Source organism: Melanaphis sacchari, unplaced genomic scaffold (genome assembly GCF_002803265.2).
Source record: "Melanaphis sacchari strain LSU unplaced genomic scaffold, SCAv2.0 Contig31_pilon_pilon, whole genome shotgun sequence".
Classification (NCBI taxonomy): Eukaryota; Metazoa; Arthropoda; class Insecta; order Hemiptera; family Aphididae; genus Melanaphis; species Melanaphis sacchari.
The window spans coordinates 3,025-63,972 of NW_020271193.1; the positions used below are offsets into that span (position 1 = coordinate 3,025).

At 27.9% G+C, this 60,948-nt stretch overlaps 2 protein-coding genes across 2 annotated transcripts; both read left to right on the forward strand.

Moving 5' to 3' along the window:
- The first annotated feature begins 2,625 nt into the window (after positions 1–2,625).
- LOC112596441 lies at positions 2,626–3,117 on the forward strand. Its single transcript, XM_025342130.1, has one exon. The coding sequence runs from the start codon at positions 2,626–2,628 to the stop codon at positions 3,115–3,117; it is 492 nt and encodes a 163-aa protein (XP_025197915.1).
- Positions 3,118–27,392: 24,275 nt separating this feature from the next.
- Positions 27,393–60,633, forward strand: LOC112596417 (protein MCM10 homolog). Its single transcript, XM_025342082.1, has 7 exons — positions 27,393–27,618; positions 38,461–38,672; positions 56,346–56,852; positions 56,968–57,345; positions 57,404–57,541; positions 59,198–59,457; positions 59,546–60,633. Exons 3-7 carry the CDS (start codon positions 56,750–56,752, stop codon positions 60,530–60,532), a joined length of 1,866 nt encoding a protein of 621 aa, XP_025197867.1. The 5' UTR covers positions 27,393–27,618; positions 38,461–38,672; positions 56,346–56,749; the 3' UTR covers positions 60,533–60,633.
- Positions 60,634–60,948: the final 315 nt, after the last annotated feature.

The window sequence follows — 60,948 nt, forward strand, 5'->3', positions numbered from 1 at the left end:
GTGTTTCAGGTGCCTCGCATTTGGGTACATGTCCAGTCAGTGCGGCGGCCCGGATAGGACAGAGTGCTGTCGGAAATGCGGTGAATCTGGGCACAAGGCGGCTCTCTGTACTGCTTCGGCGGAGGTAAGCAATGCGTTTTCGAAGATGTTGGAGGCGGGGATCAAGGCCGATCATGTCTGACCATGTCATGGCGTAGAGGAAGGTCGCGATCGCTCTGCTCAGCAATTTTAACAGAGCGATGGGTGATGACCAGCACTGGGTGCCCAGTATGGACGGCAAGTGCGCAGTGTACATCGCTAAAGCCTCCGGACTGATCGTTGCGGAATCTGGAGCCGGTGTCGGTTTTTCGTGGGTCCGGCTCGGGCAAACGATCCTGTTCAGTTGTTACTGCTCCCCCAACTGCTCAATGCAAGATTTTGATATCTTCCTGGGCGATCTGGAGGAGGCAGTACGGCTCCTGATAGCGGAGCCGCTGAACTTGGTAGTTGACGGCGACTTCAACTCACACTCGTCCGAGTGGGGTTCGGCAACGAACGATGTCAGGGGTGACCTGCTCTCCGATCTTGCCTCCTCGCTAGGCCTGACGGTGTGCAATGTTGGGTCGCGCTCAACATATAGGCGCGTAAACGCGGAATCGGTAATCGACGTGACTTTTGAGCGTACTCTCTTGGGCAGGCGCCCTCTGGTAACCAAGTGGACGGTGTTGGAGGACACGTTTTCCGCCAGTGACCATCTTTACGTGGCCTTTAATGTGGCGTTCTCGGCGGTGCCCGTCCCTGCTGGTAGCAGCGCGGGATTACGAGCTCCGGGCTGGGCCGTCAAGAGGCTGAATTCGGATGCGGCCAGAGTGTATTGGGATGTGGTCGGTTCTCCATCGCCGTTGCCGGTCAACGCCTCTGCTGACTTGCACGTCGAACGGCTGCAAGAACTTCTCCGATGGTCCTGCGACGCAGCTATGCCTCGCAGGTCGCTACCCGTGGTGAAAACAGCGGTCCACTGGTGGAGCGAGGATATAGCCAGACTGCGGAAAGCCATTATAGCAGCCCGGAGGCGCTATCAACGCGCCGGTCGTAGGACAACCCTGCAGGACCGGCAGGTGGAGCTGGATGCATATAGCAAAGCTCGCGCGGAGCTGAAGCTGGCCATTCGTAAGGCGCAAGAGGCGAGTTGGAGGGAGCTATGCCAAACTGTAGACAAAGACCCCTGGGGCGTCCCTTACAGGCTGGTTATAAAGAGGCTGGGTCGTCGCGCGCCAAGTCTGGACCCCGTAGTGTTGACAAGTGTCACTCGGGGGCTCTTCCCGTCGCTGCCTGCAACAGACTGGCGGAGTATCCCTGCAGAGTCGGAGGTTATGCCGATACTCATCGACCTATCAGACGACCAGCCGCGGGTTCCAGCCTTCACGGCGGAGGAAGTGGAGATGGCCATCAACAAACTGCCCTCAGGCAAAGCGCCCGGGCCCGACTACGTCCCTAACGAAATGATCAAATTAGTATACCAGTAATACGGGTTTCCAGGCGTCTTTTTCCAATGCTACAACGCGTGCCTCGCTCAAGGCAGATTCCCGGAATGCTGGAAGAGGGCTAAGCTCGTGCTTCTACATAAGGGGCAGAGTAAGCCTCAGGGCCTCCCCTCAAGCTACAGGCCGATCAGCCTCCTCGACGGAGCAGGGAAGGTGTTCGAGAGGCTGCTGTTGGAGAGGCTCAACACACACATTGGAGCAGTGGGTGCTCTCAGCGACCTCCAATTCGGCTTCAGGTGGTTGAGATCGACGACAGACGCCATCGAGGAGGTCCTCGGTGCTGCAGAGGCAGCTGGTCGGGGCGCAGTCCAGAACAGGCACCTGTGCGTCCTCGTGACGTTGGACGTCAGGAATGCATTTAACTCAGCTCCCTGGCAGCTGATTGATAGGGCGCTCCGCAAGGCGTCAGTTCCGGGTCAGCTGGTCGCAGTACTGAGGTCTTATATGAGCTCCAGGGTGCTCTCCTCGACGAGACCCATAGTCAACGGGTAACGGCTGGTGTTTCTCAGGGGTAGGTGCTGGGCCCCACATTGTGGAATCTATTCTACGACGGGGTCCTGCGCTTGACAGTCCCGGAAGGCATTAAGTTGGTGGCCTTTGCGGATGATGCTGCGGTAGTTGCGGTAGCGCATAACGCGCAACTCATAGAGGCGAAGCTTAACCCGGTGCTCTGTGAGGCCGAACAGTGGATGGTAGAAAACGGTCTGTAAGCAGCTTCCGAGAAGTCGGAGTGCGTGGTGCTGACAAAGAAGCGGGCATATCGGGACCCTGAGCTGTTTATACAGGGAAAAAGGATCCCCGTCAGGCGCACTGTCAGATACCTAGGTGTTCAACTGGACACCAGGCTGACGTTTGGTGAGCACGTCAAAACAGTGGCAGCTGGAGCCAGGAAGGCAGCGGCGGCAATCGGGCGGCTCATGCCGAACATTGGTGGACCATCACAGAGTAAGAGGGGACTCCTGATGAGCGTTGTGAACAGTCGTCTGTTGTATGGCTCACCGGTGTGGGTCGAAGGGGCAACAAGGATGAACAAGAACAAGGACTTGCTGCTACAGGCGCAGAGGTGCGCGGCCCTGCTAGGTGCTACCGCACTGTCTCCGACATGGCAGCCCTAGTCCTCGCTCGGATGCCACCCGCGACGATCCTCGCTGAAGAAACCGCGACGATCCTCGCTGAAGAAAGGAGGCTAGTAGCGGTAGCTCGGAAGAGTGGAGCCTTTCGCAGCCGACAGGTGTCGGAGGAAGACATAATACGGCGGTGGCAGGAGCTCTGGGACTCCACCCCAAAGGCGGCCTGGACGAAGAGACTCATCCCTTGTCTCAGGTCATGGTGGCACTTCGGGCCGCGAAGGATAAGTTTTCACATGGTCCAAGCCCTCACGGGCCATGGCTGCTTCCAAATGTACTTGGCGGCCAGAGGTAGGGCAGAGAGTCCTGCCTGCGTACTCTGCGACGCCGACAATGACGATGCGGAACACACGCTCTTCAACTGCAGCCGCTGGGAAGACAAGAGGAGGGACCTGGAGCGTGCTGTTGGCATGAGCGTCCTTCCGGAGGATGTCGGATATCTGTTGTGTGGTCCGGAGCGGGAGTAGTTGCCTGAAGATTTAGCAGCCAGGGGTCAGCTACTGGCGGAGGCGGCCAAACACGGTGAGCTGTTCCAAGCGATAGTGGAAGGCATCCTGGGTGAGAAAGAAGTGTTAGAGAGGGAGAGGCAGAGAGTCGCCCGTGCGCCCGTACCTTAAAAATTGTCGTTTATTGTTAGTTAAGCATGTTGTATTATAGGCCAAACGGCCAAAGTTTTTAGGGTGGTTAGAGGCCCCCACTATTGTTATATTGTTAATTTGTTAATTTATTAGTTGTAGCTATATTGTGCTAGGTCAGCATCTTACTCAGTAGGATCTGACTTATTATTTTTTTTTTCCGAGCTTTTGTCTTTTCGCGTAGTAACAATTGTAATTACCATGTATAGATTTGATTTGTTTTATAATAAACGATGCCGGCGTGGAGGCAGTAATGGGGCAACCTACTTCCCTCCTCGTCTGCGATTTTACCTTAAAAAAAAAAAAAAAGGTTAGGTTAGGTTAGGTTCCCGTGCGCAGGAGCATGCTATCGGGCGCGTCCCCAGGCTGCGGATAGGGGAACGCCCTGTAGACATACAGGGTAGCCGCGAAATAAGCCATGCCCTTCGGAACTGGACGAATAAGCGGTCGCGGACAAGCTCACCACCGGGGGACTGACCGACCCCTGGTGCCCAGGCAGATCGGAAAGAAGGCAGACGGCGCGAGGCTGGTGCCGTCAGTGGAACACAAGCCAAACTCAAAAACCATGAAATGGACATAACAAACAGAACAAAAGTTACTGCTACAAGAGTATCGGAAGTAGTATGTATTTGTATGTTCACAGCACTTTTGGGCAGGGAGATTTTAAAAGTTTAAGCGGGACTATACCCCTTGAGCTCATTTTCGTCTCCGTGTAACACAAAAACAGATATATTTTTTTTTTTTTTAATGTGATTATATCAATATTTTAAGACTGATCGAGAGATTCTTTTTTTATTATTAACTAAAAATAATTAAATGTTATTTAATATTTCTTATAATGTTATACTCGACAAGAAGTCACTATTAATATTTATGTTTTTTTTTTTTAAATATATATTCTGTTATGTTTATAATAATATTACAAACCTATTGTTAAAAGTTTTAGTTGTATAATGACTAAGTGATAACTATGTAACTATACAATATATTTTTTCAACATTCCTTATAACTTTTAATATTACTTGTAATAATGAATTCATATGATAAAATATTATAATAATGCATATGTTACGGTGAATGATGTAAACGTGGTAAAAGACGTCATTTCCCGGTAAATGACATCATTTACCTAAAAATTGGTAAAAGTTGTAAATGCAGACATTCCCCGGTTATTGTCGTCAATCACCAATTTAATTGGAGAATGATGTTTAATACTTTTATGTCGGTGTGAATGATCAACTATAAGCGTATAGGTACCGAATAAGCTTCGTTAGTTAAAAATATCATGACGGAAGTAGATAGATAAACGAAAATCCCAACTAGCAATAACGTCGATAACCCGAGTAATAATATGAGACAATCTTTTAGTTTATTACTTAGTATCGACGGGCATATTATAGCGATTTGTATTTGCTACGGATGTGTGTAAAAATTTGAGTCACCAGTGAACAAAATATAATAAAAGTTAGATTAAATTATAGTGTTATAGTTTTATTCAATTTTAGTATTAAAGTATGCAGAACAAATTTAAAGCAGCAATTGACAAAAATGTCAGCACTAAAAAGAGAGGTGACAATATATTTTATTTTAGTTCTGAAAAATATAACAACAAGATTCAAAAAATAAAAAAATTAAAAATTGGAACACTAAAAAAAACGGTAACAAATAATAGACTTATACGTAAATATGATATTGTGTCAATTGGGAGAAAAGAAAAATTGATTAAACCTATAGTTGATAATGAATCTGACGTTTTATATTTTGATACGTCACAGGCAAAAATACTCTTTCCTGCCGCCTCTTTTGTTTTTCAATAAGTCCAAAATTCTTATCACACGGTAGGAAACTGTATCCTGGTTCTGGATAGCGATGTATGATTGTTGAAATTCCATATTCCTTTTTGTTTGCCACACTATATAAATATTGAACTAAGCAATGATTTTTGTTCTGGGCACTGCAATTATCAGAAAAAATATAAACTGTATCAACTCCTCGATCCAAGTAATTGATAAAAAAGTGGTTTATGAAGCTTATTACTTCATTTTTGCCATTTTTAGACACTATAAAAACATATAAAAATAAGATTTCCCAGTTCTACCCGAAAAAATACAGAAGTTATACACCCAAAGTTGACGTTTATAAAACACATCACCAGCTGGGACATGTAATAGAGGCATATTCTGCTGATAATCAAAAGACAACACCTCACATTTATTTTCCATCACTTTGGACATGGCTTGATATTTTTTTAAATCTTCATAAAATAGTTCAGCTTTTTCAATATGTAATTCTTTTTCACTAATTAATTTTGACTTTTTTACTTCATCAGTTTCAAAATTAATTTGATTTTTAAGTAGGTCACACAACTGACAAGTATCTGTCTTTGGATGACCAAAGGACATATTATAGTTCAAAGAAAAGTAGCGACTAAAAAAACCATAGGATACGATCGGTACTATATTAGTTTCTCCATCTTGTATTTTTTTGTAAGTTTCTGGTTCATATTTTTCCAAATAAAGGTTATGCATGATTTTTTTATTTAAATCTGGTGATAGGTAAGTAACGTTTCCATTTGATTCTCTACTGTAATGACTTTGATGATTTGGTAAGCTTTTAATATGGTCATCGAGTTGCTTTAAAATGTTGTCTGGGATTTTATTTGAGCGGTTAGAATGTTTTCTTCTTAAATCCTTAGGACTAGGATTATTTGATTTATTACAATACACTAATCTATTTACTCTTGCCATTGTTATGCCATATACAGATATAAAAGCTCTTTTACAAACATTATATTCCATACCATTAATTTTCAAAATAAACTTATTAGTAACGGATTTAGGTTTTTTAACACCAGTTCTAGGTCTACAACACACAATATCTTTTACTTGAATTAAACCACATAAATATGTATCTGGTTTTTCTTTTTCTCCAATATTTTTGAAAATATTCAAAAGACTAGCTCTGTCACCTTCGGATACTTTAGAAAAACATTTATTTTTACATGTACAAGACCTACCTGGTTTCCTGGTACCAACCACTTTTCCACTTCTACTTGTGTAATCTAAACCAAAAGCTTTACTGGTTTTGGCTTTATTCCTATTCCATAGACTTAGTCTTCGTCGCCTCTTCCTACCTGTTCTTTCACTATCAACTATATTATCTTCATCATCAGTGCTAGATGGTTCAATGGGCAAATGTAAACTGGGCCCACGATTACCTTTTTTGTTGTAAACTCGGCTCCAAAAATTTTAGGTGATAAATTAGGTAGAATGTAAACTCGGCTCGGAAATTTCAGATGATAAAAATATCCGTTGTAATCTCGGCCCGATAATATTTAGGCTATTTAGCGATAAAATATTGCAATAAGCACGACATAATTTAACCAGCAACTAATAAATAACGTATCTAAACGTATCTAACCAATGTTAAAATATATTTAAACATTGATACAAATAATTTCATTTTTGTGTTGGACTTTTGAAACGACGTTTCACTCGTATCAGTAGTGTTTTTACAATCGTAACGATGGCACGCATAGTTGAATCCCAACGTGGACAACCACTTTTAGTCTTAGAACATTTTAAATATTCTAAAGTAACTCGTCCGTTAGCTTCAGGGGAAATTAAATGGCGATGTATAAACCGCAAATGTACAGCTTTTTTAAAAACATTTGGAATAAATAATGATATTACGGAGAAAAATGATAATCATTTGCATGAACCTATCAGCGACCAAGTACTTCAACGACAATGTGTTACCACCGAGGCAAAACGTAAAGCAACTGAGGATATCTGTACTAGGCCAAATAAAATCTTTTGTAGTGCAGTAAACAATGTACCTGACGTGCAAGATCTGCAAGTAACTGATATTCGGTATGTTAAGAGGAATATGTACAACGCTAGAAGAAAATCAATGCCTGCACTACCAAAATCGATCGACGAAGTACACGAGGTATTAGAAAGTATGGAAATAGTAACAAATAGAAGTACAATTTTTTTATTAATTAATGATAAGCTAGAAAAAATTATTATTTTTAGCTGTGATACAAATTTAAAAACGCTTTGCACATCAAAATATATATATATTGACGGAACGTTCTCATACTGTACTAAGTTTTTTAAACAAATGTTTACAATACATGGTCATATAAATGGTCATTACATACCACTTGTTTTTTGTTTATTAACTGGAAAAACTACAAATACATATATTTCATGTTTAAAACACGTTGTTGAAAAATGTAGCGTTATTAATTGTGAGTTTAAACCAATTGCCGTTATCAGTGACTTTGAAAAAGCTATTCATCACGCTTGTAACTTTATTTGGCCAAACATTAAAATATATGGATGCCGATTCCACATAACACAAGCTTGGTATAGAAATATACAACAAAATGGATTAAGTGTAGACTACAAAACAAAAGATTCAGAAATAAGCAAATGGTTGATTAATTGTTATGGATTAGTGTTCTTAGAGCCAGAAAATGTTTCAGACTTTTTTATTTTTACTTTAATGGAATTGAAACCTGATGATAATCGAGTTACTAAATTTGCAGATTATTTAGTCGATACATACATAGGAGAAGATGCTATGTTTCCACCTGATATGTGGGCCTGTGCATCAGTTGATACGTGTTTAACAACTAATGCATGTGAATCATTCCATGCGCATTTTAATTCAAGTTTCAATTCCACTCACCCCAATATATATGCCGTCATTGCAAAATTAAAAGAAATACAAACAGAAACGTACTTTAAAATCAACAGTCTAGATGCTCCATTTAAATTTCAGAATACAAAAACTAAAAAAAAAAAAAGAACTCTTAGAAAAAATACTTAAAAAATATAAAAATAACGAAATATCGGTGAGTGAATACGTCAAACACATGGCTTTTTACTTTAAAAAATAGATTTATACATTATTATTTATACATTTTTACTACAATTTTTGACTTATATTTATATACTAATTTTTTACATTTACAAATACATTTATACATTTTTTTACATTTATATAACAAATTTTATACTATACATAATCATATGAAATGAAAATAATTTTTGGAGGATAATGAGAATCGCCTCCTCGTGGTGTCCTCTGGGTAATGCTAAATGGTTCTGAAAAATATTATAAGAAAATTACGTCGGGCCGAGTTTACACCTAAATTATTTTTACCTGAAAAAAACCCGGGCCGAGTTTACAATAGACCTTTTCAAAATTTTATTTCCTCGGGCCGAGTTTACAATCGCCCGGTTCAATTACACACAAAGAAGTAGATGGAATATTATGGTTTTGTTCAAAACCATTAAAATGAGAATTATTGTTATTATTACCATCACTGTCATAAGCTAATATATTATAAGAGGTAACTTGTTAATTAATATTTGAAAATGTGCATGTATTTGAATTATTATTGTCATTAGCCTTTTGATCACTTTCAATTAGTTTTCTATAGATTTCCTCATCAAAATCAGACACTGATAAACTGGAATCAGTCCTCATTCCATCGTTAATAAAATCTGGATCAGAATCCGTGTCATCGAATACACTTAAAGAACTATCACTCATTTTGTTTAGAAAAATAAAATATAATCATAAGTAATAATTAAAATTTTAGGATAAAACATCAGTTGTAGGTACTTAAGTATTTGAAAACATTTTTCAAATACTTAAGTATATTTAATATTAATAAGTAATAATTATTATTTATTAATAATAAGAATTCTGATTTATTTTATTGATAGTATAACTAGATTAATATTGATTAAAAATAGTGGTACCATTACAAAAATACTTATTAATCACCAAAAAGGATAAAAATAAAGTATATTATTATAATAAAATAATTTTATTTCATTAAAATATATTTTTATTTTTATACTACATCAAAAAAATTAAGTCTTTATACCTGGTTATTGCAATGGATAGAATAGCAAAATTTGAATAGAAGTGTTGGTAGCAATAACCAGTTACGTCCGGACGTATTTGGTTTTTGCGCCTAATGAAAAAAAAATGGATATATACTGTATCAACGGATACGACCGGACATACCTGGTTATTGCACCCAACAGAAATTTAAAAATCAGTTGTATCATTTTTATTTCAATACTATTCGTTGGACGTATTTGGTTTTTGCACCGATCGATAGAGAATTTTTTTCTGATTATTTCTATATCAAAACATGATTTTTGAAAAAATGTGGACGTATCTGGTTATTGCACCGGGGTCTTCAATTTCTCGTGAATATATTGACAATAGACAAGACACGAGACGCGAAAAAATGATATCGAGGAAATTTAATTACCGGGAGAAAATAATAATAATATTCATATAACTAGCAAATATATACACTTTAGATAAACCTTTATAAAATAATAATTACGTTTGTATTTTTTCATACAAAGGACTCGGAAGATGCAGTAAACCCGAAAGATCAAGTTGTGGAAAATGGTTATGTTCATTGAATATAATTTAATATAATTAGTATTTATAGTTAAAAAAAAAAAAAATGTTCTGTTTAATAAAATTAAAAAAAAAAAGTATATTTTTAACATAAAAATAATGTTAATATATTATAGATATTCTTATATTTTAAATAATTGTCTACATTTCATTTTACAACATTTTATGAATTTTATACTTTTAATAATTTTCAAAATAATATAATTATATAATTGCCCCAAACTTACAAAAATTATAAACCAATTATTAATTTTTTTTACATATATTTATGAAATTTTGTGTTAGTCGAAAAGGGAATCGACCTATTTTAAATTTGGTCGAAAAGTGAACAGCTGAAAAGAGAAATATACATTTTCGGTCAAATACGGATATGCCCTTCATGATGTCATTCCATTTATCACGACATTGAAATATATATACAACTAACTGTTCGGGCATTATAGTTCAAATTCTAAATTGCCTTCTAATATTATTTTTTTATCTTACATAATATATCAAATAGGAATAGTGAATGTTCGATACCATAAATTAGAGCGTTGAAGTCATGACAATGGTGACTATTCGATATCTTAAACCTGTAGATATAGTCAGAGAAACAGCCACGCTAGGTAAAAAGTTGTGTTAAATAAAAGTTAACACATAGAAATTTTCTTGTTATCCATGATTTTACACCCTTGATATGACTTTAGGATCTTATCTCATCTTATATAAACAATTGTATATTTATATATCACCAACACCGCAACTTAACGGTTATAGAACGTATCAATTTGTATTGTAGTTTTTTAGAAGAAGAAATAGGTAAATAAGAAAAAAAAATGTCCTCACAGAGTGTCAATCGATGAAATTATTGGGTTAATATTTTTAAATTTTTATTTTATGACATAAAAATATAATCTATACTATATTATAAAATTGTAAGGGTTTTTCTTAGACCGCGCTAACCGAGAAAACTACTGAACCGATTTGGCTGAAATTTTTTTTAAATGATAGAGAATGTCGAGGAGCGGGTTTATAGCATAAATTATGGACCTAACTCCTGTGAGTTAGAGATTTAGAGACAAAAACTGAGTTACACTGGTGGCGCCCTCTAGCAGATAAAAATATAAATATAAATATAGTATAAATAACTAGCTGACCAGGCAAACGTTGTTTTGCTTAAATTTTTTTTTTTAAATTAAGTTGACCCGGTTAACTTAACGCTTTCAAATAAAGTCTAGATTGATAATAAAATTCAAGTATTCCATTGTAATGAATTGTTACAGAAATCAATATATTGCATTTTGATAAACAATGTTTTTCATTTTGTTTTCTGGTGCAAAAATAAACAACGAAGACGGTTTTCCAACACGCGAACTGGCAACGTACAGCTGCCCGTGCGAAAAACATGGAAATTTCAAATTGATCCCACAGACTTCCAACGATTGGCCTTGCGATTTATTGATTGTCATCGCAAAAGCCAATCTAACAGGAAACTGAATCCGCTTAAACTGAAATGAATCTGTTGGAATGGTCGAAATTCGTGGGATAAGGACTTCCTCCCCTTTGAAATTGCCCTTGATGATCGTTGATTGTATTACATTGTTCATCAGTTTCTTGACGGACAATCGTGTACCATTACACAATTTAGGAGGATTTAGATTCCGCAATATAATTATGATGATAAAGGTACTCGAGCTGATGTCGTTAATGCTTGCTTAAAATCTTCCCCCATATGGAACTATGTTGAAAAACTTTATTTGCGAACAAACATGAGAGTTTATTTATGCGGAGGGGACGATATTTTTCCAGCACAGTTGTTGAAAATTGGAAACGGAACTTTAGAAAATGAAAATGGTTATGTAACGGTACAATATAACAAATAAAATCGTTGCGAAATAATATTATAGAAGCCGTAATTCTTACAGGGCCAGCGAAAGAAGAAATTGCATTTATTCCAAGAATTCCCATGATTCCCTGTGACTTGCCTTTTTCTTTCAAACGGCTTCAATTCTCGGTTAAAGTTTCTTTTGCCATTACCATAAACAAAGCGCAAGGACAAACATTCAAGTACATTGGCGTAGATCTTCGTACAGAGTGCTTTTCACATGGCCAATTATACGTGGCATTTTCTCGAACTGGGGACCCGAATCATCTTATGATTTTAATTTCAACAGGAAATATAACAAAAAACATCATATACTCAGAAGTCTTATAAAATTCTTATTTTAATTCTTTTTTTTCTTTTTTTTTCTTCATCAACTTCAATAAAATTCTTTATCAACCATAAATTATTTCTTTTTTTATCTGTATTTATTTTTATCATTTATAACGCTAGAAAAATTTCAATCCGTTTTCATTAACCGTTTTTTTATATTTACTTGCCGATCACATCAAACAATAATATTTGAATAAAAACTTCTTTAATAGTAATGTTTTATATATATTTAAATAGGTTTTAAATTTATTATTTATTTAATTTTTTTAATATAAATATAGTATATTTAAGCTAAATGAAAAAACATCAAAATATTAAAATTAAAAAATTTTAAAAACGCATACTTATAATTAATTTGCTTATATTCATCGATTTTCAAAGTTTTTAAAAATAAGCTTATACATAAGTTAGAGTTTAGTTTACTGAACAGTAATAATTGATGTTAAGATTAGCTGTTCGAGTGTTTATATCATCGTTCTGTTTAATCTAAAATCTATAAGAATGAATGTATGATAAGCTAATAATGGTTTAATCGTCAAAGTAATTGTATAAATCAATTAAGTATAATGTATTATGCATTGAAATAATAAAGATTTTTAAAATATAAATATTTGTTTATGTTAATTAAAATTTAAAATATTTATTTTTTTTTTTTTTAATAAGTTATTAGTTTTTAACGATATTTATACAAAATGATAATTTAATTTGGATATAATATGTTTTAAATTTTCTCAATTATTTCTAATAAGTGTCAATTTAGAGATTAATTCTATTAACTTTTAATGTTTATGTAATAATTTAAACATAATTTTTATGTATTTCTAACATGTTTCATATCAGGCGCGTACACAAAAAAATATTTGGGGGGAGGGGTTGGTTGTAAATTTTTATTCTTATAAGTTATATTGCAGAGTACTAAACGAGAATGTACTCGTAATTCATATTACGATAAAACTTATTTTCTGAAATTTCGGGGGGGGGGGGTGAACCCCTAGAACCCCCCCTTGTATACGCGCCTGCATCCATCAATGTATGCACTGTTGCCGAATAAACAGAAAAAAATATATGATAAATTATTTGATTTGATATGTATAATTTATTAAAATCCGGTTTAAATCTAAAATCCGTGTTTATGATTTAGTCATCTTAGTTGTGTATTTGATTTATAATCTTAAATAATAAATTCTATAATTTTGTTACATATATACGTGTATCAACTTTTTTACTAGTTGTTATTTTTTTTTTTTTTTGCTATTGAAGTAACAGTAAGTAATTTTTTCGTTTGTTGCAAATGCGGCAACATATTAATATGTGTAGGTATAGTCAATGTGACAAATATTATAATTGTACCGGCCGGATCATTGCGACCAGAAATATCATATAATTATATTTATTATTATAAACATATACACCGTAACCGGCAACTAGACGTGAGTTTACCATATTCTATGTGTGTATTATTCTCGTGGTGTGCTTGTGTACACTGAGTAGGTCATCGAGACAAATACTGGACGGTGCTCCAACATCGACTAAGATCAGGATTGGTGCCAGTAGTCACTGCGTAAGACCGCTAGCATACGTAGTGCCGTAGTGGTGTGAAAGAGGCTGCCATAGTATTCGAATCTGTCTATCGTGTTTCCTCAGTTGCAGTGTTATTTATATCTTTATTCTTCATTGTCGTAATTTTAAGTCTAGTTTTAAGTATCAGTCTGGTTTGTGTGCATTCAATGATTATTGCACCAAACCTATTCCGATCATCGAGATAAATTCTCTTATAAATCATCTTCTATGTTGTCGTGTATAAAGTATAAACTGAGTTTCCTTGTTTTCCGTAGTATTAAGTCTATATTGGTCCCTTGTCATTGTCGTCATTGATGTATCTTATGTTGCCTATCCGGTCAGTTTCAGGAGTGCACAATAAGTTGCCTATTCCGACTATACAAGGAGTCATATTATATTCTAATATCATCGTAACAAGCCGAAGCGACAACAAATTCATATACAGAAGCTGTGTCCAGTAGCGGATCAACGGGAGTGGCGAGGGGAGCGCCCCCCCCCCAAATTAAATAAAAAAGATATTATAGAGCTAAGCTGTTTTTATCTGATGACTTTTTTTTTTTTACTGTTTATAGCCCCCCATCCATGGACATTTTTTGGATCTGCAACTAGCTGTGTCCAGTTCAATAATAAAAATACTTTTATTTAAATTTATTGTTCCATAGTAAGCTCAATTTTAGAATATGACTCTATTATCTGGTCTTCATATAATATTGATTTAATAATTACTCTTGAGAAAGTTCAAAATAAATTTTTACGCTTTTTAGCATTCAAGTGTAATATACCCAGAACTCCCTTTACATCTTACTATCCTTTACTTTTTTACTTAAATCTCGAAACCCTTAAAAAGTGCAGAATCAGAATTGTTTTATACTTTACTTATAAGTTATTAAATGGCAACATTTTTTGCTATAAATTCTTAACTCGTCTTTTTTCAAAGTTACCTCAGCTAACACCTGATTAATTATCTTTTTTATTTAAAATCTTAAACTACTAATTATACTTCAAACACATCACTTTTAAAAATAACCAAAAATGTAAATATTTACAATGTTAATCCGTTTTATTTTATTTAAATTTAAGTATTACGTATTTAAAAATCATGTTTCCGCTAATCTATCTACATTTATATAATGATATATTCAGGTACAATATAATTGTAATTTATTTCTGTTTTATAAACTAATTATTTTTATTCTTAAAAATCTTTTCGAATATTGTGTATAATAGTAATAATTAATTCATGTAATTGAGTTCGATCCCGTATAATATTCCAATTAATAAATAACTTAATAACTATACTTTCTGATATATTATTTTATATTCATCTATATGACAATATATCAGTACTGGAACTCGAATCTCAGCAATAAAGCCTAACCAAGCTGATAAGTGCTTAATCATCAACTTCTGACGATTTAAGTTTTTACTTGACAATGTTTCAATGTATAATTGTATCAATGTATCAATTGAATACACTTCCAATTTGAGTTTCGACATTCTATACAGAATACCTAGTCATTATAAATTGTATCTTTTTCTGATAATTTTTGGTGTTTAATAGAAGGTATTTTTTTCATATACATTAAATTGTAGCCATCAGTATTTATTAAATTAAGCATATTTTATATGCATAATAAATGAAAACACAGTTAGGTACTATATAAAAGATTCACTACGGGGTATATTATACGCTCGGGGCAGGTAAAAAAAATAATATATACATACATTTTAAACTGCACAGTTCACATATATGTAAACATGTAATAATAACAATAATGAATGTCACTGCAGTACCTATAACTGCATTATTATTCTATTGTTCTTATATAATGCCTATAGATGTGGGATAAAAAAACGTGTGAAACCCGACAGGGGCGACTACAAGGACAGCACGGCGGTGTCGATAAATTTACGACATATACGTATTGTTATAATGTAATGCACATATTATATTATATGTGTAACTAGAAAAGATGATAATTTAGAAATTGTCGTCATTCCCTAGTCATTATTGAAAATTACTGATGATGTCGGGCGTTGTTAGGTTAGGTTAGGTTTCGTAGTTGTATCTACATTTCCGTATTATTGTAGGCAGTTATAAATTGACACGGCTGTTAGAATAGACTATAGACAATCTCAACTAGGTTTTATATTATTGACTTCTCAATATTTATTTTTATTGCACATAAAAATAAATTATTATATATACATAAAATGAATATTTTTTCGTTTCATTTTATCATTTAGTCTCTCACATGCACTTGCACAGAATAGTCGATTTTACAACTCTCATCTAGCAATATATGTAGTTATTAAAGTTCTAATTGAAACTCAAGCAGAAACAATATTAAAAATAGCTATGATACAAGGTAAAAAATAAATGCCAAAAAAACAAAAGGATAAAATACTTTATATTCATTGTTAGGTTAGGTTAGATATGTGATATGTGGGAAATAAACATTTTAATAATTTATTAAAATATTTATAGATTACCTATATGTTGACTTACGCTATCCTACTATAACTGATATATAGGTAATTAAGTTTTCATTACACAATATTACATGTATTTCATTTTTATACATATTATACACTATACAGGTATTAGATATTTTTATAAGTTCTACATATTTTATATTTTTTATTCATATAATATATTACATATTATTAGGCGCTTATTTGCGTACAATTATAATTATTAATTTATGACTTTTTTCAAGAATATTTATTTTATGTATACTGAATTTTTCAAAAGCCAAATAAATGATATGGCAACGTTGCACGTAAATTCGTTCTCAATCATATTGTTTTTTGGGTTTTTTTTGGAGTCGGCAATAAGTTCTTTGTTAATTTAAAGTGTTCTCAATCATTCGATAACCGATGACTTAACTAAATATGTCTTGTTATTTTTATTAGGTACTAATTATTATTATAAAAATTATTATTATTCAGTATTCAGTATTCAGTAATATTACTTCGATTGATTATATTATTGTCATGTGTAGATAAACATATGTAAAATTTAATAAATAATTAAACTATAAACTATCTACTCTCACTATAAGCTTAATATCAACTTTTAAATATAAATATAATTGTAAATATTGTATATTGTATAGTTAAGCTTCAATAAATAAATACAATTTGCATATCAGTGTACCGTTAAGTTTTCTTTTTAATATTGATAGCCAATAATTCCGTATATATACATGAACATTGGACAATATACCAATAAATAATATTAAATATTATTATCATAATGGTAATAATAATAATTATTATGATAATAAACTTGCAGTTAAGGAGCTTCTTCGTCACTCGTCCACTATCGTGTAAATTGTCTTCATTCAACCCCATCTACAGCAACTGAAAATGTTAATTCATTCATTAAAATTGCTAACCCTAACATCTCTGCTTTGTATATCCGTAACGTTCACACACGCACACACATACACCACAGTATAATAATTACGACCGTGCCTTGTCTATAGCCGTTTGCTTATTATAATTTTAATATGTTCCTATAGTAATGAATGCGTGCACACACCTATATAATTTAAACTTATATTCATGTTGCATTTAACGATTCTCTCACGGACGCAATTCGATATACAAGACATTATGCGTGTATAATATAAAATATATTCTAGACAATAGATAGATCGTAACTCAGGGTATATAATATAAGCATTTAATATAATATATTTGAAAGGAATTAGCATTTTTTTTTCTTAACGTTAAAATAATAATATTCAACTAGTATTGATGTTGATGATGAACAGAATTTAATTAATTTTTGTTTTCATCCAAAGATTCATTTTAAACGAGAGAATTGTGAACAATAGCGCTCTAATTTGAATATTATTAAATTATATAATCTTATAACTTATTGCATAATATAGTCTATAGCCTTAAACATATCTCTGTGGACTGTGGTGCATATAATACACATATTAATCAATATTATACGTATAATAAGTAATAAGGTATACTTGTTTGATATTTGGTTACATAGGTTACGTTAAGTAAATTACACCGATAAGGTTATTTTATGGAAAACATTAAGTTGTTTTAAATTAGAACTACGTGAGATAATAATATAGACTATAACGTCTATAACACATCACGGTACCCCGACAACATTTCACCGGTTAGGTTAGGTTATACAACCGGTATTATATACAATTATTTATAACTATTTTAAAATATTAATCAATAACTAATATTATTTATATTTAATTAAATTACTGCTATTTCATACTGCAGGCAATATGTATTCCATGCGATATATTGGTTTCGCGATATTTCAGTTGCGATATTTTGTCGGTGATTCACATATTACCACCTATACATCTATAAAAATACCACCAGTTATATAAGTTATGTTAGATTACCTATATAAATATTATATGATATTTTATTGTATAGCAAAACGAGTAAAACGACAAATTAATTATTACAACTACTTTTAAGTGACTTAAACATGATATAAACTAGTCATGTTAATAATTTTTAACTCTATGGACTAGGATATGGACATGGGGTAGTCTAATAAGTAATGTGTAAAAAACAAAATACATGTAATAGAGAAAAATACGATGTTCTTCTATCTATTAAATAACTTACCAATACAAATATTCAAGAATCGGATATGTACATCAGAGAAAAAAAATGCTGTACTGAATAAAACAAAAATATATAATAAAAAAATAAAATAAAATGATTTTTTGTAGTAACCTAAATTTTAAAAACTTTTATGCACTTTTCTAGTTATTGCAAAAATCTCTAATTATTTATTTATTTATTGCCGATTTAAACAAGCTAATGCCCACTAAAACTATAAAAGATATATATAGTATCGTAGTAATAATAAAGTGATTTTAGATAAAAATAAAAAACGTAAAAAAAAAAATAACAGTGGATATTAATGAATATAATAATGTACATGTTTTACAAATAATATCTAATTACCTATGTTTGTGAGTTTGTGACACATATTTACAAACCATTAGTCTTACAAATATTTACTCAACGTTGTTGTTGTGGATTATAATTTGACGGAAATTAGAACACCATCTCACCTTTATCGTTGTTGAAACCATTTCATATACCACAAGTGGAAATTTGAATAATTTGGAAAGAGGCAGAGCACTCAGTCATTGAATTCATCAAGTAATAACCAAGTTTCCGATAAAACTATTATATAATCTACTAAGATAATATTATAGACAAATAAATCAAGTTTAGTATTAATACCACGGACATTTTGATAATAAAAATATAATTGATTTGAATTAACATTTATTTCTATTAGTTTGTTGAAATGACGGTAAATTAATAACATATTTATTGAACAGATAAATCTGACTTGCAATTTTGCCAGTATTAGGCACTTTAATCAGATATTTTAAAATAAATGTTTACGTTATAATAACATTCTATCCAATCATTAACAAATGTGTTTGAAATTTGGTATCTATATTCTATACACTGAGTATGGAAAATTGAATACAACCTATACAAAAACGTTACACGCATTATTTTGTCTCCGTATCACAAACTTATAAACTATACATACCAAATTTAGTTCAGCAATCCCAATTATGTATTAACGTTAAATAATAAAGATAATTAGAACAGGCAAAAACATATTATTATCAAAATTAAATGTTTGAATTTTATTTTTGGTTTCATTGGCGTTTTTTTACAAAATTTTAATTTTTAAACAAGTTATAATAAATTACTAAAATATGGTAAAAACCTGATGTAAAAGTACTGATAATGTTTTTATCTTAAGGCTTAAAGTTTTTTAATAAGTCACTCAATTATTAAAACTAACTAAACAAAATTAAAACCACTGGACAAAAATGTGCTATTGTCTATTGGTAAGACGGAGATAGCATCTACGGATTTTGCGTCTGGTTACATACTTATTGTCCATATTCGAGTTATAAAAAATATCAACCACCTTTAATGAAAATAACGACGATCTCAAATTGTTATCATTTATCTAATATATGTGTTTTACTTTTTTTCATTTTATAATAAATTTATATAACTGTAAAAGATCAAAATTATAACTATTTATACCGATAGATTTTTTTTATTGAATTTAACCAAAATAAGGAGAAAAGTAGGTAACCACTTTACTGAGAGACTGATAAAAATACCTTCGAAATATCTAATATATTTATTCAATATATCTTTATATAAAAAAAAAAAAAATGCTTTTGAACAAAATATCTTTATACTAGTTTTTATTAACTAATTATATAGGTATTATTAAATATATGATATTTATATATTACATGAATATTGAATATTGTACATAATATTTGAAAATTTAAAAATAGTTGAGAGTTTTCTAGGTATTTGCTAAGTGTAAATATGCCATTACGATAAAAATGGAATACACTTTAGTTTATTACTGGGATTTTCTTAACTAAACTGTCACTGAGCATTTTAGTAGCTTTATAAATTTGTATAAAAAGACAAACTAACTAGCCAACTGAAGAGGTATTAACGCATAGCTTCTGAAAAGTTTGGTCTAGGGACTTTAAATTTTACAAAAAAGTTTCTCATATTATAATGTAAGCAGGTATTAAGAACTATTCAACACTTAACCACTAAGTGTTATTTTAAATTTATTCTCTACGGTGGTGAAACAAGGTTTACAAATTTGTCACTTAAATTTCTGTTTAATAATTAACATTTAAAACATTTCTAATTTTATTTTAGACAGCTATTTAGGTATGGTTTATATCATATTATGTAAACTCCAGCCAATGTCGGTTAACGAAAACTAGTATTTTATACATCACATAATATAGCCATAATATATCTTCAAGAGCTTGCAATAAATTTTTATGAGTTAATACTCAATTTTTAGACAGCTGAGGTATAGCCCATTGTATATTTTGTATCGACGATAAAAATAATAAATTATAAATTATATAAATATAACTAATTTTAGTTAATAGTTATTCGACAATGTCGACAGGCAAGAATTATTGGTATTTTTAATTTTAGCATATAAATTCTCATATATATATATATATACCACCACAGCTACACCGTATTTGTTTTTGTTCAGTTGTTTGCCCGAATATGTGTGAGTACGTTTCATATTTCTGTACCCATTGTCTTTTATTATCAATAACCATAATGCTGATTAAAGTTTTGTAAATGATGATTCTGTTGTTTAATCTAACGCGACGGTAGTGGCACGGAACTAAGTAAAAAAAAATAGCGTAGTAACCACTAACATAACATAATAACAGGAAACCAAATTTTACCTTGTACCATTGAAATACCGTACTAATTTTTGTTAATCTATCGGCCTGCTCTTCAGAGCAAATGGCTGAACATAATATAAATTCGTATAAAGTATCAATCGATCAAAAATATTGTACAGTTGGGAATAGAGAAACATCAAACATGCAAACAGATTGGTTTGATGGATTAAAAGTTAAAACCAAAAATTTTTAAATACTTTTAAGATCGGTTTTGCGTACTTACGCAATAAAAATATCGTATAATATCATATTTTCACCGATCCGCCGCTTATTCATCTCCACTAAATTCATTGCGGCGACAACGTACGACGATTTACGAATAATATTAAAAAAAAATAATAATATTAAAAAATAATGTAATATGCATTCTATTTCTATGGTTTAAATGATACAAATCCATATAAGATCTATGTAAAAGTCTAACTACTTTAACGCTTTTACGATTTACATTATACGTACTATTATGGTTAGAATCATTATACGTTATTCGCTAAATTTTTTATATTTACTGTTATATTATTAAATACAGTTTATTTTAAAAAGGAAGTGATTAGTACAATATTTTATTAGTCTATTACCACTGTAAGTATTTAGTTTATAAATGTATATGCATGCAATTATAATAAAATACTGTTCATAGGTAAGTAGGGGGTACCTATGTTGTATGTTGCATTTACTAAATATCTGCCTCACTGCTCACGAAATCTACGAGCCGCCACTGAATATAAAATATAATAATAATATTGGCTTTAACTAATAAAAAAAATTTAAAAAAAAGAAAATTAAGTATAAAAAGATCGTATTTTGTTAAAAAAAAATAAATGATAATAATAAGACAAATATTATTATATAAAGTCAAATAAAATCGTGAATTTTTTTATAAAAAAAATAGTTGATATCACATAAAAAAACACATCGTCATAACACTGTGTAAAAAAATCTCAGTTAAAAAAAATTAAAGTAAATAATAATTACATTTTTAAAAGACATAATATAATATGGAAACTAAGTAAAAAACTATTTTATAACATTACAAATACCTATGACGACAAATAAGATCAATTTTATAGTTAAACACTTAGTTAACATATTGTTTAACTACTTAGCAGGACGTACACTTAAATAAATACAAATAAGTAATCACTATAGTATTTTCGTAATTAATAATTTATAAACAATATGTTAACTAAGTATTTAACTTTAAATAGTTGATCTTATTTGTCGTCATAAGTATTTGTAATATTATAAATTACCATTTTACTTATTCAATATTTTTTGAATTACAAGTTAATTTTTTTTTTCCGAAGAGGGGGAAGTGCCCTGTCTTGCACCTCTCCTCCTAATGGGCACCCATGAATATAATATATATATATATATGACTAATAGTTATTATGAATATTTTTTGATATCATATGATAAAAATTGATAAAAAAAAATAAGGAAAAATAAGCACTGAGCTATGGAAAAAGTTCTCGGGAAATGGCGGCGGTGGCTGTGGTATAATGCATGGCTCGACCTGCACACACAATTTTCTGATCACGCACAAATACACACACACACACTAAAAAACATCATGGCCGCGCTATGTTTTCCAATGTCTCCCGCCAACCCACTGCTGACAGACCACCACGCCACCACCGTCTGTTTTGCGTAGCTAAATCGACACCCTCGTTCTAAATCTTTCTACCCTCTGCAGAGCATGTGTACGTGATACGATACAAAACACACCCAGAACAGTCAAAGCACCACACACACATAATGAATTTGTCGACAGGCAATTACACAATATATTTTGCACTTATTTATACATGAACGCATATTGCTATAGCAACAACGAGGAAGAAGGCTAAATGCAAAAAAAAAATACTACGTCTAAATTTCCGGAAAAACAATAATACAATTATTTAATAATGCCCTTGTGCATGTAAAAAAAAAATATACTATAAAATCAAAGATAAAAAACTAACAAATCAAAATGTTTCCTGTAGGTAAGTTCATTTATATAATAAAGAACTTGACACTACCTAATTAAACTATGGTGACGAAAAAATGTCGTTGTTCGTCGTCACAACATTAATTAAGGTCTTTTTTCATCAACGTACAATAATAATTATAAGTAATCACAGTTAATACCGGTAATGATTTTGACAAAACTTCAAGAGGGGAGTGAACTCAGTACTATAGAACAAAAGCATATTGTAAAAAAAAATGTTTTTCATCATTTTGGTGATAATTGTCTAAATATATTTAGTTATATTCTCGTTATATTTTAAAACTTTTTAACATAGTTAATGTTAAAAATTTTCGTAAATTATTATTTTTTAATATGTACATTTCAAAAAAAAAAAAAAAAAAATAATAATAACCGAATTCTAAAGAATGATCACTCACATTTTCAACCGTCAAAACGACCACTGGAAATTTGTATACTACGGTAACTTCCATCGAATAAAGTACAAACCGCAATACGACACGTTACCAACGCGTGTTCCGGAACATCGTATTTCAGCATAAAATATGATGTGTAGGTACTTAATACTATATTGTCAGGTTTTCAAAAGGTTATTTATAATATTATAATGGAAAAAAAAAAAAACAGTAAATGAACCAAAAAAAAAAAAAAAATTAAATACCATTAAACATATTATATTATTAATTATGAAAATTATCAATAAACAAAACACGACATGTAACTTTAAAAGATTGAATAATAACATGATTATATTGTAAATTTACATTTTTTTAACGTTATACCTAACATTATTTCATTATTTTTATTATTAGGTAAACCATATAGATACTTTGATATATTAACCAATTCAACGTTGTCTAATCTGCATTAACAATATTATACATTTTCCGGAATATTTTAATACTGTCCATCTATAAATATGATGTATTATATTATATTATTATTAATATAACCATACAGTATGTATATTAATTTATTTCTGTAATTCAAATAATTATTATCATGTTTACGTTAATTTTAATTCGTATAGAACTAGGATTGTGTAATTTAATTTATATATTTTAAATGTTAAAATAATGATTGGAAATAATCTAATAATCTGGTTAACAAATTCTACAAGTTTCATAGCTTATAGTATTTTATAGATAAATTATATATGAAGAACAACTATAAAAGTGGCTTGTGTATTACGCAGTAAAACAACTCTAATAAGAGTGATATTTGAAAAGTATGTTGAAAATCATGCACATAATTTATTTTTATTTTTAAAATTAAAAAAAAAAAATAAGCATTTAAGATAAAATCTGTAATATAAGGGTATTGTCTGGGTTAATTATGAAATCCGATGATAATTTAGTTCATGTATTTTTAATACATTTTAAATGTAAATTTTCATCAAAAAATATTACAATCAGCCAACAATTTTTGTTAAAAAAAAAAAAAAACAAAATGGAACATAATAGATTGATGTTATTTTTTTATGAACAGGCAGTTATTAGTAAGTATTTTAAATTAGCATGCAAAACTAAGAAGATAAAGAAAAATAGTTTTTAATTTCCACTTTATAGTTATGCACCATTAATTACAAACAGGTACTCATTCTACATCTTCAACCTTTTTGTTTTTATAAACTAAATTTACTTTACAGGATCTCATTCCTTATATGTTGGATTTTCGAAACGCAATTTATATAATCATATGATATAATTTCAAAATTATTTTTTATAAATGAATTATAAAATGTGATAAATAAACTCTAAAATGTATTACAAAACAGGTAAGAGTTTATTATTTATTTTTTCCCATTTAAATTCAATTAATCTAAAATAATAATATTTTTATTCAATTGAATGTTTTATTTATAAAAAATTGAATGAATTACTTGTTTCAGAGAAAATTGATATATAAAAAAAATAAAACTTTAATACTTAACTGTTAAGAGTTGTTAATATTTAATTTTTTTTTTTTTTTTTTATTAATTACATCCACATCATGTATTACTATAGTATATCGTACACTTCGTAATCAATAATTTAATAGTTCAAACGTATGCCTATATAAATATAGGTATTATATTCTATTTAATTACGAGTAAAATATTTTAAAATTTTATTCAATACAGTTTATCCATGGCAACGCGTGTTTAATATGAAGTGCACAATAAAATTATGATTTAAAATTGCTTGTTTTTAAATTAAAAAAATAAATTTAATTAACTTTGCACATGTCTCGAGGTTAAATTATATAGTAATTATCTTTAGTATATTTGTATAATATAATATAAACTATGTCTATTATGTTAATATTTTCTAATAAATTAAAATAAAATAGAATTATATAATACATATATTATTATAAAATAAAAATATAAAGTATTTGTGAAATCATTACTGAATGCTTTTGATTGCTATTAATGCAGTTAAAATTATTGAAGTGTATAAGTAATACATCGTTTTTAAGTCAATAATAAATTGGTGAGAAATTAAAAACTATATGATTTAAATAAAAAATATTAAAGAACTCATTTCTAAATGTAATTTTTTCATTGAATATTCCATCGTACAATTGATGGGTTAAATTTAAATTATATGAAAAATCGTTGGAGGTAAATTAGCCTAAATTTAGAATAAATATTTTAAAAATTTAAGCCAGTATTGAAAATAATAATGTATATGTAATGATAAAAGATTTTAAGTTACTTTTATTAACATGTTTATACTATAGTAATTTAAATAAAATTCATTGTGTTTTATTGAATATTAAATTATGATAAGCTGTTCACTTTTAACACAAGTAAAAAAAAAAAAAATGATTATGACTATTTTATCATCATTATTTTATAATTTTTTTAAGAACAACTTATAGTAAAACTTGAATTACATCATCACATTTTCTCTTCTAAAACATTATGACTGAAGACTGATAGAAAAATAAAAAGTAACAGCATTGTCCGTACTTTTCTCAGAATCTAAATTTGAACGAGTAAAAAGTTTACGGGTTAAGTATGTATATGGTAGATATAACAGATATATCCAGAAAGTTTGAAAATATTTTAGTTAAATATTAAATATTCTTTGTTTAAAATGTTTCAAACTATCTAGACACTATTAAATATTCGAATATATAAGTACAAGCTGATATGCTGATAATTATATATATATATATATATATCTACTAACATTATGAATGAATATTTTATCGGAACAACCGAATAAGAATATATTCAAGTATTTATAGGTGAGTTACATATTATATATTTATATCATTAAATAAAATGTTAAATTATAACAAAAACATTAATTAAATAATTTTAAACGGAATGTAAAATAAATATAATTTAAGTATAATTATAGTGAGTTACGTATTCAAAGATAAAAATATTTCAACTTTCAGGCGTTATTTTTTAATTTATTTGACGAAATTTATAAAAAAATTATGTTTGCTTAGTTTTAAAACAACAATATTTATACACTCATAGGTATTTATTATAGTTATTCTTATTGCAGATATTAAAACTATGTATATTATTTATTATTACACGTATTGCGCACGATTATTGTTATGTTAATTATTTATTATTTGTTTACTTTACTGATAGATTATTACACTGTCGTTCAATAAAAGATATATTACAGAATCACATTTTTACAGTAGGTAGTGATTCAAACATACACAACAAATTTCACAAAGACCGACGTATATATGTATTATCATAATTTTAAAATCGAATGAAACGTAATTTTTCACCACATTTTGTGTACCAAGATTAGTCAAAATACAAGAACATTTCCGGTAAAAAATCTTAAACTCTACAGTAGGTACACATGCATATTAAACACGTATAATACGTTATACTCATAACTATGTAACATACCTGAGTTGACGGGGATGATGACATGTATATATAGTAATACACATTCTCAACAGACAAATTCTATTTTTTTATATGTCGTATACACGATATAATATATAGTGTTACCCCTGATGAGATAATTTTATGTAAATGTATGCGACGAAAAAAATTATACGTCGTGTATACGCGTTTATATAGAAACAATATCCCATGCTTGTACCCATTATTATTATTATTTCTTTTATTTATGCATGCACACAAACATTTACTAGTTAGCCCGGGGACAATAATTATTATTCGCTTTTTTTGCATACGATTAATGAACGTTCTCACCGGTCCAGCGGTATTCGTTTGTTTTGTTTTGTTTTGTTATTTTTTTCACATCCTTTATATCCGTTAGGTATTTTTTTCTTCTCTCATTGATTATATACATAGGTATATTGTATATACGATGAAAGTATTTTTAAAGAACCCTCGATGAGACTACTGCATCAAACGAGCATACACACCCGACCCCATACCGACCATATCGGAATCCCTTCAAGGAAGACATGCGTCCTCTTTCTCATACAAAAAAATTATGCAGATTAGTTTTTCTGTCCAAAACAATGGTCTACTGATTTTTTATATACCACGTGTATACTTGGGGTTTTTGTATACAGTATAATAATAATAATAATAATAATAATAATAACTGGTTTTTGTCACATATTATGTACCAACACAATTCCGAGATGGATAGTACAGTCAGTAGTATAGCACTGCAGAACGTGGCGGCTGCAACAAAATGTGTAAATAATTTTACAAAAATTACATTGCGCTTTCGTGTACCTATTTTCTATATCTAAGCTATGTAAAATATAAGTGCATCTGGTTGTAAAATTTGTCGCCGCCGCCATAGCCTCCACCAAGTGCGAATTATGGTGTTCGTTATCGACAATTTTTTTTAATGACTACTAAGACTTCGTATGTATACATAATACATATTATATAGGTAATTATAAGAATACTCTTCTGTTATAATAATAATAATATTTTCATAGTAACGGGTTTTCTGTAATTTATTATTTTATTGTATTAAACTTGGTTTACTAATATTTTTACTATATATAGGTTTAATCATTTTTATAATTTTTAATGGTATAAATTTTATCAAGTCATTTCAAAAAAAATGTGTAGTATAATAACATGTACATATTATGTGATATAATATTTGAAATATTTATACCCATATACCATAATATTATTGTCGTGGAAAATTATTTTCTTAAATCATATTTTTTTTATTATTTTGCCAAAACGCGTGAAATATGTTTATTTTATGTTTGTAGAATTGATTATATTATATACAAGTTACATGTTAACAAAAAATATTTATGAAAATAAATTTGGAATTATAATAATTACATTTACGTATATACACAGTTATTATATTTACGCTTCGTTATCCAGTTGCTTCACAAGATTTTCCCGAGAGCCTTGTTAAGCTACACACTTCCCTTACCTGCCACCAGAATTCAACGAGAAACCCCTCTATTTATTTTTCTCGTTTTTAATAATTTATCTCTCGGTCCCCAAGACAGTGAAAAACATGCATTTCCTTTTACTATTGGTTTATAACGTACTTTTGTAACGTGTTAATTAATCTATTAACAAATGTTATCATAAAATTATCAGCTTTTTCCAAAACAATAAATATATAAATGTATAATAAAAAAATTAAGAACTAAAGGAAATAAAGAACATATTGTTGCAGTATAAAGTAACAAGACTTAAAACTTAAAAAGTTAAAGTTGTATATTTAATTTGGAATTTCTTTGGTAAAGATTAAGTGTTAAACAATTTAGCAATTTTAAAAATCCAAAATTTTGATTATATTAACTAAATAATTCAATTTAAATTTACTAAATATATATTTACAAACTTGCATGTGTTATCTTTGACTTACTAATATATCAGATTACGTTCAGTAGTTTTAATTTAATAATCTTAGCTTAAATATTGGAGCAAATTAACCTTTTGTAAAACTTGAAGGAAAAGTATATTAGTGTTATCTGTTGATTTTTTACGATATTTTAATTTTTAAGCAAGTTATTAAATGTACTATAAAAACGCTTACAACTAAAAATTTCTCGTTTAAAATTTAAAATATTATAAAACTAAGATAAATCTAAATTTGTTAATATACGGTCAATTTATTATAATATTTTAACTAACAACACAAAATTAGAGTTATTGAACACAAATTTACCATGTTTTCCATATGCAAAACAAGATACAACAAATTCAGGATTAACATCTTTTTAAGTAACTATAAATTCTTAGAAAGTATACCGAATAGTTTTGATTATAAAATTATCAGTAGATATAAGTACATTAAATTAGTCCAATATATTTTCATTTAACTTAATAAATAATAATTTATTTATAAACAATAAACATACGCCCAAACCAATAATATTCTAAAATCCATGTCGTTTTTAAACATCATTTTTTTAGACAGTTGTATATGAGAATATTATACATGAAAAAAAAATTAGTGGAATATTCAGTGAAGTAGTAAAATTAAACGAACAATTTCCAAGAAAAAAACAGCCATTTTTGTACGCTAAGAGAGCTAGTTATATTTTAAATATTATATAGGTGTATACATATTATATATTAATAGAGAGAGAGAGAAAGAGAAAGAGAGTTCAAAGGAAGCCAACGCGATTGCGTTCGATTCAAATACCATGAGCGGTGGAGGGAAAATCTAAATTACAATGGAAACGAAGAGGGGAAATGTCACAGACAGAGTGAACTGAGGAGAGAAATTCGCGAATAATAAACGTAAAAGTATATTCTGAAAACGGAAAAGAAAACGCCGGCAGCTGCTGATGTAATAATCATAAAAAAAAAAGGAATAAGAAAAAAGGAAAAAGGGAGAAAAGTTCACCATCAGGCTGCAGTTATACTATAGGCTCGATATTAAATCTGGACGTCCGTTCGTCCTTCCCCACTGCCACTTCCGTCTATGTTGCCGTGTGAGTTGTATTATATGAAATGTAATTTCTTTACTGCAATAAAATAAAATTAGTTTCCTCACTGGAACTTTTATATATATATACATAGATATTTTTTATAATAATTTAATAACGAGTATATTTACAGTACTGATAAAAATGTCACATTAAAAGTGTCAACCGTAACGTGTAATAAGAAAATTATTTATGCTATTTATAGTATTTTAATTAAGTCCGTAATTGAATATATATTGTATATCTGTTACCATTCCTTACACAGCTTCTGATTAATATCAATATGAAATTATTACTACATTTTTCTACTGTAATTGATAATATAATTTAGATCTTTTACTTATATGTGTGTACGTAATATATATCTGAAAATTCTAAATGTTTGATAAATTTGAAATTAAAAAAAATAATGCATAACTTATATATTATATGTAATAACAATTTAAAATTATATAATATGATAATCATAATTAAATAATTCACTGAATTTAAAAATTTGAAATTTACTAATATTTATTACGTAGTTATTACTATATGTATATTATATACTAATATTTTTTCATATATTTTTTTACTAACTATATGAGAGTAATATAAAAAAAAAAAAAATTGATCATAACTCTTATTAATTATTAACTCATTTTTATATTAAAGTAAATTCACATGCAACATGGGTACTTTATGTCTTTATGTAAATTTACATAATATAAAAAGACATGGTGGTTAATATTATTAAACTATTTAAAGCGTAAACTTACTACACATTTATAAAAATAATTAAGTTAATAAAAATCAGTATATTTATTAATTTTAATTATAAAAACTTTTGTGGTATCTATCACACTAAAGTCTAAACTTAACCTGGTACCGGGTCCTTGTCAAATAAAATACTAAAATTCAATAACACTGATTATATTATGTATTTAAATTTATATTAACGTACATGTTCTTTTATTAATAAAAAGTATGAATAGAAAATAAGATAAACAAATAAAGTGAACATTCTTTATAAAAATTGATTTTAATAAATTTATCAAAGTTAAATAGAAGTAGTAAAAAAACATTAGTATTCGATGATATCCTATAAAATAAACCTTAAATATTTTCCCCTCTTTTAGTTATAATAATATTTAATTAAAAAAAAAAGTTGCGGAAAATCTTTTATTCCGGTCAAAGGAAAAGAACCCTTATTACCTTTTAAATGTTTTAACACATATTAAAGTCTTGCGTCTAATTTGCAATTAGCCCTCCGATTAAATATCTTGGTGTTTATACACAAGCCAATCTAATTATCGTTAGAATGTTTATAAATATATATTTAGGGTAAGGTAGGTATATAGATATTGTAAAAAATACACCAGTATTAAAAAAAAAAAAAAAAAAAAAAAAAAAAAAAACGGTTAATGATAGTATCAGATTACGAGTACTTTTTGCTTTTTAATAATACTTCCGGGACCTTTCTCATTTTTTTCCTTGACGAGGGTTGGTTGGTTTATACTAGCCCTTAAAGAAAAGCTCTTAAAGGGGACGTTTGAGCAATATTCACGAATTGCATGGTTTATACACAATTATACTATAAGAATATAATACATACATAAAAATATACACACTCATATACGACGTTATACAAAACCAACAACGATGTACATTTTACATGGTGGAATGGAAATCTTCTTATTAATCAATGCTCTTTCCTCCCTTATGCGATCCTCGGGTCTTACTCAAGTATGCTCATATACAACGGCTGAGTAAAAGGGAGACTGAAAAAAGTTTTTTAATTTAAAGAAAGTTTTTTTCCATTTTATAAAATCTGTTTGAGCGAGTACTTAAGTGCCATTACAAGGTTGAAGCAAAAATAAATAGATAACGAGAACCTAATTTATTTATATTCACGGTATTTGTATTTCATTGTAAATTATGGTCAGAAAACCTATTCATATATACGTGTTTAAACATTATTATTTATTATAATACTAAATAAAATAAGTAAATTTATATTTATTTTTTTATCATGCAACTTTTTAACCATCTAAAATATACTGATTATATAAAAGTTCAAAATTTTATTATATTAACGGGCAAATAAAACGATATCCGTATAAGGCATGATTTGGTTGGTTACATACTTACATAGCTTTTGGGACACTACATTAAATAATAAAATAATAATAATAGGTGTACGTCTTTAAGCAATTAGCAGAATAAAATTTTAAAAATGTTATACAAACTAATATTTAAATTATATGCGTATGGGGAGTTATAGAGCATTATTATAGTATTACACAAAAAAAAAAAAATTATGAACTTTCAGCGCCTTAATTTAAAACTTTAACAAGTAAAACTGATCATTTAAAAATATTTTTTCCTATACTACTACACCAGTCCAATAAGACACTACTTAATTCGAAAATTAAAACAATAATACTTTTTAAATAGTTATAATTTATCAACAATTCTCTAAATAAAATTCTCCGTATTTTTTAATAAAACTTGAGGTTACGCTAACTATCTAATTCTATATGTAATGGAGAAATGATTAAATCTAAAATATTTTTGGAAATCTTTAGAAATATTTTTGTAATATTTTTTAGAAAGTTAAAATTTATTTTACTTACACTTCTATAAACGAATACAGAGTTACTTAATTAATTACGATGAAGATTAAAGTGTAAAAATGTTATTGAATTAGAATTCTTCTTGATTGTTTCATTAAAAATTGTCTATGATTCTATAACTATTTCAACCGTTGAAATCTGATAAACTTGAAAATCATGGTTCTAATCTAACCTACTGTGAAAATGTTTATAATAGTGTAAATATGCTGTATTTAATTCTGCACTACACATTAGTAGATTATGCGTTGTCACACATTCTAGGTATATTTTATAATTTTATAATATTTTTTAAATACCTTCTATACAATAGTAACAAAATTCAATTTTAAAAACCATGAACCTAACCTAACCATTTTTAAATAATAAAAGGAATTTAAAAAGACGTATGTTAAATTTATTAATTTTTTTGATTTATAGTTACTATCAAGGAAAATAAACTTACAACAATTAATTTTGAGTTAAAAAAGCTATAGCACTAAGCTATATTTAAACCATTGAATAAACATATTCAGTCTTCAATATTGATGTAGCGTTCAACAAATTTTGTAGAATTATAACAAATTATCTCAAACTAACAGAGATAAATAAACTGCACATACCTAAGTGATATTGATCTGCGCATGTCTAGATACTCTAGACATACGCAGATCAATAACAATCAATAATGAAAGTTAAAAGATACAAATGCATCTAGGATACAAGACATCCATTCTAAGAGTATACTGTTGCGGCTAAGTACCTTAAATCAAGATTGAATTTTTTATACAATATAAAAGGAGATCATCTGATAACAACACAAAAAAAATGAGTGGAAAAAAAGTAATATATCACAATAATTTAATTAATATAGGCACGAGCAATATACGAGGTTACCTCGTAAAAAGCCTACCACCTGAAAAAACATGAAATACAAAACATGAAAAATATTTGATAAGACGTCATGTACTTACTATATTGCTCCACCTTACTTACGTATAGTATACTAAAATATATGTTCAGCAATTCCAATTTGCGTGTTTAGCTTGAATATTAAATCAAACTTAAAAGTAAAAACATTATCTTTATTCTCTCTTTAGATTTTTATAGTATTTTAATTTTTAAGCAAGTTATGAGTATGTAAAATATTAATTTTAAAAATACTTATAATTTGCTCAAAAATCAAAGTATCGTAAAAAACCTTTGAAAGAACACAGATAATATTTTTAACTTTAATTCAGTTAATAAGTTAATTCACATTAACAATTAAGAACAGCGTGTCCTCTTAATCTACTAATAAAAGGGATAAACTAAACATTTAGTGAAATAGGTAAAATAGAGAAAAGATTACGACATATTCAAATGTGGAAATATGGAAGCATCTAGAGAAAGGCTCACACAAGGGGGAGAGGGTACTGGGGCGTGAACTTTCGAGGGGCTTGGTGTTCGTACAAATAACTCCTTCAATATATTATATTAGAAAAATGTTTTAAATATTTTTTAATCAACTTTAAAATTATATGCGATTATTAGGGCTTATGATTATAACTTAAATATTATGATATCACACCAATGAAATTTTCTCTCTTTTCCAAAATAGTAATCAAAATTGATTTATTTATAAAACGTTATCACGTGATATTTTTTTTTCGTAGTAATTTAGTTGTGTAATATTAATGAAAAAATATTTTTATAGTTATATGTTAGTTCTTATCTATATATTATATTTTTATGTTATTTTCAAATATTTATTTTGTGTAAACGTGCAGTTCTACGCATAGACATAAATATTATAAGTTGTTTTATTCCGATTATTCGACCTCAAAATATCCTTTTATAAACACAAATCTAGATATCAGAAAATAAAACCGAAAGAAGAAAAAGCAGTTTTAAACACTCAATTAATAAGTACATTTTTTAAACCAAAAAAGGTGAAAAAATATACACTCTAGTCTCTATTGAAACTATACTATTTAAAAATGAAAATGTAGACATAGAATATCCTGCTAAATAACCTATTTTGATTCGAAATATTTCCAAAAAAGAAATTTGTGAGCATAAAAATACAAATCCTACAAACAAAAGCGATATTCACGATTATCATATTGAGTATTAAGTATAATTTACAATAAAATACAAATGATACGTAGATATGCGAACTGAGCTAAACTTCTCGTATCTGATATATTAAAATAAAATAACAAAACAATGAAAATATAACATAATAAAATTAACGTTAATAAACTAATAGTATACACAAATCTAAATTATATAACTATAACATATTAATATATAAAAAAAAACAAAAACAAAAACATTTTACATTACAAATTACGATCTTATGATTATTACACATAACAACATTTTAATATTTGATTTATACACTTATATTCACTCAGGTCAACCTCAACTTTACTTGGTAATTTTTTTATATTATATTTATTAGTTATGTTCCTTATATGGTTAGAATATAATTCACAAACATTTTTTTACTTGGCTCTTTACATTATTATCTAAATTGTTAAAAATTGTTTTACACACGTGATCAAGAGAGCTTCTTCAGCTACTAAGGGATGTAAATGGAATTTTTATACATTTTCCTATTCTCTTTTTTATAATTTCTTTATCATTTAAACTTTACCTTTGTATAGATTTAATTAGAATTTGTCTTATATTTAATTTATAAACAGATAATGTATTTTTTGTAAATTTAAATAATTCCGCTGTTGGATATGATAATGGAAGGGAGAACGCTACTTTTATATCATATTTTTGAGCAATATGAATTGCGGCTATTTCTGTCCTATTTGTTCACCCCAAAACAGGTATACCATATAATATAATTGAATGACACAGAATCATGTACATAGTAGTTATTTTTAATTTATTTAAAAATCAAATTTTGTAAATAAAACTGCTAATCTCCTCTTTTTATTTTTAATATTATGTATGTGATCAGACCATTTAAGTTTGTGATCCATTGTCACCCCTAAATATTTAAATGAAATTACTATTTTCATTGGTTTGCAGTCATAACTGCTGAATCTATACTGAAACTATGGACTATAAAGTTATAATCAATAGGAAGCTGTGTGGTATTAGTAACTATTGGCATACACACTGATTTATTAATATTAAAGGATAATAGGTTCTCTTTTATCGTTTTCCTTCACATTTTTCAATTTTATTTGTATAATATGATTCTTTAGCCATCCTGATAAAAATCGTTAATTTATTTCTATATTTTTTATAGTAAGTTACTAATTTATTATTTGTTGGATCCTTTTTAGTTTTAATGTTAAGTTTACCTCTATATTTTAATGAAGTCACCATACCAATAATTGGTAATTATATTATATAATTATACCACAATTATTGTGATCCATAATTTTGACCTATGCTTATTTTTTTGTGTATGAATTTTTGAAATCATATAACTATTCAGTATACTAGTATATAATTGTTAAAAATATTTAATACTGTTGTTGTATTGTTAGTTTCAAATAATCCGTTCCATTCATTAGTAGCTAACCAACTATTTGTCTTTTTATAATCTATATATGATATTAAGTTTGGATAATTACCTGTGGATTTGTTAATAACCTGTCTATTTTTTAAACTACACATTGTAGTATAATGATTAATAATGCTAGTTTTGATAACTGTTAAATTTAAATTAACATTCCTACTAAATATATAATCAATGCATGATTTATTGTCATAACCCACTCTAGTATGCGTATTTATATTGAAAATAAATCCATTTGATGATAAAATATTTGAGTAATTTTCTGTAATAAGTAACGTAGGTTCTTTTAATATGTCAATATTAATATCACCAATTCAAATACAATTTTTATTAATTACTCTTTCGATCGGTACTTTTGCTAGCTCAACTAAAAAACCGAATATATTAGTTTGCGGTGAACAGTAAGAAGCTAATATGGTTATAGACTTATTTTTATTCTTTAGATTTATTTTTTAACAACTAACTTCAGAAAATATATGCACTTGTTCTACCGAAATAGTATGTTTGTTGTTTATATAAATAATAACTTGATTTGTTTGACCATTGTTTATGGTCACATAAAAAACATATTAATAACATATTAACGATAATATTCGTCAAAAAAACGATTCTAGCAAATCCTTCTAATATCGATAACGTATTTAAAATGAGAAAAACTATGTATAAAGATTGTAATGGTAAAAAATTTTTTGAATTTTTGTTATAATATATAAATAGCTAATATAGAGAAAAATATCCACGGGATTGGCCTATAGTACCTTATTAAAAAAATAAAAACATTTTCAATTTATACAGGATATATTTATGAATTTGTTGATGTTTTATTTTTTAATTATATCTACTCCTATAATCTATACATAAAACTAATATTTAAAGTACCTATGTTCATGTCAAAAAAATTAATTTTTACTTAAGATGAGTCCGGATTTAGTTTTGTACCAGAGCCAAAAATGTGATGTGGGGGCTCTAATCTAGAGTAAAACATATTTACTAGTAATTTAAACTTGTCAAGTTTTAACGGTATATCTCTGGTCGTTAGGAATTTCCATTAGCGAAGGAGTGCCCGTTTTATTGATGAGATATCTATATTTCATCGACTGCTTATTATTGTTATTATCAATATTATTTTTGTGTGTTATGAAACGATTAATTTATCGATGTATATCCTTATCGGGTTAATTTTATTATTATCATTTTAAGTAGTTTTTTTATTTAATAAAATTTTTTTAAAAAGAGTACATTTTATAAATCAGTGTTTTATTATTATTGACCTACGCGACCTCCTGGTTGAGAAACGCTACTCTAAACTCATTAAAATACACATCTTTAAAATTGTAGTAAATTATTTTAATTTTATTCAGTATTAACATGTAAAAACAAAAATTAAATACATTTATACTAAAGTAAGTGTACATTTATGTCTTGGAAATAAAAACTGAATATGTATTTACAAAACTCTATCATACTCTAATCTTCGTAAAAATCCTTTGTAGTTATTGTGTAATTAATAAATAAAAAAGAATACAATGATTTAACTTTATAAATTTATGATAATAATTTCGAAAACGAAAATTCCGTTTACAATATTATAAAAACATATTTTAGTATGATGTAGTGAATGCTTGATAATGGTAATGGAACATCAATGTTGCGTTTGAAAAAAAATAAAGAACTAACTTGGACTATTAGTTAATAATTATTATCCTCAATGTATTTTGGGCTCAAATTAACCATTTTATTAGAATGTAAAAAAATTGTAATTACGTATGTGGTTACCGATAAATTTGTAGATAATTGGCCACGAAAACTGCACGATATGTTTTTTAACTAACCTAACCTCGTGTTATTTATTTTAATGAATATAATGGATGTGTAAAATTCAAATTCAATGATTTATCATTGTATAAAAAAAAAAAAATTCTAGACTGGTATTTATCAGATTACATCAAATTTGATATCAAAAACATATCATTAATTTCATGATATGTTTTTGATATTTATATAAGTAATTCAAATTATTATGAGTATTATAGTAGCAATAGATTTAATTTTTGCCAAACCTGTCGTATTTATTATAATAATAAATGTTTTACTACAAAATACTTATAGTTTCTTAATCTAAGGTAAAAAAAAATAATTTTTACAAATTTCTAACTATAAAATATTTTGCATAAATTTTTGAGAAATTCTAACCCTATCAAAGTAAAAAAAATTTTTATTGAAAAATTAACAACTTATGATGAAGAAATTAAAAAAAATTTTGTTTTACAATAGCATTGAATTATATCAAAAACATACTTTCTAGAAATTCAAAACTTTTTGAAATAATGGGTTTAAACACTTAAATATACCATAGAGTGTATAATATGTTATTTTTCATTTTAAAACTAAAAAATTCGTTAGGTATGAAAATTAATTTTCTCGTATAATAATAATATCATATTATATAACACGATCATGTATCTATGTTAACAAATTTTTCAGCATCACAAAACTTGGTAACTTTTGACGTCAGAGGAAATATTTTTTATTTTATTTAAATACATTTTTATATACATTTTAATTCTTATCAGATGGAATCTTTTTCATAGAGAATATTATAATAATGTATATATATATACAATGCTGCAATGTCACGTTGATGGAAACAAACATTTTTTTTTACCTGGTTATATTTTCTTTTTTTTTTTTTTTTATAGTTATTGGTATTATGAAAATATTCTTCCCCTGAACAGCCCCGCGTGGTTGTAGAAAGAAATGAAGCGCAAACGACACGAAATTGACAAGAGTGGTGGTGGTAGGCTGGCGAGCCGGTGAACTTCGGTCGGAGATGGAACGGCGGAAGCGCTTCCACGTCGTGGTCTCCTTGGAAACGTTAACCGAAGCCATTTTTGGGCCAATAACTATACATGTAAGTTTTCTCTCTTCCTCTTTCCTCCAATTTATAAATGCGCATGTATATATAAATAAGTTAACGAGGGGTGTAAAAAAAAACGTAATAACTCAATTTTCAGTTCAATAAGCTAAGAGCGTTTGTTGCTTTTACTATTGCTGCCACTATTCCATGCCAGGATAAAGATAATTTTTTTCAACAAAATCTAACAACTTTACCGATGCTCACGTACCAATAATGACGTAATATTTTTAATTGAATTCAACAGTCCAAGAATTCTGTGACATATAGCTCGACAACTGTCTTACAATATACTTAAATTTATCTATATAATATATGTTATAACTTATAACACGCATTATATGCATAATTCCCAGTTATAGTCGTTACAGGGTATGTAGTTTATTCATCTCAGCTGTGGCCTGTGGATATATATTACAAAAGTATATTGCTAATAATATACTATTCATATTATTATAGTATTATGATTTATGTTTTATAACTTATAAGTATAAGATTAGGTAAGTACCTAACTTGACCTAAATATATATATATATATATATATCAAATGACAAATAAAATACTATCATTAATTCTTCTTCTTTTTTTTTTTATTACATTTTTAAGACTTTCTTTACATGTGTCTAATAGTATAAAAAAGATATAATATTTATGTAAAAAAGTTTTCTGTCACTTTAATAGTGTTACTTTTTAAATTCAAAATTTATTCGTACCTACTTTTTAACTTCATTATTCTATTTAATAAACCGACAAAATTTTAATTTATTAATACAACATGAAAAAACATAACACACTACTTTTAATTTATTGAAAAAATTGTTCGATGAAAGAATAGTAACACTATGTTTTTTGAAATTGTGTTTAATATGTCTTGTTATTTTTTCTTTATTTATTAACATCATAATACTATTTTTTTCAGAAGACTTTTATGATGATAAGAACATAATTTTCATCACTAAACAATTTTAAATAAAATTAAATAATATAAACAATGGTAATTATAATTATCTTTTATTAAGAAAATCGTTAGCATTGTTGAACTACGTCGAAAAATCTTAAAAAGAAGGAGAAAACTGTTAGGTACTTTAAAATTATATGAGATAATGCTTAATCCGTTCATCATTAGGGTAGGTTTCATTAAGAAACTTACAACGAGTAAGAAAAAATATAAAGTAATAAAAAAAGAAAGAAAAAAGTAATTGAAAATAAAGAACTACGATCTTGTGGCGGGGATACAGAGTAGGGTGAGAATAACCTCAAGTTCTTTGCGGATAAAATAATAATTAACGAACCGAGCAACCAGACGAGTTTTATTATTTTTTGCATCAGTTCATTTAAAGTTTTAAAAGTTTTTTTTTTATGTCGGTGAATCCACCGTTTAGTGACAAATAGTTGGGAAAGGCTCATTTTTATATTTTTATCAACCTGTTGAACTGTATTTTTAAATCTTTGACCACACCAATAAATATCCCTTTCTCGCAGTACACTTTATAGATGTATAATTATAATATTTATATTCACCTTTTTTTTTAAAATTATTTTAAAGAAATATTTCTGAGTATGAACTTGAGATTTTCCATTGAATTAATAACAAAAATCTGACAGGTCTACTTAACAACTGTCACATATTTAAATTACATATATATATATATTTATATATAATTACAAGTAAGTCGTAGTAAAACCAGTTGCCTGTGATTTCATGCTGTTTAGTAAATGTTTTGTTAAATAAATTATTTGCTTACGATTAGTTATCAAACAAAAAACAAAAGTAATAAAATATTCCTAATAATATAAGTTATTATTAATAATAATATGTGCTATGTACTCAAAACAAAATAGCCGATGGCAAAAAATAGTTGTACATTTTTCAATTTTTTAAAATATTCTTTTCAATTTTTGATATATCTTAACCTTAAGGCAAATTGTTTACAACTTTATTAATAATAATATTGAACAATTTTATTGTTGATAGCTAAAACTAAAATAACAGAAACAACCTAACAACAGGGCTTACAAATGTTATAATGACGTTATGATTATAACGTTAAATTAAAACGATTGAAATTTATAAACGTAATTATAACGGAAAATGATAAACATGAATAATTAAAGAAAACAAAACAAAACATAACGATTAATATGATATATTATCAAACAATTATATTTTGTTATATTTAGTATATAATTAGATAAAATAATAAAATTCCAATTATTTAGTAGTTATAATTTATAAAATATATTAATTATTTTAATTTTGAATAACGATAAACTCAAAATTTGTATAATATTTAAATTTTAAATAACAAATTATAAACAATCCATATTATAGTAAGATATATAATAATATTATAGATAGATTAGTCGATTAGTGTAAATTTAATCATGTAGATATATCAGTTGTTACCTCATCACTAAAAAAAAAGTATACAAGTATCTTTACTTTTTTAAATTAAAAGATTATATTGTAATAATTTAATTTAGATGAAAGTTTTGTATTTAAAAAAATTATAGATTCAGAAATATTGTAAAAAAATATTTGATTACTTAATAAAAATTTAACTTGGTATTAACTATTAGCAAGGCTTATTATTAACTTATTATTCAAGTAATAATGCAATATATTATGCATTAAGTATAACACAAAACTGTTGACATAATAAAATACACTAAAGGATCATAGAATTCAGATACATAGAAAAACTTAAACGTTTAAATTATATTCATAAAACTTATCTGCAATATATATATATATGATATGTATTACCATTGCATATAACATTGTATACTGTATAGTAAGTAAATAACATGAATTTTTAACTACAAAATAGTTTGCGAGTATTTATAATTACAAAGAAATAATACAAAATTCTAACTTCAAACGCATATTGTTAAAAATATTTAGAAAATTTATTTTTAATATTTTTATACACATAAAAGAACAACGTATGCGAAATTTCGTAATAAAGTTTCAAGAATTTTGACCCAGCGAATAATTTTTAATCGACATTTATAGGAAAAAAATAAAAAAAATTTCTGACGTCAATAAATAGCTCAAATATTTTGATGATTGTATCGTAAATACTATAATATTTGGTGAAAATTTCAAGCATCTATGGTTATACGTTTTAAAGTTATGTAAAAAACACAAAATAAATTTTGTCAAAAATTGAAATTGAGTAAAAATTCCAATTTTTTTTTCATTTTTTTACCACAGTTATTTAAAAAAGAACTAAAAATTTTTAATTTTGATTTCTTTAATTAATATAAACAAAATTCTATTTTCTATTCAAAACCATCTTCAAAGTTGAAAATTTTAACATTTTATTGCTTACTTATCGTTTACACATACACAAACAAACAAAAAAATCACACATTATTGTGAAAATTATATAAATAATATAATATATATATATATATATTATTTATAGTAAACTCAATATTATTCTTTTCGCTAAGAATCTAAAATTAAAAACAATTTTGTATAGATGCATTCAAATTTTGTAAAACTGAATTAAAAAATTTAAGAAGTTTACTAGATTATTTAATATACAATAATATGCAAAATCCTTGTTTCTAACATGGTACCGTAGTCGTGATTTGTGAATATTAATATGTTTTAGTATAACTTATAACTTATATATTATATTATTATGTTCATTGTTTAGTATTATATTATCAATACATGACAATATTTCCGTTGTAATAAGTAGACTTTATTATGATATTGTGATAAAATATTACAACATTGAAATTATAGTTATCATAATACCGTTATTATAAAAAATAAAATTAATTAAGTTATATTTAGCACTTATTATTATTTATTACAAATAATGTAATCGGTATGTAGTGCATACTAAAAGGTCTGCTAATTAAACAGTTCAATTTTTATGATAACTGACTTATTAAGATATTGTACAAATGAACAATAGCACCTCCAACAGATTACATTTTCTTTATTTTTATGAATGAATTTTTTATAAGCGTATTAAAAGGATAACTATTATAATCATTTTTTATTTTTTCTTTCAGAAAATTAAATATAAAAATTTTAAATTAGGAGATTTCAATTAAGTTTGAAATATTTATCAACATCTTTGAATTCTCAATTTTATTTGTCTATTACTTTTTGGCAAATTTAACATATTTAAAAAAAATTTTCAAAATAAACTAAAATTTCAACTACTAAAATTTTTTTTATTTTTTATAGAATGTGTAAAACAAATCTGAATTTAAAAATTAAAAGTTGATACTCCTAAAATGTGTTTTATATTTATAATCCTTATTAATATTTAAAAGTCAGAATTCAAAAATGTTCAACAGGGAAAAAGAAAAAATACCATTTCTAAACATATTAAATACCTTATATAACCTATGGCTATACTTTTATACCAAACAAAAATATAATTTTACATTATATTATTTATATACACTTACAAAAGGACAAAATAAAATATACTAAAAACGTTTTCGAGATTCATTCTTAACTCACTATCTCAACGCCATACACTGCTAATCTAATATATCACGATCAAAATGTATAAATAATGTATTAAATAATAAATATCAATAAATATAAAATCTTTGCCAGCATTAAGCCCCAAAAACCATCTCTTCAGCCCGTTTCACCAAACCAAAGTTAGAGTAAACGAGGGTAGATTTAGAACGGTCGGCGATAATAATATAACCACCGTGTACAATGCTTTCGATTTTTTTATCTTTCCCTCCGTCTGCATCTCATTTTGAATGCATGCCCCGCGTCGTAATATATACGACTATCGCATCTCGTCTTGCATTTCGTTCGTGTATAATAAATAAATATATAAAATATATACAAGCACGCGGTTCTGGCGTTATTGCAAAAAAAACCAATTTCACTCAGTTTAATGGAAATATTTATGAGATCTACCGGGGCGCCATTAGTGATGGGAAAAATGCGACAGCCATTGAAAAAGTAGGGGAAGTAAGTGCAGATGTGATGATGGTAAGGGATGTTGAGGGAGTGGAAAATGCGTATGGCATGTTTCAGCTAAGCGTACTGAGGGTATATTATATAGTTTGAGACGAGTGGGTACGAGAAGTATATAAGTTGGAATATAGATATCTATAATACCACTACTGGTATAATATACTATATAATAAATATGTATACATATATACACCTACGGCACTTCTTCTATTTACGTAATTTTATGAGCAGACGCGATCAGGTGAAAAGTCATAATAGGCGGGACCGCAAAGTCGTTGGTTCTCAAAAATGAGAATTAATGGCACAAGCAACTAAGAAGTTTGGAATTGACTAAGGATAGAAAAAATTACGGTAGCAAATAAAAACTGTAATGGCGGCTGCTACAATAGCAGTGAAGAGTATTTTGCAACTATGAAAAAGCTCTTATTTTTGAAAATTTCATAAAAACTTTCAAAAGAAACAATACATATTGTATACTATTTACACAGTAACTATTGATTCATAAGAGGTTTATTCAAAAAGTCGTTATTATTTTAACAAACTTCGTTTACATCGCAAACATTAGTAAATTTATTGTTAAAATATATAAACCTATGGTAATATTAAAAGAAAAAATAATTGCTTTGATAGGAATATCAAAAAATATATCATGAAATATACTTATGATATAGGCTGACAGACTATCTCCTTTCAAAATCATTTGTTATAAACAGTTTTGTACACGAATACAATGATATACTATTGAATTTAAATTTAACACATCCATAATAATAACCTACCTTTCTCCCTCGCCAATTATTAAGAAAATTACTGGAAACTTTTACTCGCTAGGTAGATTGAAAATCGAAGCATTTATACTTACTCTAAAGGTAATGATAGATTGGACAGATACAAAAAAACCCATGATTATAAAATAATTACATTTATCGCTCTGCTCTGAATTTAGAATTTCTATGTATAAAATTAAATTTTACATGTAATGATTTTTAAAATTAATTAATACAGTAATCGCCAAGCTTTTTTAGCCTAAATTTACATATTTATTTATTGTATCACCAATAGAAAAAAATATTTTTACATTACTCGGAAATCGATTAATGTATTGAAATGAATCAATTTATATAAGATTCCTATTTTTATGACATCTCATAAAGTATTTATTATATTTTTATTCTTTTAGAGGTAATTTTAAATATTGTAATTATAATTTTATAGCATACTTACATTAGTAGAATTAAAATATTATTTAATTATTGTTGAGAAATCTAGAAAGTTATATTATTATTTATTTATAAGTTATAACTATAGATCATATAGTTTGTTGTAAAAAATATAAAATTTCAACTAATTCTTACTACTGATTTGATGTAAATAATTTCTAACTTTGGCTGAATTATTTTTTTTAACAATTATTAAAAGAAAAATTTGGATGTTTTGCATCCAACAAAAAGATATGACTGGACATCGGATATCCCAAAACTTGAAAAGTTGGCAACCCTCCGAATTTTATCATATTTAGGTGTGTATTTAATTACTAGTTACTAATTATCTACGTATTATTGTTTATTTAGATAACACCTGCAGTTATCTACAGTCTACACAATTATTCTATTGGTTTCTATACTCGATTTAATCAACTATCAATGACCGTGTTAATATGCATATATTAAAATTACTATTTGTAGTTTTCATTTACCAATAAATGCAAGATATCTATAAATCCTATCTTGTATTTTTGAATCATTCAAATGTAGGTATGCTCTTCGAGCCGCCACTAATCTAACCTTCGAAATAACAATTTTTCTAATACGATTTTTTTTTTTTTTTCGTAAAAATTCAAAACATATTAACCATAGAAGTTTGTAACATTCCACTTTTTCAAATATTATTTTCTGAACTGGTGTGGAAAACATTATGTAAACTGTGTGTACTAAAACAATATTTAGCCGACCGTTGATGAATTAAGACTTTTTTTTATTTTAGTTTAATGGATAAACGGATACGGTATACTTTACCAATAATGTGTGGTACGGCCACCGTAATGAATTTTTTTTAAATACAATTGTTTTCCTCTGTTCCTGTTAAACATTTATAATAATATTATAATAAATAATAAAATAATACTGTGGATTATATGCATATATATATATATATATATATGTAAATATAGTGTATATGGTAAATCTATTGTTCCCCACCCTATCCTTCTCTGTCATCATAATTATACCAACCTTTACGTCTCGTGTATTATTTAACTATAGGACCGTTGACAACATAAAGTGCTCAGCTATTTTACATACTATATATATGGCTAAATAAAATTATAGGTATAAAAAATATCATTTATTTTTTTTGATCTTGTATATACATATACAATACGTTATAGTCAGGAAGAGAGACGCACTATCCTATTCACCCGCGAGAGAACAACTGCGTGGCATGGGGAGCTAAAAGAACTCATCGTCCAATTCAAATTTGTGCATTGTTTATAATAATTTTTTTTGTTTCCCACACACCCGTTTGTATATATATAGATTAATTTAGACAAAAAAAATTATATTTCAGCTGCTTGCAGATTCTCTTCTTGCACCTTCATGGTATGGGTTTTTCCCCGAATTGAATTTTTTTTATATATACAGTATTATGTACAGTGCATGCGATTAATATTATATAATAGAAAAGTTTTTAAATTTTTTTTTGCATCCAAAATTAACAAATCCTTTTAATTAAACCGGATTTTATATGCCGATTTTATATTTACTATACGTTTCACCTTTCAAACTCTAAGCTGGATGTTTCAAAGAATATACGTTATACGAACACCTCTTGATTTATTAAATAAAATAAATATCAAACCGGAAAGGGAAAATCCAGGGGTTAAAGTGATAGTGGGACGCAGGGGGACTCATTACCCAGAATCCCTACTTCTAATGGTGGTTAAAAATAGTTCCTTTAAATAATTATTCGTAAGGTACACCAGAATGCTCCAATTATAACCAATCATTAGTCAATATAATTCAAAATTCCGTTGAGATTAAATCCTAGTTTTTACATTTTTTTGCTTTGCTTTTATATTAGATATATTTAATATAAACTACGGACTATCTAATATATATGCAAAAATAATTTATTTGATTAGTCATTGTAAATTACTATTCTGTGATTAACCTTAGCCAATAATATAATGATATTATGTAAAATTGATATTTATATATATAAATAAGTAAATTGTGAATATGTGATTTTTTTTTAAGTAAGTTCACTTCAATATCCATAGCATTTGGATTTTTTTTCGTGTACACCTTAAAGCATTAAAAACACTATATTTTTATAATACGAGTATAATTATTTTTTGTTTGGCTGAGATTTTTGGTTTCCTCAAAAGACAACCACTACTTACAATTTAATATTATCAGAAAAAGTATTTTCTTTCAAACTATTAAATTCATATAAAATACTAGTTATTTTTGATTTAAATTGTTCATAAAATAAATGTTACATAATCAATGTTTACACATCACATATATTATTATTTGCATTGGACATTATACATAAAATGATATATGGAACGCTTAAAACTACATGGAGATATTAGTCCCCCTGGATTTTTTTTTCCCACTTTAAGCCCTAGATAATCTGTACACACTCTAAAAAACACATGCGTGTAAATAATAAATATAAAATATTATTGTACACATACAACTATACTTTTACAATACAATATACATATAATCATATTATTTATTATAGTAATCTTTTTTTTTCAAAATAAATCTAATAAAACCTTTTGCTAAACTAAATCAAAAAACTCAAAACCTATCAAATTTATAATATACCAGTCTATACATACGATATAAGTATATAAATATTATAAATATATGTATATTACATACTCATATAGGTTTTATACATACAATATCCTTATAAATCTAAATAAATAAATATGTACTTATTATTAATAAACTGAAGTATAAAACTTTATTTTGTATAAATACTTCATTATTACCGGATAGATAATATACAATACACCAGGTTTAGTAAAGTTATATTATACCTACCTAACCCATAATTTGATCATATTGATAGGTGATATTGTATATTTTAACCTATCTTTTTACAAATGTCTAGTTTTCCCCACGTTTGTGTAATAATTAGGTACAAACGAATGTTTCTAAGAGTTGTATTTGAATGTCTACTTATTATATTCGTTTTAAATAGTAAATATTATTTTAAATAAGTTTTCCTAATCTAAATTTTTTTATTTCTATATCCTATAAAAAAATTCTACAGTTTCTCTTACCGGAATTACAAGATTCCTTATGAAATTCAATTTTAATACCCAAGACCCAACTATTATTTTATCAAATAAAAATATTTGTATGAATAAAATGTATTTATCATTTTAGGTATAATAAACTTGGAAATATTTTTAAATCATGTTCATTTTAAATATACTCTTTTATAAACCATTTAGACCAGAAAGTATTCTTAAATACAGAATATTTTCTCAACAAGATATTTTTTCAGGTAAATATAATATTAGAGCTTTTAATTTTTTTTTTCTTAGAAAATCCTTTATTCCAGAGAACATATGCAAAATATTTAAATGTGTACACTTGATGTGTATAATTCAAATTAAATATTTCCGCCAAAATTATGAATAGACAGTGTACTTGTATATAACAGTGGCGAGTTTAGAATTTTATTAAAAGAGGAATATAGGTTCGCAAATATATTTTTTTCGAAGGTGGAGAAGAGGGGAGTTTGTTGCACAAAAATATTTGAGAGTTAATATTATTAGTAAGCACACATATATATTTATAAAACTGTTTTTTTTAAATAAAAAATGGTAACAAATAAAAATATTTAAAATATACAAATTTATATGTAGGACGTAGTGTCGTAGTAGTATAAAAAATGTATGATCTACCGTGTAGGTACACACAATAATAATTAAACCTCTAAACCAGTTAATTTTTAAATTTAAAAAAAAAATTACTTTAAGAGTTAGTAGGGAAAAGAAGTCTTGAACTGTTGAACATTGAACATAATCATAAGTTGGTGACAATCACCAAAATAGTGCATTAGTGCAAGTGTTAAGTGCCGAATATAGTGTGTAAAAAGTTATACTGGAATAAAAATAAAGTAATGCAATAATAAATGGTAAAAATAACTCAAATTTTTGCGTCATAGTTGTTATCTGTATTCTTTTGTACAATTGGAATTATTTAGAAAATCGAACAAAACAAAATTTACATATATATATATTTGTCTATTACAATATTTGTTATTACTTCTAACATACCTATTAGTACCTCATCCTGCAATATGCTTTAAATTACATTTTTGATACATTATAACATTTATAATACAGAACTATAGAAGTATAAAACGAGTTGCCACTGAATATTCAAATACTGTATTATATAATGTCTATTATTACAAATCTACGAGTTATTACCTCATAAAAACGTTCAAATGCTTATCATTAAAAACATAGTATAGCTGGATGGTTATTAACAATATTTTACGATATAAGACTTTTCGATCATATTTATCAGTAAGTATTGTATGGACTACAAGCATTGACCATAATATTTTCAAGATTGCTTAGATATTTAATAAATATTATTTATATTATAATAAAATATAATATTATTTTTATTAATTGTATTCTGTTATTTCTGTAAAATTATCTGATATTACTACAAATTTATAAAACAATATTACTCCTAAAACACTAAAAAAAAAAATCAAGGAAAGATTTATCAGTTATCACCCACAAATCCCTTTTCCCCGTAAATACACTACTGCTTTATAGTGAATTAAATTTATCAGAAGCCATATGCCTATTAGCGGATCTAGGATTTTTTTCTAGAGGGGCTCAAAATTTATTATATTATACATCGTATCACGAAATTTGTAAGTACTTAAATATTTATTTTAACTCTAAATTTAAGAATTTTATGCTAGGCCTTAGAAATATAATATAACTGTCAATGGGGGGAGACGGGCACTTTTGAATCCACCACTATAAGCGCCCATGTAGATTTGTTTTTTTTTATTAATTTACCTATATATTAAGTTATAAAAAGAAAGCTAAGAGTTTTTTAAATATGTAATCTATTTATCTCTTATGTTATAACAAAGTTATGACATTTTTATAATAAATATTATATATTCATACTTATAATAAGACGTCATCTACATTATCTAATTATTATAATACATAAAAATTATAAAAATATAATATCTATTATGTATATTTTATACTTATGCCTAGTCTCATGTATATACTATAGATCAGGGAGTCACCAATTTATATTTTTGAAGGGCCACATTAGGAATTTGTAAATTTTTTGTAGACCATTAAAACTCTAATCACATATTTTTAACATATAATACATCGATAGGTATTATTTTAAAATTGGATATAATGAGAACACTATAATTTTTATTTATTGTTTGCTATTGTTTACAAACAATAAGATCATAATTAATATTACAAATATTTGAAAAAAATTTAAATAAAAATTAATTATATATAAAATAAAAATAGAAAATTGTTTAATGATATTACAAATATTAAAAAAAATTATTCTTTGTCTTCGGGCCGGATACAATTTATTCGGTGGTCGTATGCGGCTCGCGGGCCGCTATTTAGTAACCCCTACTATAGATCTTATGTTCACTTCTATATGTAGATGTCTAACCTAACCTAACCATTTCATAGGAGCAAATAAACCAATTTATTTTTTATAGAATATTATATATTTGGATTATATTATTTTCTTACATCGTTTTTTTTACATTAGTTTTTGTATTACATATCAGAAACACCACGAAAATAAAATATTGAATAATTATACATATTTACCTACTATTAAAACTTACAATAGATGACTTTATTTTGAGAGATTTAGTATAGTTTTGAGATATCTAAATGGAAAAATTATGTTTACTATAAATCATACTATTATACGTACGTATTCTAATATAGGTTAGGTTAGGTCCTATACAAAATATTATTACCTAATTATTTAATCAGTAAATCAAGTATCATTAAATATTATTACGGTATAACAGATAAATATGATAAATATAATATATAATAAATACTATTTGGGTGTTAAAATAGTATGTTTTTCTGCTGGACGATAGGAGCGCAGTAACCAGCGTTTATCAATACAGAAAAACCCATCGGTGGTGATAGTTATCAGTGCGGGGCATGTAAAGTGTAAACCATTTTCGTCAATAAAAAAACTCCCGGTCGGCGCCGCGTGGTTTATATATAAAACACATATATTATAATATACATCCAACGGCGTGGTTTGCCATTGTTTGGGGGGGAAAAGGCGGACCACGCGTGTGGGGTTCTCGGCGGTGGTGGCAACGACGGAGAAGGTTTGATCGATAACACGAACACACGAGGGGAAAAAAGCTCGTGCGGGTGCGTGTGCGTATTATAAATACATATATATATACATATTCAAAATATACGATATACCTATGCATATATACTGTGTATATTATATACATTATACGAGCTTACATGACAAACGATGGGCGTGGGAGGGAAAAAGAAAAAAAAGAAAAGAGAAGGAGAAAAGAAGATAAAAAAGTAAGAGAGGGAGAAAGTAAGGAAGGATAGAGAGAGAGAAAACTGCAAAATATGGCTGGCTCGGCGAGACCACAAGGGTTGTGCGGGGTGGATGTTGATGGTGGCGGCAGTAAAGTCGCTGTCATCATCGGGATCGTGTGTGTGTACACATTTATGTTTATAATACATTTACGATTGTGTATGTGTCTGAACTCGAGGGTGGAAATACACAGTATGTATATATAAAGGGTGTACGAGTACACGTGGTGTATGTGAAGGTGGAGACGACGGGGTGTCCCAGCAAGAATATCGAGAGTAGAAGTAAAAAAAAATATACGGCTGTTGGTTAATGCAAATGTGAAATTTTCCCGGTGTTTTCTTATCGCTATAAGTTGTTCTCCGTCTCCACTACTCCCACCTACACCACATATTTTGCTTTCTGTTCTGCTCACTATGTCTCTCTATCTCATCGTTCGTGAAACCTGCACGCTTGCGTAGTAGGATGTCATACAATACGTGTATAGTATATTATAATATTGTAGCAAGGCATTCAGACTATTTTTCTCTTTATTTACCCGCTCTCACTCTCAATCGACTGATTACTATAAAGGATCGACTATACATAGTCTAAGAGAGACGGTCGAGACATAGAATATATGTTATATTTATTTATTTAATTTGATTTCATATACATATGAATACTGAGACCCATTAAAAAAACTCGTATGGGACCTCAGGAATACATTGTACATACATGTATTACAAACATTATTATTTATTAACAGTATTTTTTCTATGTACGCTTTTTTTTCGTTTCTTAACATATATATAAAATATTTACTTTATTGATATGGTGCGTAAAATAAAATTATGTTTTTTCATCTTTAAACTATGTGCGTGCGTGCGCTTTCCGATGTATTCGATTGCATACCAAATAAATAAACATACATAGGAATGTTTAAATTGCATGCTATCTTACAAACCCCTATCTACCTGAATTTCACGACCTGTATAATTTTAATAAATAAAATAATTTAACTTATTTTTCCACTAAAGGAACGGGCTTTTGTTACATCACAATAAAATATAAAAATATTGGAGAAGGTGACACTTCGAATATTAAGTATAAAATAAAACAATTGTAGTTTACGGTAATCAAGTGAATATATTTTACATCTTTACATAGTATTTCAAATAAATAATAATATTATAAAATTTGATGGAGTTTTTCGATATTTTGAACATAGAATATCATAATTTCAATATAAATATATTATCTATAATAAAATATTGTCTATATTCTATAACTCAGCAGTTCCCAACCTGTGCACCACGGCTCATTCACGAATGAAAAAAATTGTTTATAATTTATAGTAGTTAAAAAAACAAAAATTGTACATGTACAGAATTACTTAGCAAACTCTGCATAATATCTAATAGTGATTCTAATCTGTGTTGATTAATAGACAAATAATACACGCCGCACAAATTTAGATAACATTATATACGCGTGACTTCCTCGGATATTAAAACCGTCATGTAAAACCTGACCTCCGTATCTATTTATCAAAAATTGAACCAGACATTACTAAACTTTTCAAAAATATGCAGTCACAAAAATCTCATTAGTTTTTCACATTCATTTTTAACTTTTATACCAGTTTTTCTGTTTTTTAATATTTGTTCTCTATATTTTCAACTATAATTTTGCAATTAATTTACAATATGTTCAATAAAATTATTTAAATTGGTTATTAATGAGTACTATAGTGTTAATTTGTATCATGTTCTTTGTAGTATTCACGAAAAGGTGACATCGATAAATTTGGACCAACAAAAGGGCACCGTCAGCTAAAAATATTAGGAATCGTTGCTTTATACTCGTATTATTATATTCAACGACATAAATTAGAAATTTGAAAAATTATTATTTTATTTATTTTGTTGTCAGCAACGCTATACGTCCAACTTTTTTGCATATGTAATTCTATTAATTACATTACTAAGTTGTCCATATACTTGCATGATAAATAAACTTATGGGTATATACAGCATGCAATCAGACAAACCCATCAAAGAGGTGACATGAAATTCAAAAACAGCCACACTTTCATATAACCACCCGATGATGTGAATAATATTTCGCTTATATTATTAGACTATGTCAATTAATTTTGCTTGCTTTATTGGTGCGTTTATCTATCGCCTCAACTGTAGTTTTTTGTTATAGTATTGTCATCGGAAAACCGGAAATCGTGGAAAGTCGAAGTAGTATTAGTTACGGTAAAACACGATTGAGCATAGAATATTTTATGCGATGTTGCCACATTTACGTTGCGAACATTTTGTAGTTTATTATTTTCACATATTATTACACCAATTATTAAGATATATCAGGTGCGAGTTGTGAGCCGGCCCAACTTTATCGACAATGTTATCGATTAATAAATTAATTTTAGAGCAAAAAAGTTCTACAGCGTTTTAAACATTTAGCATTGGGGAAAATATAAGATAATTAAGATACAATTCTAAAATTGTTATAGATTATAGAAATAATATCAGTGTTCGATCACCTATCGTCGTGTCACATAAAGTGCGTTTCTTATATAAATACGTATAGTTTCTATATTTTTTAATATGGGTTTAGAAAATATAACTATTATTTTGCCAGAAAGAGGCAAATAATTGGCCCTAGTTAATTTATACAAATATAAATTAATTGGAGAACGAAAAAAAGATAATATTTTAAGATGGAGGTGTACCAATAATAAATGTGTTTGAATAAATATTTTTGTATAATACACTTCAAATTTAAAAATGACAACGTTGCATAGTTTTTTATGCTCAATCGTGTAGGTTTTCTTTTGTATTTTAATTTTCTTTGATACGCCGACAATTTTGCTCAATCGTGTCACAAAAAAGGTGTTTTATGCTCAATCGTGTTACAGCCATTAGTTAGATTTTATAAAACTTCTAAAATGTATTATATTATTATACTTCGTGGCAGCATAAACTGTATCCTCCATATTAAATCGTTGAGAGCGTAATATTCAAGTATTCGAGTTATCGAATTGTAATTCTATTAATTACTAACCATACCGGCACGGCGTCGCCCGTGAAAATAATTGCTGATCAAATATCCTTTAAATTTTCCCTTGACAAAATATTCACTTTAATACAAGGTCGTCCAGTTGATATATTTAGTGGTACCTTAAATCGTGATCACACTGTATATGTATGTAGTACATTTAGATAAGAAGATTCGAGATATTGAAAACTTGTCTAATAAATTTTCGAATTAACAAAATTATTTAAACATTAAATGTTATTAATATTAGAAGGGAAATTTTATTTATTTAAGTTATCGATAATTTAGAATATTTTTACCAATAGTCGACTGTACCTATACATTTTACTATACGCAATGACCAGTGGCGTATACAAGGTGAAACTTCCCTTATCACAAAAATAAAATTTTTATTTAATAATGCTAGAAAAAGTTTAATGCTATACTGCTATTGAGGGCTACGAAACTTGATTATAATATGTTATGGTAAACACTGCAATAGTGCATTATGCGTGTCAATCATTAGGATGAAAGTGTAGCATTGAGATAACCCTATGCAACAAGAGATTACACTGGCACGTGTTGGCAATTATAAGTAAATTGCATCCTGAAGATTGTTCTTCACCAATAACAAGTAGCAAAACAACTCCAAAAATATCTACGAAATGCAAGGACGCGGGCTACAATAACAAGGAACTTATTTCATATATAAAGGAGCAGCAATATCATATGTACCATAGCCGTTAAGACCTAAGCACCTTTAGTCACTTAGCCACTATATTACAATACTACATGTATTTTAGTTATTTTAATATAAACATATTGATATCAATTTAAATTGTTATAATTATTCATCTCAAAACACCCTAAACTTGATTGCTGAAAGTGCGCACGCAACACTGCTATAGAACTTATCTCATAAATAAAAATTATAATAATGATTAAATTCATTTGATATACTTGTAAATTTATTTGAAACAATAACATTAAAAATGAACTTTTCGAACCTTTGATAATAAAAAATAATTTTTCAATATCATTTTAAAAGTACTGATCACATCTAGAGAACTTCGGTGCTAGCCGTGCTAGGATTTAAATACATATCTAGTTATACTATTTAAAAAATATGCAGTTAATTTTAAGTTGCTTATTACACATGTTGGCTATTTTAACCATAAATCTATTTACCTACACTGTTTTACGGCAAGATGATAATTTATAGATTCAAAAGTTGATAACAATAATATAATTAAAATTTAAATATAAATAAAATTATAACATACTATAAAAATAATTAAATATTAATAATATAATAAATGTAATGTTTTCAACAAAAAATAATCAACCCAATATAATATTTATCATAAAATAAATTACATTTATAACAATATTAAAAAACATATCTTGATAATTCTTGAAATTTAGACTTATCAGCCATACTTATCTGTTTCCAAATCGAAAACTTTTAGAATCGTTTTTCGTATACGTTGACGAATCATTGAATTCAAATTTGAATTCATCAATTACAGTGAGCCACTCCACGTTTGGCATGTCTACTGTACAGTGGAGCGATACTCACTAGTCCTGATTTTTTAAACTAAATCATTCTATTATTAATTACCTATGTAAATAATGTATAATAAATTATAATGTAAATTGTGAATACTTAATAGCTCTGTGTACTATTATTGGATTGAACTTGATTCGAACATAAAGTAAAAAATTAAAAAATGTGATTTGGTTGACAATGTAGTATTCAAGTAAGGTAACCAGTAAATACTTTCTAATCATTAGTAATTTATAAGCAACTTTATATCCGCTTTTAAATTAAATCGAGAAGTATGATATAATACTTTAATGGATATTGTGGTATTTTGTACAATACTAAGCTATGATTTTTTTCTTGAAATTATCTTGTATAATAAATAATATATTTTATTTGATATTTTTACTTATTTATATTGAGGTCGTACACTGCATAGGAGTATTTCTAATCGTAAGGAATGACATATTTTGTATTTCTTGTTTTAGCGGTTTTTTAATACTCTAAAGTTAACAATTGGTGGTGACGGCAACAAGCCATAGGCCAGACGCTAAACACAGTACTGTTTGAAGCGCCCTAACCTAACGCTCCACCATCATCTCTGAAATAGATGGCGTTACGGTCACTTTGTTATCATTATATCAATCGGTCTACCATTAATGACGTTTACCGCCAAAATTACACTAAGCAGATACAAGAATATGTACAACATACTATTATCTATCAATGTACAATCGAAAAACGATGGAAATATTATTATAAATTATAATAATTATAATAAAGTCAATAAGTTATACACGTTTTAATGCAATTTTTTACCAACATCGGACACAGCAGCTTACGTTGAACTTATATTTCTTCACCAAAAGTAATTAGTCTACCGTTGGATGTCATGAATTCCGACGATGAAGATCTTAAAGCTTTGGAGTTGTTCCTAGATGCCGAGATCGATAATAATCCCGTAACGACGCAAAAAATCATAAACCATAAAGAGGGTAAGTGTATTTCTCACCCATTGGTTTGTTTAAATACTTATGCACAACAGTGTACAAGAGTATACTATGTATATCGTTTGTGAATCTTGTATATCATTCTGTTTAATATCTTTAGATGTAATTAAAGACAAAGTTGAAAAAAGTAGTCAACTGCTAGAGAAATCTGGAAATGCAGCTGGAACATTTAGTGACTTTTTCAAATCAATGAAGTCGAAAATTGTAGATTTAGATGAAGTGTCAGTTACAAGTGATCCAAAGAAGAAATCCATGTCTAAAATACCAAAATTTGGTTTTGATCCCACCGCAGATCCTGTGTTTGGCTTATGTATGATCAATCCATTGTTATCATCTCAAACAATTCAAGATAGAATGATTGGAAAAATACCGGTACCTGTCAGCCAAGTGAAAAAACATCTGAAGTCTGCAAACAATTCTGATTGGGTTGTAGCTGGAGTTTTGGTAAACAAATCTCTTCCCAAGACCTCACAGAAAGGTACTCATTGCCTTTTTTAGTATAATTATTTTTTTCCTCAAATATATTTTTATTTTAGGTTCTACATTTAGTATATGGAAGATAAGTGACTTAAAAGCGGGTATGAGTACTGTTACAATATTTTTATTTGGCCGCTCACATGCTGACTTATGGAAAACAGACATAGGATTTGTTGTTGGAATACTGAATCCAAAAGGTGAGACTATATAAACTAATGACTATTTTAACCAATCAGGTAATCAAATAAAAATTTTAGTTTACTTTTTATAAACATTGATAAATCACATGACATTCAGTTATATTTTATTAGGTATATCATTTTTTTTTTTTTTTTTTTTGATAAAATAATTTATTCTTAGGTATATTTATTTATTTTATTTATTAATCAATTAACACCTACAAGGGATAAGGTACAGGATTTGACGTAATCCTTCAGTCAATACATTAAAAATAGGGTAGATAGTATATTTCTATATTTTACTTGTATTTGTATATTATATATTCTAATATAGCAGTTCCCAACATTTTTAGCCGACAGTGCCCTTTTGTTGGTCCAAATTTATCGATGATACTTTCCTGTGAATACTTCAAAGAACATGATATAAATTAACACTATAGTACTCATTAATAACCAATTTAAATAATTTTATTGAACATATTGTAAATTAATTGCAAAATTATAGTTGAAAATATAGAGAACAAATATTAAAAAACAGAAAAATTGGTATAAAAGTTAAAAATGAATGTGAAAAACTAATGAGATTTTTGTGACTGCATATTTTTAAAAATTTTAGTTATGTCTGGTTCAATTTTTGATAAATAGATATGGGGTCAGGTTCTACATGACGGTTTTAATATTCGAGGAAGTCACGCGTGTATAATGTTATCTAAATTTGTGCGGCGTGTATTATTTGTCTATTAATCGAAACAGATTAGAATCACTATTAGATATTATGCAGAGTTTGCTAAGTAATTCTGTACATGTATAATTTTTTTGTCTTTTTAACTATTATAAATTATAAACAATTTTTTCATTCGCTGATGAGCTGTAGTGCCCCTGAAATGAACTTGTAGTGTCCAAAGGACACTGCTGTTCTAATAGATAGTCAATGAACTAAATGCTATTTAATTAGATAATTCATAATGGGGAAGTAAAATATTACCAGTTAAGAATAATGTACTGTAATTTGCAAAAGTGGGTACTAATTGTATCTGTATATTATCTTAGAACCATGTTTATGAGTTTAATATTGTTCCATGTGCTTTGTGCTTTATAGTAAATAAATAGTATTTCAGTTCAGTATATAATTTAACAAATACTAAAAATAAGCATTTATTAATGCTATTTAAGTATCAATAATATTTTTTCAGTTCAATAATTAATATTACAATTAGTTTTCCACACATCACGTTTTTATTTATAATTTTTAATTTATTTAACTTGTTTATTGTAACTATTAACTTAATCTTTTCTGTTGGATATAGTTGACATTGTGCTTTTGAATTAAATGTACTTTAAAATGATGTCACTTTATGGTATAGTTTTTTTTATTTTTATGTCTATCCAAGAATTCTTATTATTTTAGTTTAGCCAAATATCTTTGTGACACTTTAAAAATATCACTATTAATTATTTTAAATTTAATACAGTAAATATGTTAATAAAAATTTTTCAATATTTTAATATACTAAAAAAACAATAATGTTAGTAAATAATAATTGTTAAATTCATAAAATATTTTTGGTATTTGTTCTTAGTTATATATTATATATTTTATCTATTTTAAGTTCTATAATTTTTTAGTTAAACTGATTAACTAAAAAAATAATAACATTTTATTTTCTTAATTAGAAATGGATGGTAAAGATAAGAAGGATGAAGTAGTATTATCCATAAATAGTGGTGACCAAGTGATGCTATGGGGCAGATCCAAAGATTATGGGACTTGTAAAGGAATTAAGAAAAATGGAGATAAGTGTGATATGTTTGTAAACATTAATAAGTGTGATGTTTGTACATTTCATGTAAAACGAGAATATATTAAGCATTGTAGTCAAAGAGCAAATATTGGAAATTCTAGACCAACAGCTGCCCACAGCTTACGAGATAAAGTTTGTAGTTTCACTTAATATTTAAACATTTATTAATTTTACTTATTATTTGTTATTATTAAGTATTATTTTTTATTTTTTTTTGTAGGTATTGGGCAAAAATGAAGTGTTTTATGGTGGTCAAAGTTTTGTGTCTACTAAATCCAATCATTCAAAATTGATGAAAGAAGACCAAGTTAAGCTTCAACGATTGAATCCGGCTAAAAAACCAGCATTAAGCCCAATTGAATCTCATACCATATCTCGTACAACTATTGCTAATCGTCGAACTACTGCTATTAAAGACTTTGTTAATGATATAAAAACCAATGAAATAAGTGGATCAGGAAAAAAGAACATTGAACATAAAGAAGCCCAAAAAATGTGTACATTCAAAGAAATATTAGGTAGCTCAGCAAATCTTAAAAACTTTGGATCTCTGCATCCAAAGTGTGCCAAAGTAAATGCATTGAAATGGATTAAATCACATGGACCAATCCAAAAAGAAAATCCCAATTTATTTGAAAAAAGTAAGAATGGTGGTAATAAAAGAAAATTGCCTGAAGATATTATTTTAGATATGGAACAAAAAAAAAAAGTTGCTATTGAAGAAAAAGTTTCACCAAGATTTTTAGAACTAATGAAAGCTACGTCTCAGAACCAAGACCTTATTGATACAGCTCAGCAAGAAGCTGAGGACAAATATTTTGATCAAATGGATAAAAAAGAAAAAATGGAATATAAAATGATGAACACATATAAGGTGCCATGCAAAGCTGTACGTTGTCTAGTATGCAAATATACTTGGTTTTCAGCATCTGAATGGTGTAAAAATGAAAAACATATGTTGCGTGTACTTGACGCTACTAAAAGGTTTTTCAAATGTAATGACTGCAATTCAAGAATTGCTTGTTTGACAATGTTCCCTTTGATTTCGTGTAAAAATTGTAATGGTTCCAAATGGGAACGAGCTCCAATGATGGGTCATAAAAAAGTTGATGAAATCCATTTAAGTATTCGTGGAGACGAACAAACATTCTTGAGCTCTATGCAACCTAAACTCAGTATAGGCTTAATGGTGGCAGAAGAAGATTGATTGACAGTAAAATTAGTTTATTATTCCTTATATTGCTTAATTGAAAAGTTAATTTGTGGTTTTGAGTAAAAAGTATTTAAAATAACTATTATAGATTATATTCTCTAATATACTTATTTAATTTTGTTCTTTTATGGAATTTATTTGTAATTGAATTAATTAATAATATTTTTTTACTAGAAGTAAAACATTACAAAAACTGTTATGAATGTATAAAAATTATTTCTTTATTCAAGTACTGAAAAGGCATATTATAGGTAATATTGTTTTTACCTTTGGAAATTTAAATGCCTGTTCTACGTTTAATGCATTTCCAATATTAATCTCATTTTCAATAAGATTAATGAATCATTATAGCATTAATTTCTTATCTTTATACATGCATTTAAGAGTACTTGAGTATGTGATACTCAAAT

Excerpts from the sequence above, each read along its gene's own strand:
- LOC112596417 (XM_025342082.1), top strand. The coding sequence starts at position 56,750 with ATGAATTCCGACGATGAAGATCTTAAAGCTTTGGAGTTGTTCCTAGAT. Across the intron at positions 56,853-56,967 it reads AATCATAAACCATAAAGAGG|ATGTAATTAAAGACAAAGTT; the intron begins GTAAGTGTATTT and ends TAATATCTTTAG. Across the intron at positions 57,542-59,197 it reads TGGAATACTGAATCCAAAAG|AAATGGATGGTAAAGATAAG; the intron begins GTGAGACTATAT and ends TTTCTTAATTAG.
- LOC112596441 (XM_025342130.1), top strand. The coding sequence starts at position 2,626 with ATGGCAGCCCTAGTCCTCGCTCGGATGCCACCCGCGACGATCCTCGCT.